The following is a 58,192-nucleotide window of genomic DNA, read 5'->3' as shown; positions in this document are numbered from 1 at the left end:
GATATTTGAAAGCAGATCCTAGAATGTGAGTTGTATTGCTTGATTTTAGCAATACCAATAAGTATTTGACAATTTGGATATTTTCTATGTACCTGAGTGCCCCAGAATATTAATGAATTTGTCAATAATACTGTGTTGTGTAACTGCACATATACAATCTTAGAAATCACGTATTCATGGGTAGAAATAAATCCCCAAGTTGGAAAGGTGACTGAGTGCCAGTAGTCTTTGATTAATGTCATATCCCTTGAGGCAGAACAGCACTAGTGCTTCTTGTCATAAGTATACATTTTCCCACTGATTTCTTAATGCCTACTCTGAATCTTCTGCTTGCTTCCTTGTAATTAAATTCACATTGTTACTTGTGATAGAGAAATCAGGCAAGAAAGCTGTTGCACTGGACATACTTCTTTTCCTTTTTCTTTTCTTCACTACATCTAAGAATACTTACTGTGTAACCTTAGCACAGACAAGTTGATCCAAACTCCTGTGCAGCATCCCAGTCATCTCTGAGTCTATGTTCTCTTTTGTTTTCCATTAGATGTGCTTCTGCATACTCTTAACCTATCAGTCTAAATAAATTAATTAGATGTGTATGACCCATTATCAATAGTGGATCTGGTAGCAACCCAAATTGCAATACCAGACCCAAGTGAATTCTTCTTGAAATGCTCTAGAAAGTATCTTTTTAGCATCATTGCTGTCACTGACCACAGACTAAAGAATTATTTTGATGGTTTTGTCCTTAATGTCTTCTTTCTTATATTACACGGCATGTTCAGCTTCACAAATGGTCTCTTTGAAAAAGAAAGATAATGCCTTGAATTACATTCAGACCAGCAAGACCTAGTGTATAGATAAAAGAAGATTTGGGAGATCAGGGTTCTCAGTTTTTCACTGACCTGCCAGGTTACACAAGCCAAAACGATAACATTCTCTTTGGTTAAAAGACAAAAATCTACACTTTGCTGTTCAAATGCAACTGAACTGTGCAGATAACCTTTCTGCTTGCAGAGATGTAGCATTATGTCCCTGGTCACTTGGGACAAGATCCAAAATGCACTACAGTTATCCTTTCAAAGAAACCTTCTCACCGACTTCCATGGATTCTCAAAGAGGCTCTTAGTTTTAGTTTGTGCTGAAGTTTAACTTACTTTTTCTCTCAAGATGCAAGGAGTTTCCTGGGAATTAAAGAGTAATGAGGGGAAATGGAAAATAGAAGAGATTCCCTTGTCGTTAATCAAGAGGAAATTCCACTTGCTGAAACTATTTCAGTTTCAGTCACAGTATAACCTTTAAGATGTCTTACCTTGAGACAAGTACAGTAAAGCTTTGAAAAATTTAAACATCTCTAAGAATACCAGAGCACTGAAAAATAGAGCCCATGAAATATGCTTACTTTTACTGAGTTGTTTTGAGGGTTTTTTCTCTCTGAAATGGGGAGTGGAAGTTTTCCTCCTTCCAAATAATAAGGGTTTGGCAATTCTTGATTCTTCAATGTTAGCAATATTTAGTAGGTGAGCAGTGAGCAGCCAAATAACAGAAGACCATGTGACAGAATACCATCAGGAGTGTATCTACTGATGCCATTTTTAGATTTGAAAACATGTTAGCCATCTGCAGTCACAGGAATTCCTGTGACAGACATTTTCATACACAATCTGACCTCATACTGTTACTGAAAGGGTCTGGAAAGAAACAGGAACAATCTGGTAAGTTACACCAACAGTCCTGGAAATGTGACAGCACAGGTGCGCTTACAGGGAGGTCCAGAATACATTCCAATATGCTTCAAGATAATTTTTTATCATAGAGTTCTAGATAGTCCTAGACTTGAGAGAGGAACAAAGACATTGCTTTTGTACCTAGTTTGGGAATATCCACTGGATACTTTCCATTCATTTTTATGTATGTAATGACCCATTTCCTTTTCAGATCAAATTCTTCTAACAGCTGTGGTGGCTTGCCACTGCCTGGATGTCAGATGCCCACCAAAGCTGCTCTATCACTCCCTTCCTCAGCTGGACAGGGGAGAGAAAACGTAACAAAAGGTTCATGGGTTGAGATAAGGACAGGGAGGGATCGCTCCAATTACTGTCATAGGCATAACAGACTTAACATGGGAAAATTAATTTAATTACCAATCAAATCAGAGCAGGATAACAAGAAATAAAAACTAAAACCACCTTCACCCTATCCCTCCCTTCTTCCCATGTTTTATTTCACTTCCAATTTTCTCTACCTCCTCCCCTAGAGCTGTGCAGGGGGACGGGGAATTGGGGTTGCAGTCAATCCATCACACGTTGTCTCTGTCACTCCTTCCTGCTCCTGAAGGGGAGGTCTTCTCACACTCTTCCCTTGCTCCAGCTCAGGATCCCTCCCATAGGAGACAGTCTTCCACAAATTACTCCAATATGAGTCCTTCCCATAGGCTGCAGTTCTTCAGGAACTGCTCCAGTGTGGGTCCCCCATGGGGTCACCAGTCCTGCCAGCAAACGTGCTCCAGTGTGGGGTCACAACCTCCTTCAGGCATCCACCTGCTCCAGACTGAGGTCCTCCATGGGCTGCTGGAGAATCTCTGCTTTGGTACCCGAAGCACCTCCTGCCCCTTCTTCTTCACTGGCCTTGGTGTCTGCAGAGTTGATTCTCTCACATATTCTCACTCCTTTCTCTGGCTGCAGTTGTTGCACAGCAACATTTTCCTTCTTTAATAAGTTATCCCAGAGGTGCTACCACCATCACTGGTGGGCTCAGCCTTGGCCAGCGGTGGGTCTGTCTTGGAGCTGTCTGGCCTTGGCTCTATCAGACATGGGGGAAGCTTCTATCAGCTTCCCACAGAAGCCACCTCTGTAGCCCCCCTGCTACCAAAACCTTGCCATGCAAACCCAGTACAAGTTTTCTTGCTGTCATTGAGAGCACAATTCATGACTAACTTTTATGTGAATTAGGAATTAGAATAAACTTTCTAGTGAGGTGTACACCATTTGGTTACATGTACTACTTCTGTCAGTGGAGAAGAAATAATCTTTACCTACTTATTCTGAAGAAATATATTTCACAATTTGGTTCTCCCTTTTCCAGAAGAATAAAGGTTTAAATAAAATAAAATAAAATAAAATAAAATAAAATAAAATAAAATAAAATAAAATAAAATAAAATAAAATAAAATAAAATAAAATAAAATAAAATAAAATAAAATAAAATAAAATAAATAGATGTTTAAAAAACTTCCAGGTGCCCCTTTTCTTAAATTTAAATTTCCTCTGTTTAAATGATGGTTTTTCTCTTCCTGAACATGCCAATTCTAAATTTTGCCTTAAAGATAGTATTTGATAACCTTCTCTCAAATTTAACCTCTGTATAAAGTATGCTCTTACTGAAGTTCTGCTTTATGGTAGAACAAATAAAATGTTTACAATTACTTCCAAAGTATTCCAAAGTGTAAGTAAATGACTGCAAGATGAGTAATTCAAGTTCTCCTTTTAGAAAACACATTACATTTATGTGCAATTTAAATCCCTACTATGAAGGGATACAGTTATTTACAACACTCTGTGCATGAACAATCTGCAAGTGTTAAAAAGAGATACAAGACAGTTAAAAGGACAAGTAAATACATGATAGAATCATAGAATCATTTAGGTTGGAAAAGACGTTTAAGATCATCAAGTCCAACCATTAACCTAAAAATGCCAAGTCCACCACTAAAACTATTCTAATTAATAGCTACCCTAAGGTTATTCATTAATTGATTTGGAAACAAGTATGATCCATTTTGAAGTGAAAATACCGGAAACATGAAGTTACAAGCACCACTCACTTTTTTAAATGGGGATTACATTTATAGAACCCCTTCCGACACAAATAATGAATGAAACAATACAAGCCTCCAAGCAGAAAGATCTTCAGGACTAAAATACCATGAAACAAGATGCCTGGAGAGGATAATTCGTTGCTGTTTGAATTGTATATGACCTGTTCTCAGCTACACACATGACAATGCCATTCTAGCTTGCTAGAGGTGGCAAGGGAGAATCTCTAAAGCTGTTGCAACATGCTGTGAAACCCCAGTAATGCCATACTACAGCCAACTGACTGCTCATCTGATTTGTAATAGGAAATACAGTGTTCTCACTTTCAGCAAACTAATAGAAGGCATGCTGATGAGAAAGGACTGGTTGCCCTGAGTGGGGTCAACCTGCAAGCGATATAGAACACTCACCACACTCATCACCTTCTTGCCTTACATGAAAGCTCACCCCCTGGTATTTTAATATAAGCATACACTATTAAAAATAATTCCAAAGCAAACGTTGTCTGTATATATTCTTAAGGAGAGGGCCAAACATCTAAGACATGATAGCTGTAATAGTTAATGCCTTAATTTCGCTTGGCTACTAGAACAATGAAAGCCGTGTAGGAACAGATACCTAACATGTAGATGGAACACAATGATCAAAGATGTAATTTTAGTAGGAACAAGTCAATTCTTTTAGTTGTAATTTTTGACAGAATGCAACAAGTACAAATCTTTCAATGTTAATAGAAATAAATTTTAAAATACTTATTTAAGAGAATGAAGTAAAAAAGGTAGAGTAAATAACCTTGTAGAATGTGGCATAACTTAATATTTGAAAACGAAGTTAATGTGGCATCAATGCAAAGTGAAGCTGGGATTGAAAACAGCCATGCCAAGGAAAATCGGTTAATGATTATGAAGAACTGTTATAACATAATAAGCATAAAACCAACTAATTTTGACTAAAGCACTTAAAAATGGTAGTCATAATTCATTAATTCAATAATTAGTTTAACCATTGGCTGTATGAAAAAAAATTTCATAACTGATGCTAGCCTAAATATCGTACCTAATACTCACTACTTGATTTGCTTTTATAAGCTACCTTATCATTTGTATATACATAATTCTAGTTATATAGTTTCCTTAGAGATGTGGGATAAGTGAAGATAGTAATGAAACACAAGATACTAGACAAACTCTACTTCACAGAAATTGGATTATAAATTCACAAACAAATCTTGAAACTGCTAGATTTCTAATTCAGTAGCTAAATAATGACATTAATTTGCCTAATGTGCAACAAACAAACTCAGAAAATGGAAAAACACATTGACTTTCATATAATGTTATACAACCTGACTGCAATTGAAACACAAGCTGTTTTATGAATGAAACTTCAATAGTTATTAGTGATGATTTTTTGACTGTTATATCCTGGAGGTTTTAAGTGTATATTTTTGAGATAGATTAAAAAGCACCTCACAAATTATTTAAAAGGAGTGTACTGCATGGCAATAATATGTAAAATCTTATTAATATAATCATTGCCTTTGCACCGTTCTGTTTAGATGTCCTTCCAACTCTAATCTGTTTATTGAAGTCTGAGAGTCATTAGGTTGTCTGTTTGGGGTCAAAAAACACCTTCTGAAAAAGGCATAACAAATTTCAGGAAAGAAGATTTTACTGAACTGAAAGGAAAAATGAGTAAGATTTCTTTGGGAAACATATTTATTAGAAAAGTGGTTTAGGACAGTTTGTAGGTCCTAGAAGAAACTTCTTAAGAATGTACAGGTCAAGTAATCCAGTGCAAGGAATGGGAAGAATTGTTCTAACTAAATTAGCTCTTCCACTATTTACACTATTAAGGGGGAGTATGAGAAGCAGACAAAAATAGAAGACAGTATTAGAATCAAAGAACTATAGAATAATTTAGATTGGAAAAGGCCTTTAAGATCATAAAGTCCAAACATAAACCTAATACTACAAGTACACCACTAAACCATGTCCCTAAGTGCAAGTCTTTTTAATACCTGTAGGCATGGTGATTCAACCCCTTCCCTAGGCAGCCAGTGAAGAAGTTCTTCCTAATATCCCATCTAAACCTCAGGCCATTTCCTCTTGTCCTGTCACTTGTTACTTGGGAGGACAGCCACCTTGCTACAGCCTCTTTGCAGGGAGCTGTAGGGAGCGATAAGGTCACCCCTCGGCCTCCTTTTCTCCAGGATAAAGGACCCTGGTTCCCTCAGCCGCTCCTCATCAGACCTGTGCCCCAGCCCCTTCCCCAGCCCCGCTGCCCGTCTCTGGACACGCTGCAGCCCCTCAATGTCCCCCTTGCAGTGAGGGGCCCAGACCTGAACACAGGGTTCGAGGGGCGGCCTCAGCAGTGCCCAGTGCAGGGGGACGGTCACTGCCCTGGTCCTGCTGGCCACACTGCTGGGGACACCGGCCAGGGTGCTGCTGGCCGCCTGGGCCCCCTGGGCACACTGCTGGCTCCTGCCCAGCCGGCCGTCACCCAGCACCCCCAGGCCCTTTCCCACCAGGCCCTTTCCAGCCGCTCTGCCCCAGCCTGTAGCGCTGCGTGGGGCTGGTGTGACCCAAGGGCAGGACCCGGCACTGAGCCCTGCTGAACCTCACACAACTGGCCTGGGCCCATCGCTCCAGCCTGCCCAGGTCCCTCTGCAGAGCCTCCTGCCCTCAGGCAGGTCAACACTTGCCCCCAGCCTGGTGCCATCTGCAAATTTCATGAGGGTGCACTTGATCCCCTTTTCCAGATCATCAATAAAGACATTAAACAGAACAGGCCCCAACACTGAGCCCTGGGGAACACCACCTGTGACCAGCTGCCAACTGGATGTAACCCCATTCCCCACCACTCTTCGGGTCCAGCCATCCAGCCAGATTTTTACTCAGCGAGGAGTGCGCCCATCCATGGGCAGCCAGCTTCTCCAGGAGAATGTGGTGGGAAACTGTGTCAAAGGCTCAACTGAAGTCCAGGCAGACAACATCCACAGCCCTTCCCTCATGCACTGAGCCGCTCACCTTGTCACAGCAGGACAGCAGCAGGTTAGTCAAGCAGGACCTGCCTTTCACAAACCCCTGCTGGCTGGGCCTGATGCCCTGGTTGTCCTGTACGTGCTGTGTGATGGCACCCAGAATGATCTGCTCCATAACCTTCCCTGGCACCAGGGTCAGACCAACAGGGCTGTAGGTCCCTGGATCTTCCCAGCAGGACATCTTGTAGATGGGCATCATGTTTGCCCAGCCAACTGGGACCTCCCCGATATAACCAGGGCTGCAGATAAATGACTGAAAGTGGCTCAGTGAGCACTTCAGGCAGCTGCCTCAGTACCCTTGGGTGGATCCCATCCTGCCCCATAGACTTCTGTATGTCTAAGTGCTGTAGTAGGTCACTATCCATTTCCCCTTGGATTGTGGGGGCTTCATTCTGTTCCCTGTCCCTGTCTTTCCAGCTCAGGGGGACAGGTACCCCAAGAACAGCTGGTCCTTACTATTAAAGACTGAGGCAAAGGTGGCATTAAGTACCTCACTCTTTTCCTCAGCCTTTGTCACTATGCTTCCCCCAACATCCAACCAGGTATGGAGAGCCTCTGTTGCTCTCCATTTGTTGTTAACATATTCATAGCAACATTTTTTATTGTCTTTTTATGGCAGTAGCCAGATTAAGTTTCAGTTGGGCTTTGGCCCTTCTAATTTTCTCCCTGAAAAAACTCATGACATCCTTGTAGTCCTCCTGAGATGCCTGCCCCTTCTTCCCAAGGTCATAAACTCTCTTTTTTTTCCTCACTTCCAGCCAAAGCTCTCTGTTCAGCCAGGTTGCTGTTCTTCCCTGACAGCTCATCTTTCAGCATGTGGGGATAGCCTGCTCCTGCACCTTTACGATTTCCTTCTTGAGGAATGTCCAGCCTTACTGGTCCCCTTTGCCCTTCAGGACTGCCTCCCAAGGGACTCTGTCAACCAGGCTCCTCAACAGGCCAAAGTCAGCCCTCTGGAAGTCCAGGGTAGTGATTCTGTTGACCCCACTTCTTACTCCTCCAAAAATTGAAAACACTGTCATTTCATGATCACTGTGTCTGAGACAGCCTCCAACGATCACATCACCCCAAGTCCTTCTCTTTTCACAAACAGCAGGTCCAGTGGTGTGCCTTCCCTAGCTGGCTCACTCACCAGCTGTGTCAGGTAGTTATCTTCCATGTACTACAGGAACCTCCTAGACTGTTTCCTCTCTGCTGTATTGTATTCCCAGCAGACATCTGGTAAGCTCAAGTTCCCCACAAGAACAAAGGCTACAGCTTGTGAGACTTCTCCCAGCTGCTTATAGAATATTTTGTCTGCCTTTTCATCCTGGTTGGGTGGTCTATAACAGACTCCTACCATGATACCTGCCTTATTGGCCTTTCCCCTGGCACTTACCCATAAACACTTGACCCTCTCATCACCATTGTCAAGCTCTAGACAGTCAAAACACTCCCTAACATATAGGGCTACCTTACTGCCTCTCCTTCCTTGCCTATCCCTTCTGAGTTTATAACCATCACTGCAGTTGTGTGAGATAGACCTCCCTAGCACACTTTCCGTCAAACATTGGCATGCCGCCCCTAGGTTTATCTCTAGCAAGCCTGTTTTTTCACTTTCACCCCCTTCAAATCTAATTTAAAACTCTTTCAATGAGCCCTGCTAACTCCCATACAAAGATCCTTTCCCCCCTTTAAGACAGGCATAACCCATCTGTCACCAGCAGGCCTGGTTTCATGTGGGCTGACACATGACCAAAACCCCCAAAATTCTGCCAGTGACACCATTCTTTAGAGTCATGTATTGATCTGCTAGGCCTTCCTGTTTCTTCCTTCACCACTCCCTGCAACTGGAAGGATAGAAAGGGTACACTTTGTGCTCCTGATCCCTTAACTGGTTGTCCCACAACGCTGAAGTCTTTTTTGACTGCCCTTAGACTTCTTATGCAACTTCATTGCTGCTTGTATGAAAAAGCAGTAATGGATAACAATCTGAGGGTTGTACCTCAGCCTTATGTGATGAGGAAGTTTCCTCATCACATCTTTAATCTGGGCCCCAGGGAGGCAGCAGACTTCTCTAACAAGCAGGTCCAGTCAGCATATTGGACCTTCTGTTCCCCTCAGAAGAGGGTGTCCTATGACAAAGACCCATCTCTTTATCTTTATGGAAGCAGTTTTAACAGAGGGCATAGGCTGACTTAACCTTGGCAACACCTCTGACCTAGATGAACCACTGTCCTTGTCATTGTTCATTTCCACTTCCACAGCAGGTTCCATATGTGCACCTATTATGCAAGGGCACCTGGGAAAGTGAGGTAGTCACAGAGAAGATGTTGTGCTATGCAGGAACTTGTCGCCGTTGCACCTATGCCTTAAGTCACCATGTCCTGCTGGATGAAGAGATAGGGAATGCACCATGTCATGTATCCTGTCTGCCTATTGCATCTGTCCCAGGGAAGACAGGGTGTGGTTCCAGTAGCCACTCACTCTTTCTTGCACTCCCTCATACTCTTCTCCTTACTGACCTCCTCTGTGAGCTTTGTCACTAAGCAGAGGAGTTCCTCTACCTGAGTGCACCTCCACAGTTGTGCTCACTGCTGCTGTCCTGTACTGGCATAAAGGTAGGGGACACCCTGCAGCCTGGCACCTGGGCAGGCAAATGCACAAGGTGAGATACAACTAGGCAAGACTATGAAAGCATAGTAAGAGAACAGTCTTTTGTGATGATAGGAAGATTAGAGAAAGACTTGGTGTACTACAAAACTAATGAAGCTGGTAAGACTAAGGAGGTCCTAATGTCTTCCTAATGTGTGTGTCCCCCCATATTTGGTGTTTGGTTTTGGTTTTTTTTTCTTTAAAATCTTTACTGGAAAAGGTTAATGGTGATGAGGCTCTTGGCACAGCTAATACCTGCAAGGTAACAATAAAAGCCAGGCTAGGGCTGGGAGAGGATATCCAATTTAATGGCTTGCTGTTGCCAAAATGGGAGACCTCAGGTGCTCTGCCACGTGTAGATACAAACACCCACACACCAGTGCTGCCGGCCATATGCTCTCACTCTTTTGTGCTGGCTCTGGCATTTGTCAGACCTTGCTCTGAACCAGTTCAGCTTGCTAAATGGTTAAAAAGCAAATCCAGGAGCAAGTTACAGTTACAAGAAGGGATTGTTTTCCTACCAAAAACAGAGAACATGCAGGAAAATACATAGTAAATCTGTTGTATAAAACACTAGGGCAGCACTCCCTTTAGTCTATCCACCTACAGACGCTGCCAATGAAGAAGGGTGAAGGGTAATGCAGAGTTCATAGAAGGGCAACGGACATTAATAAAGTAATGGAAAACGTGACTAACAGAGAACTCTAGAACTTGAGACTGTTTATTCAAAAAAGGACTGATGAGAAAAATGACAAGTCTTTATTCAAGTAAGCAATGCATAATAAAGCAAAAGTAATTAAAAATGGAAGAAGCCCGCTGGGAAGACTGTCACTCGAGGAAGACATGCAGTTAAGGCATACTTGTCATTTGGGATGTTGGGGGACATTAATTCCTGGTATTATTGCTTAACCGATTATTAATTCATACAAAGTTACACAAGCCGGCCGTGCTGGGTACTGCTGGAGCCGGACTCGCCCTGCGCGGCCCTGCCCTGCGGCCCGCCGCGGCGGGGCAGCACCAACGGCGCTTCGCAGTTCCGATGAACGGGATGTCCCTGAAGTAGCTGGTGTTTGCCAGCTGGCAGCGGCAGGCGCGGGCAGCAGCGCCGGTGCCATGTCTGTATCTTCACCTGCGCGTACGAGGTTGCCGGCCACTCTCTCTCGCGCCGCCCGTGCTGGGGCACCGCCGGTGACCCGCGCGCGCCAGGGGCCCGGTGCAGCGAGCACCGCAGCTGCCGGGCCTCCACACCCCACTTCCGACCGGCAGACAGGCAGCTGCCGCGCCCCACCCGCAACCCCGGGGGCAGCCACGGCCCCAGCGGACCCCACCGCGGCTGCGGACGGCGGCGGGCTGCCAGAGCCCGCGGGGACGGGGCGGGACGGGGCGGGGCGGGGGGCGGGGCGGCGGCCGTGCCGCGGCAGCCCGCGCCGGAAGTGTCGCACCGCGCCGGGGCGGGGCCGCCGTTACCAGGCGGAAGCGCGGCGACGGGCGGGCGTTGGCGTTTAAAGGCTTGGAGGCGGTAAAAGGGCGGTGTGTGGCGGTAGGGCTGGTGCTGTTCCCGTTCCGTTCTCTCCTCTTCCTCTGGAACGACCGTGCTTCCCGGCTCCCGCAGCCCCCAGGTGCAGCGGGGAGATGGTCTCCAGAGCTGCCGACCGGCTGCTCATCGTCGTCTCCGTCCTGGAAGGTAAGCGGGGGGGTGGGAGGGGTCGCGGGCTCCCGGCTGCTGGCCGTCGTCTCCGTCCCGGACGGAAAGTGAGGGGTGATCGCTGCCTCTGGGGGGAAGAGGCGAGTGTCTCTGATGGCGTGAGCGGCATAAGCCAAGCTGCGCTTAGCAAATTGGTTGTATTAATGAATCTGTGGGCGTACGTACCTTAAAGCCTGGCCAGGCTACCGCCGGTTTGTTTCTGGAGGTGTTCGCCCAAAACGGTACTTAAAAGTGAATCGTGAATGTATCCTTCCTTTCCTGAAGAAAAAATATTTTTTGCGTGGCAGAACTCGCGTAGCCTGTGCTGTTGTTTAAACCCCATATCGCTGGTATTCCCAGCGGGTGCAAGGAATCGTTTGCCGCTGCTCCCTCTGTATCGAGTTTGTATGTAGGCAGAGAGCCCCGCACCCTGTTAGTCCTCTCTCTAGCCCCTCCGTACGGGCCGTGGAGGCCCAGCTCTCCCTGGATGGCCGTGGAGCCCTTTCAGCTGTGCCACCCTTGAAGAAAGATTTGGACCAAAATGTTGGAGCCCAGCCGGTGTCTTAACGATGATGATCAGGATAGTTTCATGTGGCTGCCTCTCCTTCTTTTTTTGAAAGGTAGTATCCTGGTGGTTTTATCCCCTATTGGCAATCTACTGCAAGCTTTTTTTTTAGTGTTAACTTAAATACCTAGCTAGTAATTATTCTTTTTTTTTATTTCTACAGGTTACACTTACTGAGGTGTAATTAGTGTGTGAGTGTGGCGATGTTGTGTGGTTAGCTTTCCTGGTTCGGGTTGGGGTTTTTTGGTTGTGGTTGGGTTTTTTTCTGAAGTCTTTCTCTTTGTCAAGTGATTCCTATTGTCACTCTGGCCATTTATGTAGTTTGCCAAGGTAGCTTTAAAATAAGATCCTGTCCTCTGACATGCGTGTAGCTACACACACAATGTGGCATACGTAAGCTTTAAGTGTTGACTTCATTTTGTCATTTAAACTATTAATCAGAATATGGGATGATGCTGAACCCAGGACAAATCCTGTACAGTTTTAGGCATTCTTCTAATCTAGTACTGATTTTTCTGTAAGTAGTTGGAAAAACATCTTTCACTGCTTTCATTAAATTGTGATTTCCTGCTTTGGTGTGGGAAGGTGATAAAATCTCAAGTGGAGGCAAAATGTTCTGTCTCTGTCTCACCTGTTCATTTGATCTATTGTGATTCATAGGTTTCTCACTATTATAATAGTTTCCTGGTTTCTTTCTGTCTTCTCTTCTGTCTTTGTTACTTAATATCTTGATATTTCTGGATACTTCACAAATAGTCTGTGTCATGTTATGATCTTCTTTCTTATTTCTGCATAATAGTAAGGCTTTTTTATTATATATGAAGAACATAGCTTTAGAATAAGCACCGAGAAGATGATATGAGAAATGTATTTTTATGTAATTGGTTTGTGGCATAAATCTGAGCTCCCACTTCATTTTTTAGTGATGGCAAGTGGCAATTACTCTTTTTACAGGGCGCTATTTTCCAAAACGACCCAAGCACATGCTTATAGTTGAAGCAAAATTTGATGGTGAACAGTTGGCTACTGATCCCATAAAGCATACCGATCAGCCAGAGTTTGCTACAGAATTGGCTTGGGAACTTGATAGGAAAGCGCTTCATCAGCACAGGTAACACTAGAAAGTTAAGTCTAGTTTGGAGATAGTATTTGACTCTCTTGTCTTCAGAGGTACTGAAATACAATTTTTGTGTTGCTGTCATCTGAATATTTTTTTTTTTAGAAACTGTTTTTTACTTGTGAACTGATTTACCATAATGTTGCCGTAAGAAACAGAACTAGCATGTGGCAAGATAGGTGATGTTTAAAAATTCTAAAGTGTTTTTACACTAGTGAAAGAAACCAAAGAACTCACAGCAAATGAATAATGCTATAGTTCAAGCTTTTTTATGTATACTGTGACACAGAATTAACTTCAAGCCTGAAAAGTCTATGTAAAGTGTTTTTGAAAATGTCAAATAGCAGACCTCAGAAATTGAGTAAGGCTTCAATAACTGTCATTTGGTTTTGATTTATTATTGTATTTTATCTATTTTCAAACATGTTAAAAAGGCTGTATTTTCTTTCATGCTTGATGAGAGAAAAATGTCTCAACATACCTTATGCTAGACACCTTGCCTATGCGTCCAAGTGGTGATAGGTGCTTTACCCAAAAATCTTTTGCATAAGTACTGTTTATAAGATACCTTCACAAGTGACATTCCCGTTTCATGTGAGGTGCAGTTCTTATTTCTTGTATGTGGATGAGACTGAATTTGTCAGTAACATCTTTTTAATAGCACTTGAGGCTCTGTGAGACTCACGTACACTCCTCTTGCAACATTAATCCACCTGTTTCTCTCGCAAAATGATGATTTTTTTAGACCTTCAATTAAAAACTCTGTTTCTGACCTACTAAAACTAGTTATGTAACAAACTTTGTATCATTGATATGCTTGAAACTTACAAATTATTTTTGTGAACTAATTGCAGAGATAAATTTTACATTTTGGATTTCAACTGAGTTGTTCTTTCAGGCTGCAGCGAACACCTATTAAACTCCAGTGTTTTGCATTGGATCCTGTATCATCAGCTAAAGAGAATATAGGCTATATAGTACTTGATTTAAGGGCTGTGCAGGAAAAGAAACAGGTATGTTATGGATTATAAAGCTTTAGAAAGTTATTTTGACAACACTACTGTTGAAGATAGTAGGATTTGAATTAAGGCACAGGCAAAATTTTCAAGTATGGCTCCTAGCTGATCACATGCTTATTTTTCTTAGTGATGTCTTGACTCTGTATAAGAACATGGACAAATGAGAATACTTTTGTATTAATCTTGCACTTCTGAATTTGAGAATTAAAACACTTTTAAGCAATTCCGTGATTTAATTGCCTGAAAAAAATTATCAAAGCAATTGATTTTGAGCAATTGAATTGAGTCTTCATAATCCAATCAAGTCTTAAGGGTTTTTTAATCAGCCTCTGTGGAGGATGTGTTAGGTGATCAGAAGTTCTAGCCCCTTAACACAGCATAAACGTAATATAATTTTTTATATAAATTTAATCAAAATTCTATGTTATGCTTGGTCAAAACAAAAATGAGGCCTGTTTGGAATTAAATCTTGTGAGGGAGGTCAAGGACAAGAAGGGCTTTGTCAAGTACATAAGCAGGAGAAGGATGACTATGGAAAATGGGGACCTGCTGCTAAATGAAGTGGGTGCCGTGGTGACAGAGGACGCAGAGAAGGCAGAGTTACTGAATGGCCTCTTTGCTTCAGTCTTTACCACCAAGGCCAGCCCCCAGGAATCCCAGACCTTGGAGGCAAGAGAGGAAGTCTGGAGAAAGGTGGACTTTCCCCTGGCTGAGGGGGATCACGTTAGAGATCACTTAAGCAAACCTGACACCCACAGATCCACAGGCCCTGATGGGATGAGTGCTGAGGGAGCTGGCAGATGTTACTGTTGAGCCACTCTCCATCACCTTTGAAAGGTCATGGAGGGCAGGAGAAGTGCCTGAGGACTGGAGGAAAGCCAGTATAACTCCAGCCTTCAAAAAGGGCAGGAAGGAGTTCCCAGGAAACTGTGATCTGGTCTGCCTCACCTCCATCCCTGGAAAGGTGACGGAACAGCTCATCCTGGGGGTCATATCAAAGCATGGGGAGGAAAAGAGGGTTATCAGGAGTAGTCAACATGGACTCACCAAGGGGAAATCATGCCTGACCAACGTGACAGCCTTCTGTGATGGAATGGCTGGCTGGGTAGATGAGGGGAGAGCGGTGGATGCTGTCTGCCTTGACCTCAGCAAGGCTTTGACAGTGTCTCCCTCAGTACACCCTCACAGGTAAGCTCCGACAGTGTGGGTTGGGTGAGTGGACAGGGCGGGGGATTGAGAACTGGCTGAATGACAGAGCTCAGGGGGCTGTGACCAGCAGCACAGAGCCTGGCTGGGGGCCTGTAGCTCCTGGTGTTCCCCAGGGGTCAGTTCTGGGTCCAGTCCTGTTCAACTCATTCATCAGTGACCTGGATGAGGGGACAGAGCACACCCTCAGCAAGCTGCTGATGACACAGAACCCGGAGGAGTGGCTGATGCACCAGAGGCTGCGCTGCCATTCAGGGAGACCTGGACAGGAGAGCTGGGTGGAGAGGGACCTCATGGAGTTCAGCATAGGCAAGTGCAGGGTCCTGCCCCTGGGGAGGGACAGCCCCAGGCACCAGCACAGGCTGGGGGTGCTGGTGGGCAGCAAGGTGCCCATGGGCCAGTAGTGTGCCCTGGTGGCCTGGAAGGCCAACAGGATCCTGGGGGGCATTAGGAAGACCATGGCCAGCAGGTTGAGGGAGGTGATCCTCCCCTTCTACTCTGCCCTGGTGAGGCCACATCTGGAGTGTGTCTCCAGTTCTGTGTTCCCCAGTTCAAGAGAGATGGAACTAATGGAGATGGTCCAGCAGAGGGCTGCAAACATCTCCTTTGTGAGGAAAGGCCAAAAGAGCTGAGTTTGTTTTACCTGGAGAAGAGAAGATGGGAGAGGGCATCTTACCAATGTCTACAAATATCTTAAGGGTGAGTGTCAAGAGGATGAGTCCAGGCTCTTTTCAGTGGCGCCCAGTGACAGGACAAGGGGCAATGGGCACAATCTGCAACTCAGGAAGGTCCATCTGAATATGAGGAAGACCCTGAGGGTGACAGAGCACTGGAACAGGCTGCCCAGAGATGTGGCATCTCCTCTGGAGACATTCAAAACCCACTTGGCTGTGATTATGGGCAGCCTGCTGTAGGTGAACTTGCTTTAGTAGTGGGTTGTACTAGATGATCTCAAGAAGTCTTTTCTGACCCTGACCATTCTGTGATTCTGTGAACTCTGATATGGGTCACAACAGGACCCTGGTGTCTTCTTTTGACATCACACTTCTTAAGGATTTGTGATCCATATAATTTGCCTGTGCTCTTTCACTTGAGAGCTTGAAAAGATTTATGGCATATTTTTCTTGCTAACTCATTTACTGTATGAACCTGTGGAAAAGAGAATGTTCAGCTAGTCTTCCAGGAATCATTCTGTAAAATCCTTTTAGTATAACAGTGTACTTAAAATAGGCCAAATTTTTTGAAATAAAAACAAAGTTATTTTTCTATAGATAATGAAGTAGAAATGCTAGAATGAGTCTTAATTTTTCTGTAACAATGTTGTCTTCCTGGTTTTAAAATGTGTTTGGGTTTTATTATTTTTATTTATATAGGCACCAAAATGGTATCCTCTACTTAATAACAAGTACACAAAATTTAAGTCTGAAATACAAGTAGGTGTCATGTTGGAGACTGATTCAAAAGCACTGATCCATGGTTTTAAAGCGAAGGAGGCACCCCCTAGAGAAGGGAAGGGTAAGTAACACAGTAAGAATTTCTCTCACTTTGAACCAACAATGTTCTTGTGCCAGATGAACATATCACTTGTTGCAAATGTGGTCTTTGAAGTCTCCAAAGAATTTTAGTTTTGTAGTATTACAGATGCAAATCCTTTACAGCTAAAGACCTTGTGATAATAACTTAGCAAGAGCATTTTACTGTGGTAACTGACTTCCAGGTGGACAGGGTTGGAAACCAACTGATCTTTAAAATTGGAACTGCGGATTCGTAGTTGACTCCTATGGGCATTTTACTCATATTTCAGGGATTTAGGAAGTTCTGTATTGAAAGGAGTTTCTTTACAGAATGCAATTTCAGTAGTTTGGGCTCGGAGTTATAAAATAATACAGCATTTCACTTGTTGGGTAGGCTTCTCTTTTCTGATGCATTTTTAATCTAATATAGTACTTGGGTCGTGTTCTGTTGATAAGTTTTTGTGGTAACATCTGCTTTAACTGTTGGAACTCATTCCATTTCTGGATTCCCTTATACATTCCTCTCAAGTAATTAGTGAAGTGTGTAAAAAATCTATTAGAACTCAAATGTTAATGCCAGTAGGTGTCTTTGCTGTGTTTTATAGAAATTTTTTTAATTAGGGATTCTTTAATGGAAGTTAGTAATTAAAAAAAAAAAACCACAGAACAAACTCTACCAAACATCAAACCCAAACCCTTAGCAGCTTGATTAAAAAACAAAAACCCAACTAAAACAACAGATTTACTTCTCCCCTCATCCCCACCCAAAAGCCTGTCTACTTAATCTTCAAAAACTGAGCCTCTGTTGCAGCTAGTGGATTTTCTCATACTTATCTTACTCATGTTCTTGCTCTGAGGGTAACTTTTTCCTAATTCTAAATACATCATCTGCTTATCATGATCTGTGGCTGTGGTTTTGTAAAAACAAAGTGGTCAGTAGTAGTGTTTTACAAGGTTTCTGGCCCAGACTTCAATGACTTGGCTGCATGGCAAGAGTGGTTAAGGCAATATTGAAGTCCCAGTGTAATCACTTAGCTTACTCTGTCCTTTCAGGTTTATGACAAAGCACAGGGAATTTTGCATGCTGTAAAATTTGTAAAGGAGGCAAGGAACTGTCTGCAAGCTTTCCTACCCCTCAAGGCACTCACAAAAAATACAAGAAGTCCCTTCTGCTTTCACCGAGGACTGTCTTCCACTTTATGCTTTCTGTGGAAATACTGATACAAACAAGTTTTATAGCTTTTCCCTTTCTTCTGTCATCTCAAGATTAGTTGATACTATATTTAGGCATGGAGGGAGACAAACGTTTAGAGTTTCACAGGTTTAAAGTTGATGTTCCAAGCACTGGGTATGACTAATCTAGACTACCCAGTTCTGGTCTAGTCAGATAGTTAAGGAGATGTTTTCCTTTTAGGTCAGTAAACAAAAAACCCCCCAAACCCCCAAAACCTCCAGAACCAAATGTATGAACCCTAAGTGGTTTAAAGTTTCCAGTGTTTGAAATAGAGCTTTTTTTGTTCACAACCAAAAGTGCTGTGTGATTGTTCCTATTTGGTTGAAATGCATTGAATTACTGATGCTATAGAGTAGAAACTAGTAAACCAGAACTTAGTGCTTAATGCATTGAAGACTTCAGATGAAAAATCTTTAAACATTCCAAAGGTCTGTGGAATGAGATGACATACTTTCAGCAGTTGAATGGGTGTCATATGCGGTTACTGTCTTGCATTTCCTTTAATGGGTAAAGAAACAACATGGTAGACTCTAACCTAATGAAATAAAGTTCCAGTCACTCTAATGTTACATATTGTAACTATAATTAAAAATATGCACTAGCATTCTATAGCATAGTGTTCAAAATAACATCTGTGCCCACAGAATAGGAATTAATATCAGATTATTTATTTTTAGCTATACCTGAGTATACTTAGGGACTTTTTTGTGTTAAAATGCTTTGGAACCAAGCATTGAGATCTTTATTTGTGATTTTTCTCTCCACATGTAGTTTTACCTTTAATTATTGTACAATTATATGATTCCTGCAGCAATAAATAAGATCAAAAGTTCTTAACTTTCTTCTCTATTAGCACCTGCCCTTCTTTCTGGACTAGACCCTAAAAGTATTGTACCTGTCTTGAATGAAGAAGAGGGCTATCATCAAATTGGACCAGCAGAGTATTGCAGAGACTACTTTGTCTTGTCTGTAACCATTGTGTTTGCCACACAGTTGGAACAGGTTTGTTTCCTTGCTATGTGTAGTCGTTAAGAAGTACTATCCTATGTTTGTATTTTTGCCCTCCAGTGCCTTATTTCTAGTTAAGATTTTGTTATTGTCTTAAGTTTCTTGCAATAAATATCCTTGTCCCATGTTGAATTAATATACATTAATTTGAATTTTAAAACTGTCTGTAGTGCTTACATGTCAAATTAGATGAAAGATCAGAGTTCTTTGGAGCACTAAAATTGCGTTTACTTTAAATTATGCACTTTTATGAAATGCATACATTTTTATTACAATATAGTATTAAAAGTTTGTGTATGCGTTATATTAGTCTTCAATGTGGTGCCCATGTGCTGAAGTTCAAACAAGACAAAATACTTTTCTGATCCATAGGGTATATGAAACAGTAGAGTTTATAGGTTGCCTAAGGGAAGGACTTAAAAGCTTGGATGAAGTGCCGTGCTAATGTGATAATTTCAGGTTTAGACCTCGGCTTCTGTGTTTATACGGTACTACACTGATAAACTGATTTAAAAAATACGGGTATGCCTGATTTACTGTGAAAGTCATGACTCAAAGCCAGTGTGACTTTAACTGATCTATAACTCATAGTTTATGATAAACTCTCCCCAGGATTGTTTTATGTTTTTTGTCAGAGAAAATAATTTTCCATGTCAATTCAAGGGCCTTGTGAAGTAAGCTTACTGTGAACAGTCTGGGGTAGCTTGTGCCTTTTTAGGCATCGAACTCAACAGTTGCAGTGACTACAGGATGAAGTAGCTGTTTCTGGCTGTTCCAGTCTTCTATTAAATCACATAATTTATTATATAACTCAGTATCTAATCTACATTGCTTATTTACACTAGAAATACTTTGTGGAGAGGCTGCTTATTTCTGAGTACTTGTGCAGTGCTTGACGCTATTGAATATATAATGTCAGTTAGAGCCCTTGGTGCTGATAAATCTTAAAGGTAATTCAAAATGGGTCATTTAGCAAGTTACTGGTATGCTTGCATGTTTGTTTCATTCTGTTTGAGTACTAATGTAAGAGTTTTCTGTTTATTTTATGTGTGTACTGCAAGCTAGGATTTAGGTCATCTGCTCAGTAGTTTGAGATAAATTTAAGCTCTTTAATTCCCAAGGTAATGCTTAAGGATTACTGTAACTGTACAGTATGTGAAAAGATATTTTCTGCATCATTTTCAGTTAGTTCCTAGTACTGTGAAGCTTCCTGAACAACAGCCTGTGTTTTTTTTCTACTACTCGTTACTGGGAAATGATGTCACAAATGAACCTTTCACTGACTTAATTAATCCAAACTTTGAGCCAGAAAGAGCTTCGGTTCGAATACGTAGTACAGCTGATGTCCTTCAAGTTTACCTTGGTGCACAGTCAAAATTGCAGGTAAGAAGTTTCTTCTCAAATGTGAATGAAAATAAGTAATGAAAATTAAAAAAATGGAATATGGCTCAGGCTGAAAACAGAAAACATTTCTCTTTCCAAAACCAGATTGTTTTACAGTGGTTTTGAGTCAATACAAATTGATTCTCTTGCTGGTATAAAGGAAACCCTAGCAGCCAGTTTCCCAGCTCAGATGGAGTGGCAGTAGTTTTAGTATGCTCCCTATAGTAAGTTAGGTTACATGACATTTCCAAAAAGCTAATGCAGCATTCTCAAGAGCTCTGAGTTCTAGGAGCTGCGCTGCAATCAGACCATCTGCAACCCACAAACCTACCTGTGATAACCTCACCCACACCAGCTGCTCACATCACTCTTGCTTAAGTTCTAAAATCACTGTCTACCACACTCTTCATGAATAATAAGGGAGGTCTGGCTTTTTCCTGCTCCTTAGCCAGATAGTATTTTTAAATACAGTACAGCCATATTTAGGCTGTTAAGGGATATAGCTTATCTTTAGCTATGTCTTTAGATGGGGGACATGGTTTAGTGGTGGAGTAGTGCTAAATTCACAGTTGGACTCTGATCTAAAGGGTCTTTTCCAACCTAAATGATTCCATGATTCTAAATATTGGGTAGTATTGAAAGCATTTATGGCAGTCTGTCTGGCTCACACTTAACTCATTACAAAACAAGACTATTTAGTTGAGAGTAGTATAGGGTTTTTAGTAACATAGCTGGTAAATGAGACAGTGTTATATGAGGTAGTCTTGGGTCTGGATCCTTTTCTTTGAGCTTGTTCAAACCATTCTACTTTTGTTATCCAGGTTGGTTTAAGAATCTTTCTGTCAAAATCTTAAATTGTTTCATCTGGTTTTTGTCTCAGCTTGCACTATTTTACTAATTACAGTTTTTGGAGAAAAATGCATTGATGTTTGGAATTTTTTCTTAGTCTATGGTCTTGAAACAAAGGATTTAATATAGCACATATATATACATACATTGAATTACATGTGTTTTGATTGTATTAAAGAATGCCTGTTTGAACAAGAGTTGTTGTGAGGTCAGAGCCACATCTCTATTTACAGTTTTCTTTCTCTGACTTCTCAGCTTCTTAAAATTTTGAATATAGGATTAGAGCACTGTATTATGATCCTTAATATTCAACATATTTTTTTCTGAAAATAAAGACTTGTATTTAAAGTTGTAAAAGGTGCTAGCTGCCAGACTAGGGTGGGTTGTGTGTATGTACATATTGTATGTGTGTGTATGTACATACATATACACACACCTGGGGGTGTGTATTGGCAGCTGACACCTTTTAGTAGTAGAGCCTTCACTAAATGTAGTAATATTAAGGATCAGAGTACAGTGTTGTGATCTGCTAAAACAGAGCTGAGAGTGGCCCTTACTTGGGAAAGAGCAAATTGGTATGTAAGCTTTGAAGAGTAACTTTCACTGAGGAAAAAAATTCCTTTAGTGTGTGTTTTTTAAGATCCATCTTTTACTTAGGTATATAAATATTAAGCTGTGGAAAGAAGGAAGAGTTGAGTCAAAGTTTGAGACAAACTTTGTCAAAATTAAGAACACAATTACTTAATTCCAAAAATCCTTGCTGTTTAAGAGGTGTCTAAACATACACACAGAGGTTGAGCTTGCAAATAACTTTTTTCTTTACCTTGCAGTATATATGCTTGTACATTAAGGACAAGAATCTGTGCTGTGTTTAGAAGCCACAGGCTATTGAATTTGTCCTCCAGAACGGATGATCTGACAAGTCCTCAGAAGGACAGTGCAGTGATCGGCTATGTGCTAGCATGGGACTAATCCTACCTGCTTAATACTAAAATCTTATAGCTGTTCCTATACAGCACAAAACACTTCTCAAACAGGGACTACACTAGGGATGATCACTTATCTGTTGTATTTATGCCACCTTTAGTAGAGGGTGAACAGACAGTTCAAGTGGAAAGGCACATGCCAGTTACTTCATAGTGCTCTTGTATGTGTGCAGATCCATCTTTGCTGTGGGGACCAGTCTCTTGGAAGCACTGAAATACCTCTGTCTGGACTGCTGAAGAAAGGAAATGTGGAGATTGATCAACACCCTGTGGCAATAGAAGGAGCATTTGTCCTTGTCCCACCAAATAGAGCTAAACAGAAACTGCCACAGTTGCCTTTGGATATGGCTCCAGCTGTTGGAGTATCAGTAACTTTGCAAAGGGAGCTAGCCCAGGTATAGCTTACTTGTTTGTTTTTGGTTTAGACACAGTTGTGCAATTTCATGTTAAAAAAAAATAAATGGTGTTTCTAAGTTGTATTTATCTCTTCAGTATGTAAATTAAAGCCTGAAAGATTAAGTTGCCTTATATGAATAAACCTTTCACTGCTTCATTTTTCTATGTCAGTAAAAAAAATCTCAAACTATAAAAACGTTGTAGACAGAATTTTTCAGTGCAAGCTGTGATCAATAAGAAAACTATATTGCTTCATTCAGCCTTTGATGCCCTTAAATGCTCCAACTGAACCGAAACAACTACAGGAGAAGGTTCTTTCACCTGTTAGTGGAAAAACGGAGGTCCTGCAGCAGAGATCCCAGAATGTTGTGCCTCAGGCTGACCCCTCTTCAACAGAAGATGAAGCAACAGAAAGTGAAGTGGAAAGTCTTAAGTGTGAAAAAGGCACAATACTAAAGAAGCAGGGTATGTGGTATATAATCTTTTCTTCCCCAGTTGTCAAGTGTGGTCTTGGATCACATGCTATTAATTTGCAATGATAAGGCAAATAATAATTACTTAAAAACAAGTACAAGAGGAGAATAAATGCTGTAATTTGAACATGGTTGTTGAAAACACTTGGAAGAGCAAGAATGGGGATTTGGTGGTGTGTAGGTTACAAGTCATGTGGATGGTCATCAGCTTGTAAAATAATACCAGAAATGTTTGGAATTCTCTGAATTTTGAGAGTGGGAAGGTTCAGTATGACACCCATAGAGAAACTGACTTACTCAATGAGGAGATGAAATGATCCTAATGTTCATATTGATTAAATAGAAAGGCAGGGGAAATGTGGGGTTCTTAAGATTTCTAAGGAATTTACTATGTGAATAATCAATTGAGAAAACAAGTGTTTGTACTGTACAGATTCCCGGACAAAATGAAGCAGCTGGGTTTTTTGTTTGGTTTTGCATTATCTTTTTATAGGGACTTGGTAGCCCACATAGCTTTCTAAGACTTACCTTGTTTTTGATTTGAGGGCTGGTTTGGGGAGAAGTTGAAGAGGAACAGAGATGAGAGAGGAAGAAATACTATAAGGATAGGGTAAAGCTCATAAGAAAGAATGTTAGTTTGCTAAACATTACTGAACATGCATAATATTAAGAGATAATAAATGAATAAAGCCCAATAATGATTTTTCTTATGATAGTTGTATTACTGTTTTGTTGACATTGGTCCTAAAGACCCAGTTCTGTAGAGGAAAATCTTTGTCCTAGAATGTGCTCTCAGGATTTGTCTGCTAATTCAGCCAAATTTGCCTTTAATCCTAACTGATTTATTTAAGCAAGGATTAAGTCGTTTTTTATGGAACTTAGCAAGAAAAAGTATTGTGAATCCAGCAGCTAGTTTGAATCTGTGGTTAAGAAATCTATGGGTTTTTTAATAGTAATAATTTTATAACTCTCTTTTGGTAAGACACAAAACATATCACATCTATCTTTCAGGGCCGGTGGGTGAGTCCTCACAAGAGGTTAACAAACAGCATACTGAAGAGCTTCCAGTTTTTACATCACAGAGCAGAGCAAAGTCACCTTTGTCACATGTCCAAAATTCCAGTAAGGCAAAATTTATCAAATTCAGTACACTGAATGAAATATGAATATAATATGAACTGAAGTGAATTTTAACAGTAGCCTGTACACAATTTTTGTTCTCTTGTCTGTGGCCTTAAGCTTCTATTCAGCAATTTCATTGCACCAAGCAATTTAGTGACATTTTATCTGAATCACTAATAATGATTTTATTCCTATGTTACGCTTACTAGCTGATGCTGAAGTAGTATTGAACTTTTATTTTTTGTATTTTTTCTGTTAATGCAAACAAAACACTCAAAACAAGCAGAAAATAGATTAAGTCAATGCTAGCAATGATGTATTTCTTTAAAAATGAGAGAAATGGAAACGTTTTAGGTAATTATGAAGAAAGAGGATCAGAACAACTAACACAAAAGGCAGTTGAGTTCTCTGACAGTTTCTTTACCTCTTTCTCTGCTTTATTTTCTTAAAACATTTTTGGAGACCCTGTTTGTAAAACTTGTATTTTGACCTTATACTCTTTGAAGGCAGTATTGGGTCCCCGTGTAAGGACTTGAGAAGCCTGTATGCAACTGGACAGGCATTCTCACTGTACTTTCTGCTTGCTAAAATAAAAAATGAATGTTGCAGTAGGTGGGTTCTGATCAAAGGGTGTGAGCAGATATGCTTTACTGACATAACTGGAGCATTTTAGTTTTTCAATAGTTAAACCTCAGCTTGGGACCAATAGTTGATGCTGCCTTACATGATCACTGAAGTGACCTGCTGCTCTGTTTTTTTTCAGTCCTCTACTAAAGGCATTAGCTAATTCAAAGCAAACTAAGTTACTACCAGGGATTTTTTTTTGTAGCCCACGTCTTCTGCATGCCCTCAATGTATCTGTTAGATTGAGTGATATATATTGATATAAACTGTTGAAGCTGTAGTCTTGTGACATCCTTCTGAACAATTTAATACCTTGGATCTCAGTCTGAACTTTTCTTCAGTGAGATAGACTTCCATAACTTTGAAGATTAATAAAAAAATGAATAATATTACAGAATCATAAGAAGATTTTACGTATATCACAGTTCTGATGTAACTTAGAAATAGAGTGGCTTTTTTTCATAGTACTAGCTTAAGTTACAAGGAATTTAAATTTCTTGGGGAAGAAACCTATCTGTTTCTTGCATTTAAAATGTGAGACCTATCTTTAACATATTATTTTGGGCAGAACAGATTATTAAAAATGCACACAAATTCTCTTCTATCTTTTCAGCTGCTAATGGTCCTGTAGCTGCATCTCAACCCAACCCTGTGGGTACATCCAGTTCTGAGCCTGTGTCAGCACAGAAAATTGTCATTCCAGCAGCCTCTCACCATTTTTGCTTTTCAATAGACTTACGAAGTATACGTGGTCTGGAAGTTGGTTTTCCAATAAATTGCATTTTAAGGTACAATTTTTTTTGTTCTTCGTAATAACAGTATCTGTCTTTTTAATACAAGGCCTTCATAATCTGAATGATTGGTGGCAGTATGCTGCCTGATGCCTTTTACATAGCTGATTTTCAGTAGCAAAATACTTCAGAATGTTTATCTGGCATATCACTAGACTTCTGAGTATTAAAGATAGTATGTAATATTTCACCTGCACTTTGAGTTGTGTTAACTTTCTTTTGAATACCTGTGCTCAGACAATAAAAATAATTTTTCAGTCCTTAAAGGAAAAGGAGGATTCGTTGCCTCTTTTACTTTCTGGCTGCCTTTCCAGCTGATCAAAGGAGTGATTTCTGTAGCTTTCCATGTCGCCACCAAGAAGTCCTTGTAGCATTTTAATAAGAGACAGATCACCTGGCTTGTGTGTGACAGTGAATCTAAAGAAAGCACATACTAGTCTTAAAGTGAGGAATTGATGTAGTTGATGTGTTATCATTCTGAGAGGTATTATCAGCATTTTTTGATAGTCTCTGTGTACAAGAAGTAGAGCTTAGCAGGGAGAAGAAGCATCTTTTGTTACATAAATTCCTGGAGTTACAAAAAAGACAAGCTGTCTTGGATACGTGAGTTTTGTGCCTGAAGCAAAACTGCCAGTGCTAGTTTGGAGGAATTGCTTAGAGATTAGTTTATTACTGATGTCAACATGAGAGTATGGAGCACTTTTTGGATACTAAGCAGCTATTAGTTGGGAGGTGAATGCTAAGTTGGAGGAGTAAGAACTAAAAAGGTGTCAGACCAATTAAAAGGATATTGAAACCAGTATCTGTATGGGAGGTTGTGGGTTTGGTTTTTAACATTGCCAGTGAAGAGAGAGCTTTCTTATATCAAGTTGTTTCATTTTAGGTTTTTTCTTAGAGTTTAGGAGCATGATTTTATAGATACAGGCATCACAGATCATAGAATCATTTAGGCTGAAAAAACTTTCAAGATAAGAGTCCAACTGTAACCTTAACACTGCCAAGTCCACCACTAAACTGTGTTCCTAAGCACCACACTTGCAAGTCTTCAATACCTCCAGGCATGGTGATTCAGCCACTGCCCTGGGCAGCCTGTTCCAATGCTTGACAACCATTTCGGTGGAGAAATTTTTCCTAATATCCAACCTAAACCTCCCCTGGTGCAACTCAAGGCTGTTTCCTCTTGTCTAGTCAGTTCTTACTTGGTAGAAGAGACTGACACCCACCTAGCTACAGCCTCCTTGCAGGGACTTGTAGATTCTTGATTCCTACTTAGATCTTCAGCAAGATAACCTAGCAGATTTCCAACCTCCTCTGGAAGCAGCAGCAGCTTCAGATGTATTCCCATTTGCTCTGCATCTGCTGTCCTTTGTGCATTTAAGGCATTAGGTCACTGCAGTCTAGTAGCTCTCCTTCCTGTTCTGGTTGTGTCTAACAAGCTATGTACTGCTTGATTTGTCAGAAGTTTGCACAGTGATCAATATATCACCATTTCTGTTGAAATGGATTTGGGAGTACCTGACATGGGGATCCCAACCCAAAAAGCCAGTACAGATACCACCAACTGATACCTCATGTTTTGCTGCCAATCTTTAATGAAGGATTATATGGCCATGTTAAAAGGGTGCAAAAGTTGTTTGCATTCTCTCTGTGCTGTCTGGGCACTTGCTCAGTGGGGTTGCACTTGAAACATCCAGGTTGGAAGTCAGTTAATGACAGCACTCTTAGCTCTTGCTCTCCTCATGCATCTTCATGACCTCTGTGTTGTCATACATACAACCAAGTTATGTGTTTTTAGATGCTTCCCTTATGCTATCTCTAAACCTTAACTTAAAAACTTTAAAACTTTAAAAATCTATTTCTGATTATTCAGGATTTTCTGAGGCTCATGAGGGAGAAAGGCCTTGAGGAAGGAAGGTGTTTATGGTTCTTATCACTGCTGTTGTCCTAGTACATGTTAAAGAATTTATTTGCAATTTGTTTTATTCAGCTGATGGCAATCAGGATGGTTTCTGGGTTAAAATAGAGTGGTGAGAAGAATGTGGAAAAGTGACCTTGTCCTGCATTTGTGTCTTTAACAGCAAAATGGGCACTAGGTTGCGTAAGAACGTCACCTTCCCATGGCATTGTGATGCATTTGTAGGACCTGAGGACTTAGCAGAGAGCTGCTGCAGTGCTGCCTTAGACATGTCATTGCTCACTTTGCCAAACTGCAGTGTTCATAAATATTTTAAACCTGACAGGTATCTTCTAATTGATAAAGCTGCAGTGTTTTGGGCCTTCAGGAAATGCTTTGTGGCTTACTAAAACTTCCCAGCCACTTTAGTTACGCAGAGTAAAGGCAATATAGCTTAATGTTTGAAATTCAGTTAACTGAAAGGGAAAACTTAATGCTAATCTCCTGTAACTGATTTGCCAACCAGGTACATGTTTAACCTCAGGGGAATCAAAGATGCTTTATGAGCTTCTGCAGTGTAGTATTGCAAGAAAGCAAATGCTTCGTTGCTGAATGAAGATTAGGTTAGAAAAATGTCATTCAGGCTGAGTGACAGGTGGTTTGATTAAGGTGCTCCTGCCTTTTTGCTGGAGAAAAGATAGGAGATCAGTCTTTTTCTGTTTAGGTTGTCATGCAAATTTTCCGTAGAACAGAGTTTCTTAATTTTGTCTTGGTGGAATGAACAGCCTTAAAAAAATGAAGCAAACAACTGCCCCCTAAGAAAAAAAATATAAAAAACACTCATTCAAAAATATCTGCAAGAAACATGGAATGAACTGCCAAACTTAAAATCTTCTCTTAAAGGAGACTTGACAGTATCATGTTTAACACCTTGTTTATAAGAATGTGGATATATATGCATATAGGCCCTTATTAGCCAGCAGGTGTGATTTAATATTGAATGCTTAAGCAAAGTGACTAGTGTGTAGTTAATTAGATGTAAGCCTCTAATGAACACCTGTCAACAGTTCCTTCCAATTAAATTGTTATCTCTATTACAAAAACATGTCGCTGCAGTTTTCTGTCAATGATAAGAGTTGGAATATATGTATTAAACTCTTTTTGAATAAATTTCAGGTGTACTTTGCTAAATGCTCCCTGTTTTGAGAGAAGTTGATGGTATGAAGATTGTTTTAGTTGCTTTGAATAGTAACTACAGCTAGTGCCACTGGTGGTTTTGGCAAATGGTCTGATGTTCCTAATGCATGAAAGACCAGACTGAACTTGGAGAGACTGAAGTGTTACCAGCCTAAGCAAGTAACTTTGCTTTTCATTAAGTTTCTTCTTAATATCCCTAAATTTGTTATGGAAAATCAATGTTTAAAAAATGTAACTTGACATTAGAAAAGCTTTTTAATCGAATTACCTTGTTACACTCACATTTCTTGTGGTGCTCGTTAAGTACTTCAAAGTTTAGAAGAAAAATAAGTTTCTGGTCTTGTTGCTACACCTGTAGTGAAGCAGGAACTGTGGAATAATTTCTTGTAGTTCAGCCAGCCAACGTTTACAAAAACAAGTCTTCCACAGAAACAACCAGTCAAATCATAAGAAGTAAGTACTTGTTACAACCAGACAGGATGACTTTTTTGTTTAAAAAAAGTATTCCATGAGTTGGACTTTTTTAATTGATGGTATATGGGAATTCAGCGATTCACAGCAGTTTTTATAGTTTGTCTTCTGGTTTCTGTTAGGGCCCTTTTGGTGCACATGACAGCATATCTTTAAGTGGTGATTTGGTCTGAGAGGGTTGAATGTTTATGGCTGTGGAGGTGCATCTGCATTTGCTTTGCATTTGTTGTTCTGACAGAGTTGAGTTCATTACAGTTGCAACTGGTCACCAGGAAGTCTATTCGTGTTAATGATTCTTGGAGTTTAAACTTTGTTTGAACTAGGGTGAAAAGGTGAGGTTGGGCTGTAGGAGTGGAATATTTTAACACACAACTAATAGAGATTGCATCATTATAATATTTTATGTCTATTATTAAATGGTAAGTGGAATACAGTGTAAAGTGGGTGGACTTCTGTGAAAGCTTTTTCACATAAAATTCCAAAAATGGATTTGTTTGAGAACGGTGACAAGAAGTAGGTTTTGCTGTTTCATGCACTTTGAATTTTAGTCAGTGGTGAATATGGCAAGAAGCTGAAAAGAAGAAACATCCAAACATAAATGCTAAGAAAATTTGCAGGGTAAAAAAAATTGCATTTTCACTGTATATTGGAAGCATTATTTCATTCGGTTCTAAACAAGCGCTTCAAACAGTTATGCTGCTGCTTAAAAAAATTCTATACTTTTGATGAAGTATTTATTTTATTAGTAACTCAGCAGACAGCTGGCATCATCAGCTTCAGCAAAACAAAGTTCAAGAGGTACTTGACCTTCCCTTTGTAGTTTATCATACACTGAATTGTGCCAGGACAGTAGTTTCAGGCCACATTAGAAATCATAGTGGTAAAATGATTTGACATTCCCTTTAGTGTGGGAATTAAAAACTAAATTCCTCAAATGTGACTGAAATTTTCAAATGGTTCTGACTCTGCATATATGTATACTTAGTGATAGATTATGACATGTCATATAGTTATAAGTGTTTTTAAGTAGCAATCTATATCTGAATATAATAGGTTTCTTCTATTTCTCTGCTCACTTTAATTGCAGAATTTATTTAAAAGATCAATTTGTGTGATTGTAAACATACAGGTTATTGAAGCTTTTTTGTCAAAATAACAGTAAAATAAATGAAGTTGGATTAGTGCTGAAGTAAATAACAAATATTTGAGAAGAAAATCCTGTTGTTTTGGACTTATTTGTGCAGATTTTGCAACTTCAGTACAAATTGTGCTTCAGTAAAATGTCTGAACTGGTGTTCTTGTGGAAGTTGTAAGAAAAAAGTATCTATTTATTAAGTTACTACCTTACAGCAGGCTTCCAGTACCTAAAAGGGGCCTACAAGAAAGCTGAGGGGGACTTCTTGCAAGGGCATATAGAGTTAAATTAGATAGAAGACATTCTGCACTAAGAGTGGTGAGGCACTGGAACAGGCTGCCCAGAGAAGCTGTGGGTACCCCATCCCTGGCCGTGTTCGGGCTGGATGGGGCTTTGAGCAGCCTGGTCTAGTGGAATGTGTCCCTGCCCATGGCAGAAGGGTGGGAACTAGATTATCTGTAAAGGTCCCTTCCAACTCAAACCATTCTATGATTCAATTTGATTATTTTTGTTATTGTTTTTATTAGGTACTCGTATCCATTTTTTGGCAGTGCAGCCCCTATTATGACAAGCCCACCTGTAGAAGTCAGAAAGAACATGGAAGTTTTTCTTCCACAGTCCTACTGTGCGTTTGACTTTGCAACTATACCTCATCAGCTGCAAGATACATTCTTCAGGTGATAACGTACCTTCTTTTTATCTTAATTATGCTTTTTCTTTTTTTTAATAAATGCAATCACAAGTTCAAAAAGATCATCAGTTTGAGAATTTAGTAAAGAATCCAAGTGTCAGTGCCAGCAAATATTTAATACGCTGATTTTCCAGTTTCTCTATTATTACATTTGGAGTCAGGGACTCTCAAATTCTTGCTGTTCTCCTGAGTACTTACACAGGCATTATTGTTTTCAGAAACAAAGGGTTGTTTCTGTAAGTTCTTAATTTAAAGGTTGATAGCATAGTTTTAACAAAGCATTACTTCAAACGAAATAAGTTTTTTATTCTTCTTTTTAATACACAATGACTAACCAATATCTTTGAAAACAGAGCAAGTACCTAGGAAGCAGAGTACAGTGGTGAGGGCTGTGTCACAATTTTCCCAGTAGTCCCACCACCTTTCACTGATTAAGATACAGAATAAAGATTCACTGAAGTAGTAGTATTTTGAAAGAAGAGGTGGAGGAGATGTAGTCTGAGTGGCAGTGACTAAAATTTGTTTATAGGTATTTATAAATGAAGATGACCTAGGTCTATTAAGATTATTCAGTCAATTGCTTTCACTGCAGCATTTTTCTAGTAATTGGAGAAAGGAATGATAATCTGACCAAAGGAGTAAGTGATGGAGAAGGAAAGTCAGTCTGTCAGATTCCTCTGTGAGTGAGAGCCAGTAAATCCATCTCATTGTTTGACAGTTGTGAATATCAGTGATTTGGGAAGTTACTTTTAGAGAATGAGGTCCTTTTCCCATATGAATAGGAGTGCTTCCTCTTTTGTGTTGATGCCTGACACTAAAACTATTTTTGTTTCAGATTACCTCTGCTGGTTGAATTGTGGCACAAGGATAAAACGGCTAAAGATTTACTTCTAGGGGTGGCAAGACTGCAGCTTTCAAACGTTTTGTCTTCAGAAAAAACACGATTCTTGGGTGGTAATGGTGAGCAATGCTGGCGTCAGACTTCTAATGAAACAGTCAGTGTCACAGCAGCACAAGGGTAAAACTATTTTGAAAATTACTTACTCTGTAGCAAGTTTTGTAGAATTGTTTGTTTAACATTTCCCTGGAAGAGGGCAAGCTCTTCCTGTTTACTTTTTTGAAGTAAGTAAACAGGCTGCAATGTACTGCAGTATGGGGGTGGGAATAGGCATCCAAAAGACTAAAAGTTAAATTGCCACAGGTATATTGTGCAACCCCACACCACTACCAGAATCATTGTACTAAACATTTGTATAATAATGATATTGGGTAAGCTTCACAGACAGACTAAAGACAGAAATAATTGGAAAAAATGTTACTGAGGCATTTTCCATTCTGAGTTATTTAACAGTTACAAAAAGTTGTTGATGTTGCAGCCAATAGTTAAGACTGTTTGTCCACAGTATGCTTTTAGATGCAACAGACTTCAGTGAAATTTAGGACAGATATATCTGTAGAGTGGAGAGGTTTTATGTTTCAGGCCTACGTGCTGTGATAGTAGCAGGAGTTTGAGCTTGTGTACATCAGAAAGAGCACTGTTATTATACTGTTCTGTCTGAATTAATTTGCATAGAGGAGTGATTTCTTTTTTTATATATGAAGAAACTTAATTTATAATTCTGTCTTGTTGAAGATGTGAATGTGAACTGTGCTAGCAATCAGTGTCTGGACCCTCATCATTTTGTGTGTGATAATGGACCTTGATTATGCCTTTAGAAATAAATACAATTGCAATTAAAATTGAGAGCAGTTTTAAACCTCTAATCCAGGGGTCCTCAAACTAAGGCCCACAGGCTGGATACGGCCCCCCAGGGTCCTCAGTCCGGCCCCCGGTATTTACAGACCCCGCTGCCGGGGGTTGGGAGGGGGAAACCAAGCAGCCGCAGATGACTGCCTGCCACTGCATCCGCGCTGGCCCCCTGGTTAAAGTTTGAGGACCCCTGCTCTAATCCTACAGATAAGTAAAACACGCTATATTTGACACACAGGAAACTTCAGGTTATTGACACAACTGACAGAAAACTGATCTCTGACTTCATTTAAACTTTTTTGTGTGAAAGTCTGTGGGGAGTTACTTTATGATCTCACTGTACATTAAGGTTCACATTTTCACCCATAGTAAGTTTGTTAAAATGAAACCTGGTTTTGCGTAAAACTTAATAACCACTAGATGGCATTCTCAAAATGTAATCAGGTCACTCTGTTGTGCTGTGTTGATACCTCTCTAGCTTTGCTGTAGTTGATCTAATGTCCTTTTTATGCTGATATGTTAAACTGACTTAATTATTCAGATTTCTGATGTCCACTACTTTGAATCTTGTTTTCTTTTTTAATCAGTGACTGATAGAAAGTTGTAAGAATTTAATATAGTAATTCATTTTAACTTATGTGAAGTACAAATATTTGGGTTTTTTCCCTTGCAAATAAGTGCAGAAGATTGCACCTTTAAAAATATTTTAGTGTTGGTTTTTTGTATTTGCTGGAAGAGAATTTCTGTGAAAACTACAGCCTTGGTTAATTCTTGCAGCCTTTTGTTGCAAATTGCTTGATGCGCAATTCTGCAGCTTCCAGGTGTCAAGTGATTGTTTAATTGCCTTTGCATCAGTGAGTAGTTATAATTGAAATTGTAGTTTTGTTTCTGACGAAGGACTGGTGTAGACCACAGTATACTTTAATGTTAGACTAGTGATAACTTTGTTACATGACTTGTGTCTATTCCTTCTGTTAATATCTTTCTGGGTAAAAAACAAGCAAACAAAAAGCCCCCCAAAACCAAAATAAAACCAAAACCTTCCTTTGTTTACTATGTTTTGTCTATGATTAGAGATGGCCAGAGACAAACTGTTCCACTTAAGCAGAAACTGAAACTGATTTCAAATTAGTTTATTAAAGTATCTGTTATCTAGAGATTTTTTTCACTGTACAGGAGCAGGTAGATATCTGACCTGTAGGTGGATTTGAAGTTGTCAGTTCCCTGTGCTAAAGCTTCCAGAAATGTGTTCTTAGTAATCCAAGGGTAGCTTATGACACATGATATGCTAGGTGACTTACTATACTGTGGATAACTAGAACATTAGTGTTTAACATTTAAAAAAGCAAGACTAATGAAATTCATTGAGTATCTTGGAACAAAGTTGGCAACAATACCTGTATTCAACAGGTATGTTTGTTAGCAAGATTTCATACTGCAGGTGCAGTTGTGGATCATTTGTTACAGGGATGTGTTGATTATAGTAAGCTGTTTAAAGTCAGAAAGCTTATTGTAGATGTGTAAATTGATCCCGAAGTTAAAACAATATACATGGGAAACATGTTTGAGCTGTCATGTAGGCAACTAATTAGAGTCCCGGAGCATATGTAGAACCTTTTAGCACAAAACTTTGCTGTTGTCTTACAATTCACTTCCTGTATTTTTAAGACAGTTTTCACTAAAAGCATTCTAATGCTGTTTATAGGGCAGGCAACAGAATAGCAGAGCTTTCATATGCTATCACTTTGGAAGACTACGGGCTTGTGAAAATGCAAGAAGTTCTGGTGTCAGATTCTTCTCAGGTAAATTTTAAATAAATTTTATCCTCCTTCCTTGAATACTACTTTGACAAGTTGGGTTTCCAGTTAAAAATCCACTGTTGTTACATCAGTGTGTAGGTGGTGGTCAGCAACGGCATGTCCCTCACGCTCAGCCTCGTTGTCCTCCAGAAAACCACCCAGAACCTCGAGAAACTCTTGAATACAAAGCAGCACTGGAGTTAGAAATGTGGAAGGAAATGCAAGAGGACATTTTTGAAAATCAGGTTTTTACACTTTTAGTTTATTTCCTAGATGGCATGACTGCCAGGGAAGCTTTAGCAGAGTTGATGAGAGGAATATTAACTGCTGTTTTTCTTAAACTTCACCACTGTTTTGAATAAGAACTAAATTTTTCTCATACAGAACATTCAAACTTCAGATGTGCACAAATATATTCTGTACTCATAGGGAAGAAGGCTAATTGTTTTCTGTTAAGTGACCGAAGTAGGTGCTAGGTAGTGAGTTACAGAATACTCCTTTCAGAATTTCCCCTTACTGTTTATGAAGTACGGGAGATACTCAAGATTCAAATTATTGGTGTTAAATATTAACACTGTGGTTTTTTATTCTGAGTCAAAATCCATTGCTGTGTTTCTATTCTTGATGTCGTTCTAGGTGTTAGTTACATGCTTCTTTCTAAAAAATACTAAGACTCTAGTGTCTATATGTTAAGATATCTTTCTCAAACTTGGGCTTACTTTGCATTTTGTACTTAAGGGTAAGAAATCTTTCGCTATTAGAATCATACCTTGAGTTATACATGTCAGTGTACAAAAACTAATTTTCAGTTATTTTGTTTCAAGGCGTAGTTCTGGTAGTACTCTTGCCTTTAAATGGTGCTTCCAACAATCTTGATTTGGTTTTCTGGTTTGGGGGTTTTGTTCCTTTTCTTGCTCTTACAAGCTTAAGAAGAAGGAAACAGTCCATATGCAAGCACTTGCAGAAGAATGGAAGAAAAGAGATAGAGAGAGAGAAGCATTAGTGAAGAAAAAGGTAAGGAAATTCATACGTATACTTGCTAAAGTTCTCATTATAAATCTCATATCACTGTAAAAATTTGACAAAATATTTCATGATTCTAACATGGAACAAAGGGTCTGTGATTAGTCTTCACATCTACTGGTATACATGCATCTAGTCTACAACAGTGCAGAAAATTAAAAGTAGCCCCTAATCATAGAATACTTGTTAGCAATGCTTTAGGTTAGCTTGCTTTCTTTGGGGGCTTTTAACTTCAACTGCTTTTCATTTGCGTAGTCAAAAACTACTTCTACAGCCCCACTGTTCATGGTAACCTGTTAGCCTTTATTGCATTAGGAAAAAAAGCCTCTCCACTGCGATTTCTTCATTAAGAGCTGTAGATTTGTTTTACATGTAAATTTACAAACAAATATTGTCAATGTTTTATACCACAGCAAGAGTAAATTTTTTTTGCCTGCCTAAACCAGTTTTCATTGCAAGAAAAAACTGCCTTTTTTGTTCTTTTAGGTAGCAGAGTATACTGTTTTGGAAGAACAACTTCAGAAAACCCTGAGAGATCTAGATAAACGAGAAAGGCAGCTTTTTAGTGCTGAATCAGAGGTAAAAGTGTTTGGTCATTTTAAACAGTGCAATTGCATGAGCTATTTCTATAAGGGGTGTTGAATTTTCATATAGAGACAATTGTGACCCGTGTATAAGAACTGAAGTAGCTGCATTGATACTGATACAGAGGAGCTCTAAAAAATTAAGCCAAGTGTTGTTACAACTACACATTTTTATTGAAATGGAAATTGAATGATCTCTTAAATGGCTTACTAGATTTACAGAACCTTTAAGTTTTCTATTTTTAACAGTATTGGTGTCATGGAGACATTATATAACATTATTATATCTCCCATTTTAAATTTGGTATGGTCAACTGAACATTGTACATGTATGCAAGAGTGCTTTACTTAAAACAGTAGTCGCTAGATTAACCATTGCAATAGGAGAAGGTGACGAGGAGAGCTGGGAGAAATTGCAGTTGTCCAGGTTTTGTTATCCAGCAATTTGATAGAGTTCCAGTTGTACTTTTTTCATAGTGACAGGGCCAAAGATGATGTGGGAGAAACCAGTAGTTACCACTGTTTCTAGATCTCACTGAGCACCCTCAAGATGAGAAAATGGGGTGGGAGACCTCAGGGAAGCTAGTAATATGAAAAGAGAAAGAAGGAAAATAAATTGCCTATTTTTGTACTTTATGACAAACTCACAATTATATAGGTGAACAGCTGTGGTGACTTAGTTGACCAACAAACTCGCATTCCACTTGTAGCTGAGATTAATCTTTTTATCCTAACAATCCCTCCTGTGCTTGTGAACAAAGCTAAGAAAGCTCCCAACACAGGGACTGGCTGGTTGAGTCTGCATCCTGTCCTGTACTCAGACTGTCTACACCCCTCATGTTGTAGTTTATGCTGTAAATAATGCCTGACTTTACTTCTAACATCTATGCAAAAGAAATGGTGTTGTTTGGCAAACATTTCAGTCTGAGTAAAAGTATTTTGAATCTCATACATGTTTGTCTCAAAACTTGCTCTAAAATTAGTGAGATTCTGACCTGAGTGTATAGAAATAATGAAAGCTGGTAGATTCCAAAAAATCTTGACAAAATTATGTAAGGTTCATTTAGCAATTACTTAGTTTGAGAAATGGGCTGTTCGGAGAGGTTTCTATTCAGCTAGCAGTTATCTGGGCTGGTAAAATCTTTCTACAAAGTTCAAACATGTCAAGGACTGTTTTCATGTTTAGCTCAATTATAAATTCTCTCAGTATACTCAGTTTGGAAAGTGTGATGCTACTGACCTAAAGGCCTCTTGGCTGTAGCTGTGGCTTCACTGTTTCTGCAGTGAAGGGGCATATTTAGCTTTTTCGTTTGTAGTTGAAAGGTGGATATAAAATTTGACTGTAGCAAGCCCACGTAGAAAGTACAGTAGAGAGATAGATAGCTCCTTTTTTACTATAGTCAAGCAAGAGTATATTTGTAGCCCAAATACCTGCAAATCACTGTCATTTGTTAAACTGAAAGCCAACTAAAAATACATAGCAAACATATAGATAACAATGGAATTTCTATTGTTTAATTTATAAAGTGGATAACAATTTTTTTCTGTCATGAGTAGTAGTAACAGTTGTAAGAAAGGCTCTTAAAGCTGTTGCACCTATGGATTAATATAAATGTCTCACTTCTAAGCTGCAAAGAGTAAAGAAGGAGGTGCAAGCAGAGCATGAACGAAATCTGCAGGAGCTACAGGATTCTGTGCGGCGAGCCAGAGAAGAATGTTCGCACCAGGTTGAGCTAGAAAGGTCAAAAATGAAACAGTTGGAAGAAGACAAGCTTCGCTTACAGCAGCAGGTAAGTACACTTAAATTTTCTGCCTCAACATTTTTTACTTAAGGAAGCATTTTTGAAATAAGTATACTAAGTTGAGCAATAGTTTTGAGGCAAGCGTGTTCTGGCAACTTTGTCATTAAACATTTTGTCTCCCTTGTTTGGTGAGTTACATGCTGGGATCAGTCTGTCAGTCTTGGTCAGTAGTAGGGCCGGTGGTTATAATTTTTTTCCAGCACTGAAAATCAAACAGCAATTACAAGCGCATGTTACATGTAGAACCTGATGAGCAGTATACATTTCAGTGACTTAACAAATTACTAGCACTTAACATCTAGGAAGACATCTAAGCAGCTTGACTATGCAGTTTGTTTTATTCTTCCATTGCAGAAGAGTTATTTCTTCTATCTTAATAGGGGCAGAGGTGGGGGGAGAATTTTATTGTTAATGATCTTCTGAAAGTAGCAGTTTCATTAAACCAAGAAAATTAGACTACATTCTGTGATCCTGTAAGTTAGCTTTTGCACTAACAATAAGGTTAGTCTAGCTATTTTTCTTGACTGTTAAAGCATACTGTAAAATTTCAAGTTAATACTAGCTTTTTTGAGCAGTTACAATATTAGATACTCAATTTGTTAAGTAAGTGAAATCTTAGTAATATGTAAGTTTTTTTCAAAGTGCTTATTTTATGTAGATGGATTACTTGCTTTGGTGCTTTTCATTTGTGATATGTGACAGTGATAATGCCACCATAGCTTTGACTAGTTGAACTGTATCAGTCAAATGTGTATTTTTGTATGAAGAATTGTGCTGAGATTTTGTGGGTTTTTTAGTTTAATATTAAACACTGATATTAACCTACTTATTTTTATGTCAGCATGTTAACCACAGTACAGTGAACTCTTTAAATATAGCAAATATAAAAAAGCTGCTAATCATCACTATTTTAGTGAACACTCCTTGAACTGAGATTGCAGAACACAATTCTCTTCAAACTGCTAAGTGCATCACTTCTCTGCATCGTAGATGTGTTGTTGGCAGCTACCAATGCTGTATCAGTCCAGACAAGATAACCAATAGTTCTTCAGGCTCAAGTGGCCAAATGCCCCCATCTAGGAGTTACTTCCATTTTCATTGTTTTGAGTCCCACTGACTTTTAGTTAGATTGCAATAGTATCACAATGACTTTCTTTTTTGTTCAGAACAGACATACTGTATCAGACCAGAGATCCAGTTAGCTCAGCATTCTGTTGCAGCAGTGGTTGGATTTAAAGGGCAAGAAAATATGAAATGAGACAATGAGAAAATACAGTTTTGGTGTATCCAACAAAACCATCAAAAGTTACATGTACCCTCAGCCACAGGCAGCATTTTATATTTATGACTCCATTGGTGAAAGTATTCTTCATGAATTAATCTGATCCTTTTTAAAAAGTATTTCTATTTTTAGCATCACAACTTCCTGTGGCAGTGAGTTCTAAAATGTGTTGTATATTTTAAAACTTCTTTTGTTCATTTTAAGCTTGTTGCTTAATTATGAGGAGGCCTTTAGTGCCTGTACTACCTATATACTGTTCCTGGTTGCTTAGGTGTCTGTCATACTGCGTCTTCAAAACATGGCTATGTTTTGTTTTGCTTTGTATGAAGGCCATTCCTTCAAGGTGATCATCCCTGCTGTCTTTCTCTGTGCTGTTCCTGTTATTTTGAGTCTCATGGTTCGGTGTGAGGTGGTTGTTGGAGTATTGCACATAAGATAAGCATTTTTCTTTTGCTTTACTGTGGGTGGGATGGGTTTCTGTTTTTTTGCTTTGGAGTCTCACTGTAGGATGGTTCCCTTTGTAAAGTGTATGAGCAGAAAGTTTCTGTTGCCATTAGTTTTGATGAGTCTTTCTTCTTACCTTCCTTGGGTGTGGGGTTTTTGTTTTGTTTTGTTTAACAAGGAATGTTCTACAGCAAATCATAATTGTTCTAAACAATAGGCTTTGACTTACTCCTTACCTTTAAGGAGATGTGTCAATACACAATTTTCACATTTGTATTGTAGAGTTCTCTAAATGTGTAACTTTGTTGGGAGGTAAGCCCCACTATGTTCTAGAGAATGTCCTTGAAGCATCCACCTTGAAGAACATCACTTTTACTTCCTGAATAAGGAGGTTGTGCTTGGTGATTCATGCAGCTCCCTAACAGTTCACAACCTGAACCTGAAATTCAATATTTGAAAGTGTTTTCAGAGCCAAACAAGAAATTAAACATTATTATAGAAGTTCTAGGGAGAGCTGGCATTTCTCATTGCTGAAGTTGGTTAGTTACTGCCTTTGTCATCAGCATCATGTCTGTATGTCTGCTTTAAAAAGAAATTGGTAAAAATAGGATGGTCATAAACAGTGTCCATTATCTTTTGTCAAAGTTGGCTATTGTGGTTATATGTGAAAAGTAACGGCAGTGAACTATGCTTTTGCATGGCTCCTTAGGAAGCATCTTTACTTTCTTACATAAATTCCATAAAAATAATAGGTGCAGAAAGTGAAACTTTGGAAGAAAAATAGATGTGACCCAGTTGGGACATTCAAAGAACTAAAATACTGATGTACCAGTAGAAGCTGTAGGCCTTGAAACACAAATATATTCTCTTAACCATTTTCATCAGTGTTCTAAACTGTTGGATAAATTTCATGAAAGTAGTTACATTAACTAGTTGACCTAAATAAGAGTGCAGCATTTGGGATCCTATTCTGTGAAGGAATGCATCACTTGTATCAGGTGTGTATAAGGTATTTATAGTTGCATAATAAGTAACAGAAGAAGAACATAAGCTAATTTTAGAGAACAAAATTCTTATACGTTATAATAAAAAACTGTTAAATGTTTGACACTACACAATCATTTTGCTACAAAGAATTTATTGGCATAATTTCTCAAATTACCCATTTTAAGATGAAAAGCAAAGGTTTCTTTATAAAATCTTTATGAAACTGGAAGTACGCAGTGAGGGCAGAGGTATGTAGAGTTAAATCATTAGTCACTGAGGTCTTTCTACTTTAGCCTTTCTTCTAAATCATTTGGCTATACAAAGTACTAGTTATTTCCTCTTCCAGACATTCCTAAACAAGTTATGCTGGTGGAATTGAGTAAGTAATAAAACTTCATATAGTAGATAACACTGTTGGCTTTCTTTTAAAGATGTGTATAAATCTTAATAGTTTTGTTTTCTGTATTTCTTTTGCAAGTCTTTTTAGAAATGTGGACAGCAAAGTTTATAAATCTTGAGCTTCCATATATGAGGACAGACTTGTTTTTTCTCTCCAGTACGGAGCAAAGATCCGCTTTAAAACTCTTCCTATTAAAACATTGCTGTATGCCATTGTCAAGAAATGATTAATTATGAATGTGTAGCTTTCAGTGTCTGTTTTATATCGGGTAATTGACACTAAGATGTTTGTTCCAGGGACTAAGGAGTAACTTAAGTTCTGTAACCTAATTCTTTGTCGCTGAGTGTATTTTTCTGCTAACATGCATTATTTTTTGATCTCTTTCATGTAGCTTTATGAAGCAGAAAATAAACACAAAATTTTGGAGAAAGAGTTCCACCAATACAAAGAACAGCAAAGTAGCAAACCAGAAATCCAGCTACAATCAGAAATAAATCTTCTTACTTTAGAAAAGGTACCTTGGATTTTTTTCTAGTCTTTAAAAACTGTCACAATGGTCCACTTACTGATAAGGGACACGTAGAATAATCTTGCATGATAAACTGGGTAATTTGTCATTGCTCTATTTTTTCAAACGGTTCCCTCAGACTTTAAGTATTTAGACACAAATAAGGCCAGTAGTTGCCTTATATCTGTAGAGGAAGCAGTAGTGTTAGAGGATAAGGCAGGAAAAACCCTGACCTATATATTTAAATCGCTACCATTCTGATTTAAGCTAGGGAGGCTGAGCATTCAGTTGATCAAACTAAATAAAGATGAAGATTTTCTTATGAGGATTAATCCAGAGTGGTATTCCATCATGTGCATTGTTTTTTTTAAAGTACGTCAGAAAAGACTGTGTTATTCTCAGAGGGATGGAATCACTGTCATAAGTTGATTTCTTAGAAACCATGCATGCCTTCAGCAGAGGATATTTTTCTTAATTAAAACCACAGTTACGGGCATTTTGTACTCAAATTATTGTGAGGTTTGAGTTAAATTGTTAATTGAATAAGCTGAAAAAATGGACCAGCCTTCTTGGCACAAAATGTACACAGTTATATGGCCAGTCTGCTTGTTACTGTGTGTTTGAATAACTTCTAATGCCAGCTAATTATTCAAAATATGTTTCTGTCTATAAATAAAACCTTTATTTAAAATATTTCTAGATTTCCTATTTTTGTTACTTTTAAAAAATCAGTGCTTTAAGATCTTCGCATATTCAGTGGTACCTAATTTTTGTCTGTTTGAAAGAAAATACGCCTCATAGCTGTTAATTAAAAATGTTTGGGTTTTGAGGTTACTGTACTCAGTGTGCTTCATAACTGTTTGCCTTTTAATATTTTTTTCACTGAAAGCAATGAATTTTTTGGGTGTGTAACTTTTTAAAAGATTTATTTAGATAAGATCAAAGATTCACACTCAATATGTAGATTTTAAAGAATGGTTTGAACAGATGTCTATTTCAGAGAAAAGAATGTAGTACATATCTTCAATCAGCTGCAAGAAAGAAAAAACTACACACCTTTTAAAGGCAAGATTTATCCATCAATGTTTCTATTAAATTAGTGTCTATAATCTTACTTTAGAAAAAAAAGGCAGGGGTTGCTAATTTGAGAATCTTAAATTTAAACGTTATGTCAGCAGATTTAGTGCTAGAAACCAATCCTTCTGTATAGACAGCTATCCAATAAAAATAAGGCTATATTTTAAACAAGAAAATGTTCATGTGCCATAATATTTATGTTATATTGTATAACAGCTTTAGATGATGTTGTATGTTACACTACATAAACACTTTTCTTAAACCAGACCCTTTGTATATATACATCTTTCAGTGATTGTTACTGCTGTTATTGCTTCAGCTGATATGATTTTAATTGCTTTTAGGCTGAACTTGAAAGAAAGTTAGAATCGGCTACCAAGTCAAAGCTCCACTACAAACAACAATGGACAAGAGCTTTGAAAGAACTTGCAAGGTTAAAACAGGTATGCAGGTTTTCTTTTGTCATATGAGACAGCCAAGTTAATGCAGTGTTGGAAGCTACTTAAAATTACTGTTACATACCGGCAATTTTCATTTTATTAGTGTTTGCCTTTGCCAAATATAAGCTGAGCTATACATTTTACAAAAATGAGTACAGCAAAACTCATTTTAATTTGACACTGAACTCAGGAAAGACCAAGGCTCAGATCTGCAAAAAAGATTGGTGTAATGAAAAGCAGGCATGATACAAAAAATGGAAGTTTTGTTAATTTCATCCCCGATTAAAGCTCAGGCAGCACTTCCAGAGAAAATGTTTTGTTTCTGTCCCAGCCATCTTGCTTGGTCAGTCCTAACTGTTCTCTGTTTTAACTGTAAAATGAATGAAGAGTAAAGGTGAGAAACAAATCTTAGCTTTTAGAAATAATTGTTTAAGGTTTGCTGAATGTTGTAAAGTAAGCTTGCAGAAAATTTAAATGGGAAGTGAAACTTTAATCTGCTTTTGGAAATCCTAATCTTATACTAATGTGGTATGCCTTTACTGCTGTGTTTTAACAGAGCCTGTGTGTGTATAGTCATATGTATATGACTTGGAAATACTCTGTTCAAACTTAAAAGGAGTAGCAGCTTCATCCTCACTGAATCCATATGCCTCTGTGCTTTTTGTCATTGCCTGTCTCAATTACAGTAAACATTAGCTAAGCAGTATACTTAAGAATGGCAAGCATCTTCATTAGCCTTGACAAACAAATTAGTAAATCATTAATCCATGTTGTTGAACAAACATTGACACAGATAAAACTTCAGAATTCCAAGTTTAGTGAAAGGTTTTTATTACCTGTATTTACACCTACTTCCTGCTTTAGGAAAAGGGGTTTTTTTTGAGGATTATAGTTCCTACCTCATTCCTACTGCTAGAGTATTAAGTTTTGGGAGAGTAAGAAGCTATGCCCACTCTCTCCTAATTGATAATTACCTTTCTTATTCTGTATTTTTCTTTGAAGAAAGTGAATGTACTATATAATCACTATTAATAATAAAACCCTCATCTTTATTTGCTGTCTTCAAATTCGTTCTCTTTTGCCTAGTGGTAAAAGGAGTCATGAATTCTCATCCCCAATTTCTGAAACATCTATGCTTGACAAGATGATAGAGGAAAGAATATAAATCTTATCTCTCTGATTAATATTTATTCAGGAGCCATTGAATGTCCAGGCTGTTTTTTCTTACTGCCATATTTAAAAATTCCTGTAGAATAAAACAGAAGAATTTTGCTTGCCAGATCAACACTAGTGTATATCACTGTCAAGTTTTTATTTTAGATTTCATTACCATAGACCTGATGATCTGAATTTAGTAATATATGTGGATGGTTTCAGCTGACCCTCTTGCTGAAAGTCTGAACCGTAAAATAACTTGGCAAGTACATGAATTATGCTACCTAAAACTTCTACTACAGAACAAACCCTTTCAAAGTAGTTTCTTGTGTTTTTTATACTCCTGTGCTTCATCTTGTGCTTTAGTCTATTGATAAAGGATTTAAGTGACTTGAAAAAGCCAAATAAAAGTTGAAGCAGAGCTGATCAAAAACCATTTACTGTGTTTTAAATATAAATTTGGAAACTGTTGCTTCAGGAATTCTAGATTTGCTTTAGTTCAGATGATTTGTGCAATTGTGCATAGTTTGACCAATTTCTTGTTTAAATTGGATTAGTACCATGTTAATTTTGCATTGCCTCTGGTGAATAGCCACAGGGCTGTAATCTTTGCCAGTAATTTGTCACACCAAAGCTCTCTAGAGAACTATACAAAACATTTGTGTAGTGAGGATTAGACGCTGAAAGCCATATCTTAGATTGTTAATAAATGTTAATGACAAAACCCAGCTGGTAAGTCTTGGAAATGAGATCTAATGCTTTGTGCCCATTGCCAAAAAATGTTTAAACAGAGATTTCCATTACTCAAAGGTGACCTAGTACAGTCAATTTGTGAATTAAAGCGTAATCTACAGGCTAAGCATTTCGTAAAATGTTCTTCTGATTTGCAACCATAAAAGTCAATGTTTCCTTAATTAAAAAATTTCCTTTTACTTTGGAACAAGTTCTTAGCACACATCTGTGATGGTTTTCTTATTTTGCAGAATGAGATATGTAGTATATAACTTAAAGTATGGGACTGTTAATAGAAAATGCTTTAAACTTCTCAATATCTAGGATTTTGAAAAAGATCTAAAGTACATGAGGACATGTACACATCGTGCTTACCTGTGCTTAACAAAATACAGAAGTTGAATTTAAACACAGTTTGTAAAGCTGATTGAAAATAGACTTCACCACTTCTTCCCTCTTTGGTACTCAGTGCAGGTCTGTATTAATGCTTCATTCACTGTGCCTGGTTTAGCCTTAGGAAGACAAAAGTGTCGGTAAGTTAGCTACTTATCTATGCACCCAGGTAGATTTTATCACCTGCAGAGGTTTCAAAAACTGTCTCTCAAAGTTTTCTAACTGGGAAATCTTAGTGCTATGCAAATGAGACCTCCATGGTCTTTACATATGTGAACATTATTTCTGAGAGCAATCAAACCATTTAGACAGAATTGCATATGTGCTTATAGATACCTTGGATGCTAAATTCAGTATTTGTTTGGGTGCAAGAAACAATGTATCAACAAAAATCAAAGCTGGCAGAAGTGTCACTTCCAGCAGTTGATAATCTCTGTTACAATCTAGAAAGTCAAAACCTCAAAATGTACATGCATCAATTATTCAATGTTCTGGGAGAAATATTTAAGTCTTTTAATGTGTTTGTGCCCTACAGATCTGTTTAAAACAACATGGACTGTATTGGCTGGCTGATATTTACTCATGTCTTGCCCAGTGTCTTGCTTATCCACTCAGTAATTAACTTGATTAATTCGTAAGTAATTTAGCCCAGGAGAGGATGTAAATATTTTTTTTGAAAAAACACAAAACACAACCCATCTGCCCTCCCAAACAAAAAAAACCCCACAACCAAGAATGCTGCAAAACAAAACAAAAAACCAGTTGGAGGTCTACATCTTGGTTAAAAACTGTGTCTTGAAACCATCCAGGCCCTCCTACTGACTTGTCAGCTCTGGGTTATTTTCAGAAAACTTTACTTGAGTTCCTTAGCTTCAATTGTAAGTTTTTCCCACAGACTTGCATGGTATGTGTGAGTGGGAGAGTGAATAGTGGCTGCTATTTAGCCATTGTTTAGTCTAGTGTATGTATGTTTACATCTTCCTTTTGGATTTATAGGCAGCTATGGCAAAATAAAGATTGTGCTTCTTTGATTGAGAGCCTCTTAACTAGAGCACCTGGTGGCATACAGGGATTCTTTTATGATCTGATTATAATTGAAGTTTTGAGAGTGTTTTATTGCTGGTTAATTTTTATTTAACGCTGATACTCCTGTAGTACCGTAGTTTCAAAATGTCATTGAAGTTCCCACCATGCAAGCTCCTAAAACAGTATTCCATGTCTCAAACACTACGTTAGAGATGCAAACTAATGAGGAAAAGTAGTAATACATTGAAGCAAATGATCTGATAACTAGTATATGGCTTTGTTTGGATTGGATTTGTTTTGTTTATGGGGGTTTAAGAGAAGGATGGCAAAATATCAAATTAATAAGAGAAAACAATATTGGTAAGTTTTACAGAGAGGGGTGGGAGGAAAGAAAATAAGCAAAAGAAATAGTGACTAGCAGTGCTGGGAAAGTAGTGAAGGTACATGAGCCAACTAAGAGGATATTGCAAAAATAATTTTCAGAGTAATTTTTTATGATACTCTTGGTTTATCTGTACCTGCTGCACTGTGGGATAGTGGCTGATAGTAAGTAGGTGGTGATGCAAGAGTGAAGTTTCTGTGTTCTGAGTTTCTAGAGGGTCTTATCTTCTACCCACAAAGTTGCCTTAAGGCCAGCAGCTGATGGTTTCAGTGTTCCCTTACCTAAAATTTAAAAATGCAATATTCTAAAAATAATATATTTAAAATTCTAGAAGTTCTTACTGAGGCTTAAAACAGCATGACTGGCTACAATAAGCAGTTGAGAATAGACCTGAAATGTTCCTTATTTCATGATATATCAAAGGAGCATATTCTCTCTAGAAATGTAAAGTATGTCAGAAAGTCCTGACCGAGAATTTTAAGCGTGTGACTATGTATAAACTTGTGAGCACTGAGATACACTTAAAATACTTTGTATTCAGTCATAACTTTTTAAGTATGCACAGAATAAAATGAACATGTGACAAGTGGGTTTAGAAATGCTGGACTTTGCCTTACTGGTACTGTAAATGTGCAGAAATGTTTTATTAAAAACTTTTTTTCGTTTTCAAAGATGTCACAGTAAACCCTGCTACATTTCAAGTACTACTGTGCAATAGATTTTGGTTCCTTCTCTGGTTTTAAAAAATAAAAAGTGCTTATTGCCCAATGGGTTGTTAAACTGTGATTAGAAAAAAATGGACTTAATACCTGAATGTCTCTGTTAGTGGCACCAGTTTCATCACTCTGAAGAAGAAATCCTTCCTTCTCACTCATACTAACAAAAGACAGTCTTTTTATGGTCTCTCAACATATCATAACAAAACTGTATATAAATTAATTCAAAATCAGTGTGTCTCACTTCTTATCAAACTGTTGTAAATTCTTTGCCATCTTCTTGTATTGATGGATTATTAGGAAATGGGTTTCTGTTGCTCTGCTATGAAGAGTTTAAATAGAGCAATTTTCTGTTATGCATCCTACCAATTGTTCTGACAGACTTTTAAAGTAGTCAGTCTGTTGTTCAGAAAAACATTTGAAAATCACAGAGCATGAAGTGTGTAACTGAAATTGCACACAGGATCCACCAGAAAAGAATCTGCAAAATCCCTTCTCACTTGCTTTCATGTCTTTTTTCCAAGTTGGACTGTCTTAAACTGAATGCTAGGGAACTCTTGCCTCATAAAATGTTGATTTTTATTTTTTTAATTAATACTACTGTGCTTAAATGTAATTACTGAGGGACATGGCATGTTACAGAAATTCTTTAATTTTAGTTGCGTAACAATGAAAGTAATCTTATCTATTCCCTTATACCTCCCAAGTAAGGAAATGCCAAATATTTGTCATGTTTACACCACAACTGTATTAGTAATCAAATTAAATTTCTAATCAGGTTTATCTGAAGGACATCCTATCCAATGCTAACTTGGAGTCAAAATGTACTAATATGATTTTTTCTCTTCTATGAAGAAAAGAACTTAGCACTTGTCATGGTTTAACCCTGGCCGGCAACCAGTATTCAAACTTAATTCCCTACAAATGTAGGGACATTATCCTGAGCAATGAGCATGCTCACTAGTGACACTGATTTTTTTTTTATTTTTTTTTTCCAGAGAAAAACCTCAAAAGGAATAGGAACTGAACAAAGGATTCTTCAGGAATTCTTTCCTACATCTCTTTGGCTTTTGCATCATTCTCTTTTGTCCTTTTCTTGGTTTTATTAAACCTCACTATAAAGGTGTTCCTAGATAAAAAAAAAAAATATTCTGAAACTAGTTCAGTGAGGGCATAGAGGACCAAGGTATTAAATGAAATGCCTTCTGATCAATAGGAAAGCATTAGGAATATTGGGTCTTCTTCCTGGTCTGTTTCAGGCTTTATTCTATTAACGTTCAGTATATGTATTTCTTCTAATGTATGCTATTTCTCCGAGTTTAAAATGCCTTTTTTGTTATCAGATTGCCATTGTGAGCATGTTGCTGAACAGCAGAAACTCTGCTTTCCTGCCTCAAATAGTAAAGTATGAACTTGTCATGATATTTGTAGTCCCATGTGCTGTTTATGGCCAGCACACAGGTCTTTCCTGTGAAGCTGCAGCTGTGTGAACACTCAAACTCTTTCCTTATAGATTGGAGTAATACACTCCACAAACTGAAGGACTGGATTAGACTACTTCTATTCAGTGTAGTCACAGCTATTTGATGATTTATGTGTATTACGTGTCGCATTATAATGTTTCATTAGTAGGCAGGGGTGTAATTTGCTGCTGGTGTGTTACAGTCTTGCTGTGCTAGTAATAAGTGCTACTCTGTTTTGCTTTAGTTTTCAGGTGAAGTTTGTCCAACATGCCTTCAAAAAATTTTCTCATAGAATTACTGAAATACACAGGTTTGAACATTAGTATCCTAGTTTCCCATGATAGCCATAGTTTAAAATGGTACAATTAGAGCATGAAACTGAACTGCAGAGCAAAAACATATTATTATTTTTCCAATATTAATCCTTTCATCACTCTGCAACAATGCACTGGACTGAAGCTAATCATAATTTACAAATCAGCATACGTAGAAAGGCTAGAAAAGCAGATAATGGCAATTAGAAGTCCTCTGTTCTGTAAAAGATTTAATTTTTTCATCATCTGAGGAAGATGTCAGCCTCATCCTGCATGGTAATGACATATCTTTCCTACAGATTGAGGCAGCTTGCTTGTAAATAGCATTCTTACATAGCTTATTGTGTGGCCACAGACTGTTACAACTGTTAGATAATGTCAACAGGAAGACCAGGTTGTACTAGACAAATTAATTCTGAAAACAGAACTTGGAAATGCAGGGCGTACTGCATGTACTACAGGGATATGTATAGCAAATTTGTTTAGACTTGTCTAATCAGGAAAAGTAGCTAGTCACCAGACTGAATTACTGGATTCTTTACCTATAGGGAAGCAGAAATTTCTAGATTTGTTCTACATGTGCAGGGCAGCAACTCCTTTCCTGAGACTAAATAGAAGACTACAAAGGAAACAGTATACTCAAAATTTTAGGTCTCATGTTTGCCTTTAAGGTATTAGTATCAACTTCCTGAAAAACAGCAATATTCTAATTTGCTTCATTTTGAAAAGGATTTAACTTAGGAGACTGAATGGGAGCAAAATACTGGTGGTCTTGAAAAGATATAAATGTTAGCTTGTCTTCATACCTCCAGATTTTGGGTAATTGATCAGATCTGCTGTTCACTTTTTTACTTGTACTTGTAGTATAAGTTGTACTGGTTTTATACCAAGCTATCTGAGGCTAGATCATGCTCAGCATTTCATCTTACTACTGCATTTAGCAAACAACTCGGGCTAAGTACAACTAGCAATATAGTTAATATAATTCCATTTCTCCTTGTAGCCTGTTGTATATTTGAAATCTGGCTTTCTCTGGATGTTGTTGCCTATTCAGCTGTTGGGAAACCAGAGAATACCATTGTGATATGCACTGGGACTTCATAAAGAAAAAAAAATAAAATTGTCCTGTCTTTTCTTTATTATGTACTTCAACAGTAATGCTTGATCTGCAGCATTAAAATACAAAGGTCTAACTTAATTCGAAACATTCTGTGATTAAGAAGCTCTTAATGCATTTGGTGTATTGCGTGATGAATCTCATTGTTTTAGTAACTTGGATCATGTCTGTAGTTATAATTTACCTAGTTTTGACTTTCAGCCAAAACTTTTCATTGGCTAGAAAAAAAAAAAACCCAACTAGCTAACTGATGTGTAATACCAATCTAGCCCCATACAGAGGCCAGCAGAAGGTGCACAAGATCTAGAAACCTGGCTTGGGTATCTTCGAATATCCTCCAGGTACCCTCAGTCAATTAGTGAAGTATATCATGAGCCAGCGGTTGCATTCAGGTGGTCGTGTTTAACAGACATCAGTATTCTTAATTTGTTTCCTTTTCAAGCTATTTCACATTTTTGTCCCCACAATATATCACTTTTTCACATCCACTTTTTCCCCACTGAGTAATTTTGTATTGGCAGCAAACTGTTTATTCCAGAACGACTCCCTTTATAAATATATCAAAAGAGTAGATTCTTGTAGAGTCCACTGTTACCTTCTTGCTATTGTGGAATTGATCAGTTTCTGTCCTTTCTCTGATACTCTAAACCCTGAGTAATCTGAGAGGTCATTCTGTGACAGTTTAGTTTTGTGTTTGGTTGTAGGTGGTTTCTTTGGTATGATGTTTTGGTGGATTTTTTGAAGAGTAATTGGAAGTGTGACTTTTCTACAAAAGCTGGCTTCATTCTTCCTGGTGTACCCATACATCCTGTTAGTTTTGGGTTTAGTTATGGTTTTAACCAGTTTAGCCACTGTGGAAGTAAGTCCTGCTGGTAGTTCCTGGATGTTTCAAAGGTGTCTGCTTAAAGAAAGAATAAAATAAAAAAGGGGGAAACAGTTATTCCTGTGGTGTCAGCACTGATGTTAGTGACTGATTACAATTGCAGTTAGTCTTGCAATTTTGTGTTTGAGTTTTGCTAGAACTCTTGAAAACTCTTCGATAAATATCAGCTGGCTGCAGAGACTTGTTAATATTTCCTACATGTATTTGTAGATTTCTGTTCTAAAACCTATTCTGCTTCAGTCTGAGACTGTTCTTTAAACCTGTCCCCTGTAATGACATGATGCCTCTCACATGGGCATGTCCTTCTGCAATGAATGTTGATTGGGGAAGGAAGGACTATGGCCTTCCATTCTTCAAGTGCCTTTTTTATGCTTCAATCCTGTATCAGCTATATGCTCTTTGGCAGGATTCCTGCTTTGGGTTTTATTGTTAGTATGTATCGCTTTAAAAAATTGTTCTTCAGGCTTTTAACTCACTGCAGTTATAACATTTAATATGCCTGGCTAGTATATTGGATTTAGTATAAAAAATTAAGTATTTTGGGGTTATGTACATGCTATAACTTCTTGTCAAGTACTTTGCTGTTGCATTACCTGTTCACATTAACAATTGGAGTCTTTGTTTATACCAATTTCTTGTGAAGTTCCAGTTTTCTTATCCCTTCTTGATCAACAACAGGGAGTGCTTAAAATCTGGAACTGAGATTCAGGGAGATGCTTGACTACATTCTTCCAGATATCTATTAGGTTGACTATATAGTGAGCATGCTCACACATATCAAACAGTTATCTTTTTTTAATTCCTATAATAAATATAAAACCTATTGTATTAACAATCAAATATTTCAGGTGAAAGCAATGTCAAAATTACAAAGGTAACCTTGCATTTTACAATATGTCTGGATCCAGGATGGCTGTGTAAACTCCTGCCTTATTTTTTTAACTTTAGGAAGAAATGTTATTTGACATCAAGTCTTCAGTCGCATTCAGAGTGCAAGACCAACTGTATTCAGTTAGTGTGTAAGGTCATATTAAAAATGACTGGGAGGAAAACAACTGGACAAAGGATGATGCTTCTCATTAAGATACTTTAAATTCACAAAGTGGTAGTGGACTCAAACGTTAGTTTTATTACAGTGTCTGTTTAGAACTTTAAAGAAAATAGAACAAAGTAAAGCTTTAAAGTGGATAGATTAATTGGATTAAATCCACAGATTAAGTTACCTAAAGTTTCGCATAGAACTAGACAAATGTAAAAGGAAACCTCACCAGAGTTTTGTTTTCAAGGCTTTTTTTAACTACAAATTGCAAGTTCTAAAAGTAGTTATTGAAGCTTTGACACTAGGCACTATAGGGCTGATGATGGAAGTTTCCGTCAGATATTTAGCATTTTTATGGGGTTTCTCTCTTAAAAAAATTATCATTTAAAATACTGTGTAGCAAAAGAATAAATCTCAGTATCTTGAGCAGTTCCACAAGTGTAAGTTTTATGTTTACCAGCTTAAGCCAGAGTTTGTGAAAGTGTTTGCAACATTTTCACCATTTGATTAATGGGAAGATACCTGTGACTGGGCTTCAGCTGATGCAGCCTGGGCAGGTTTACTGCAACTATCATAGTGACTGGTCTTACTGCATTATGGATAACAACAGTGAAGACATTCTGTTCAACGCCTGCATTTCCAGTACTGCTGGAGACTTCATTGTCATTACTTCATTCCTGACATTTTGTTCATGTCACTATAACTTTTACACGTAATCATGTAGTCAACTGAGTTATGTCTTTACCTGTTCCCACATTAGCGTGAACAAGATAATGCAATGGCTCACCTTAAAAAACAGCAACAAGAGCTGGAGCACATGAGGTTACGCTATCTGGCAGCAGAAGAAAAAGAGCTGGGGAAAACAGACCGACAAGAGCTGGAGGATATCAGAAATGAACTTAACAGGTATAAACCACTTGTAAGATTTCTTTCTCCACCCCTGCCCCACCCCTTTCTTGCTGTCTGCCTCAAAATAGGAGAAAGTTCCATTAAATCAAGATTATAATTGGATGTCACTCCAGTGAAGGAGTGCAGTTCAGTGTCTCTTAGGTAAAGATTGCACACTTTCAAATGCAGCAGTACTGAAGTATAGAAAATCTGTGTTTAAGGCCACTGTAGCCGTTTTTTCTGTTAGTCATTATACAGCACCAGGCTTTTTTCTATTTTAAACCTTCACTTCTAAGGATTACATGCCTTTCTTAATGCAGCAGTTCTGTTCATATTTTGAATCCACTAAAATTTTAAATTTGCCTAATGTTGTCCTCCAAAAACTGTCTGTCATAGGTTGTGTGTTGAACCCTTTTGAGTGCTGTTTGTGTTACCAAAATAGCCTTGGTGGCAAGTATTATAGTTGCATATGCATACAGAAAAGGTTTAATTTAAGTATTATTTAATTTAAGTATTAATACTTAATTATATTTATACTTGAGTATTAATACTTAATTAATAATTTAACTATTATACTAACATTTCTTTTACTTACAGCGTTTTTTCCATAGAGAGAAGGTACTTTATTACTTTTTCTGGATTTCTTTATTTTACCGGGCACTTCAGTAGATAAATAACTTGAAGACTTAGTGTGAAAATAATTAGAGTGGGTTTTAATATGGCTCATCCTCTGACTCTTTCCATTTTATCAACATCAGGCTAAAGCAACAAGAAGAGGAAAAGCAATTTCAAGATGTTAAGGATAATTCTGGTGGTAGAGTGGATGCCCTTCATTCTACAAAATTAAATGAGAACATGGACGATTATCTCTCTCGTCTGATAGAAGAAAGGGATACCCTTTTGAGAACAGGCGTATATAATCATGAAGACCATATTGTAAGTGAACTTGATCGTCAAATCAGAGAAGCTATTGCAAAAAGGAGCATCACTAGATAAACGCCTGCAAAAAGTTAAGAGCCAAAATTTGAACAGTGATATTTATAAACCTGTACTAGTTTACAAAATATGTAAGGTCATGCTTAGTTTTGCACACTGTTAGCTCTTTTTGAAGTCAGTGTAAATGTCTGCAATGTGAAGTTGTGCACAGTTGCAGGTTTTACGGGTACAATGGCTGTTTTTTAAATGTTTTTATACTCATTTGTAGATACAGATATGTAAATGTATTTATCTTGTGTACTTTCTTCTGAAAGGTTTTCTACCTCTTTTTGCATCACCCTGTCTAGGTTTATTTGTAATTTTTTTACTCATTCATTATAATGTCTTTCAGTTTTTAAAAAGATGTCTTCAGATATACTAGGGAAAAGTGACATCCGCTGTTTTCCCTGACAGAACTCTTAGTTCTGAACCGAAGTGCAACACCAACCAAATACCACTCTTTTACTGAATCATAAGGTAATCAATTTTTGCTTCTCCAACTGTAGCTAACATAACTAAGTTCTGGAGTAAATAGGAGACAAGAATTTTGTGTGTGTGAAACTCTCCAACCTTATGAAACTAAAATCAATTATTAAGTAACTAGCCTGATTGTACAGGATGAAGATCCCTTTGTTGCCCTAGCAGTTTTGCACATAGGCCTATAAGGTTGAACCCAGGAGTGTAAAGACCTAGTTCAGAAGGATACATGCATTCTTACATCCATCCCTAATAAGGAAAGCACTAATTCAGTGAGTGTATACACTTTAAATTCAGAATACACATAAAACAAGAGCTTTTCTAAGTAAAGATTATGTCCTTAATCAAGACCTAATTACTTTGCAGTTACTTAATGTATTTTGTAAGCATGTTATCTCATTACCACTTAAATTTTATGTAAGTTTGTTTGATTGTGAAGGTATGAACATGGCATAGTCTCAAGGTGTTAAATGCCAGAAGAGAAATCCACTAGAAATGTTAAGTTTGTGCATATTTACAGTTGAAAAAGTTTTGGTTTCCAGCCTTCATTCCATTTCAGTAATTTTAAAATTGTTTTTGTGGATCTAGCTATTAACATTACCTTAAAACACTGTTCTTTCAATAGGCATTTTTTCTGTCCTGTAGGCACAAATGTTTCTCTATTTGAATGTCAAATACTAAAAACATCTTAAGATTTGTTACTTCTAGAATGAACAAATACCAATGCAAAAATTCCTTTATTTTTATTTTTGTATAAAATCAGTGAACTTTCATAGACATTGCTGTATACATGTGACCTTCCTGTTTTGTATGGAATTAATTAGAAAATCTTGGGTTTTTTATATTTTTTCTGGCTTTGCTTCTATGTACATTGTTTTCCTCCTCCTTTCCATGGGCATATCTCCTGTTAAATAAACTTTGTTTAGACTCCTCAGTAACGTTTTAAACAAGCTGTATAAACATAGAGATCATTTTCTGTGAAGAATTAAAACTTATCAATACCAGACTTTGTAAGAAATGCTTTTGTAATACTTTGCACACTCTACTGTATTTTTCAAATTAGTGTTGTTAAAGAGATCCCTCTGCACTAGCAAATAACACCTTCATAAATCCAATACAAATCCATGAAAAGTAATTTTACAAGGTGGGTTTTTTGTTTTTGCATCATGGATTTATCATATCACCGATGCAAGATCATATGCAATTATTGTAAATAAATCAGGGAGCTTCTATTTTGACAGGAAGACACTCATGCTGTTTTTCTTCTAATGCTTGCTTGCTAGAAGTGTAACTTCTTCTTCAAACGCTGGAGGGTGCCTTAGACTTACAGATCACAAAGACTGAATTTTCATAACTGGTGATTTTTTTTTTTTGAACTAGCATTCTATGACTTTTCAGGTGTGTCTTTAATAAAATTCAAGTTTTGAGTATTAAGGACTTCGTGTTTATTTTTAATGTATGTATTTGAACAAAAAAGTTGTTATTTCTGGTAATATGACAGTCTTCAGTGCTTGAATCCATAAAATTGACAAGTTCACTTTCAAAGTTAATTCCATTTTTTAATTTCTAATTGAGTCTCTTCCATGGTTTTTAAAGAAAATTACAGTCATCTTGCTGTGGGGCTTAAAAAGAAACTACTTGGGTGAGGTTTTTCTAATAAATCAACTATTGAGTAAAAAAAAAGGTATATTTAAACCGTTATAGCCGTGATAATTTAAGCTATGTGGGTCCATTTTGTCCTTTGTTTAGAAGGTAAGAAGCATGAATTTTGTGTTTATTAAAAAAAATACTGTTGCTTCTTTGTTTCGTTGTATAGTCATTGCTTCCTAGTGTTCATTGTTTGTATTCAAATGAGAAAATGAATCATACTTTAAGCTTAATGTTTCACTTTCATTTTTTCCAGCAGTTTATGCACTTCAGTCTGAAGTACTCTAGAAATAAAGTCTGTAGTTGTAGTAGATACCCAGAGCAGAGATGAGCTTATCTTTTTAAAAAAATATTTTTATGTTGGGTTCCATTTTCCTTTTTATTGCCTCAAAACCATTTTAAAGCTTATAGCTATTCAGTGGAAAGACCAAATACCATTTTTTAATCAAAAATCTCATAAAACTTGTATCCTAATCTCTTTTCGTGGCAAAAGAAATGCCATTTGAAACAGATGCATGAGATAACAAGCTTATTTTAATTTACCCAGCATAAAAACTCTTGGAAACGAAACCTGTGTTTACAGGTTCAGTCCTGTTCCCATATGCCTTAGAGTGGGAAGATGAGCAACAGCTAGACCCTCCTGGCATTCTGGCAAACTCCTGCTATTTGATTATAGTGTACCCAGATTTCACTAGGAAAATTGATGGAATTATTTCAGAACAAGTACTCTTACCAATGTTTCTGTGAACTCCAATGCCAATGAAAATTAGTAAATGGGAGGCAGGGGGTGCTGGTTGGGGGCTGTTCGATGTCAGTGCCAAATCAGTTCCAGCTTTCATCTGCCTTCTGATTCAGGCCCAGAACTTGCAGTTGGCTTTGGATAAGGAAACTTTGATTATATCCTGTATTTGTCCAATTCTGTCTTTTCAAAGGCACTTAGCCCATCTGCAAACAAGGTTAGAAACACTTTTTTTCTGATAATCTTCAGGCACAGGATCCCCTCCTGACTGTATGTGCTAATTATTCTTACTGTGATGGGACTTGCTGTTACCAATCTTTCTTACCAAAGAGTTGCCTCGAATTATTTAGTACAGGTTTAAAAGTAAAGCAGCAAATCAGGATGTAGTATGTTTATGCATCCTGATACGGAGCATTAGCTAAGATTTTTGAGAACAGTTACAAAGAAATTGATCTTTTCCTCTGTTAATTGTTAGAATGTTTATCAGAAAAACTGTTTCTAAAATCTGATTTACTTTAGTGGAATGCATTATCATAAAAGACAAATCATTTTAAGAATAAAATGACACTGTTTTGCTTTGAATCTGGAATATTAGTACATAGTTAATGTTATTGATCTTTCCACTATACTGTTTTTTTGAGGTGAAGCTATAACCACTGTTTCTATAATATTTTAGCAGTTATCCAACCATTTTAACAGTAATACACTTTCAAAATTGCTGTTGCAGTAAAGAAGCAATGTTATGTCTGGCACTGAACTTTCAAGCATTCAATCTATAGTTTTCATTCACTGCAGTTTAAATACTTCTCCCTTCCCTCCACAGAGATAAACCTTAATACACAACTAAAGATGGAAGTCCTTTATCATATCTTCTAAGTGCTACTGAAGTATTTATACCACTTATTACATATTTACACAATTATTTATTTTGCTACTACTGTGCCTAAATGATCATGACCTGTGTCAAGGCTTGGATGGGAAGCACTAACCCCACTATTGTTAAAGACAGAACTGTAGAAAGGCGGCTGCATGCTTAGATCTCATTTCATTTGTTTCTCCAGGGGGTTGTATTAGTAGTGTTTTCATTAGAAATGTTTTTACAGATGTCGGCTATCCAGATATGAAGTCTCTGTGGTAGAGAAGCAGTCAGGAGTTTGGCATTCAGAACAGAAAGAAAAAAAGTCAACTTTGAGAGACTAATTTATAGAAAAATAATTTACTGACTTTCTGATGTATAAATGTACAGTAACTCCATGGTGGCTTTAATGCAGGGTAATTGAATTCTTGCAAGTACAGTTATTT

At 38.0% G+C, this 58,192-nt stretch overlaps 1 protein-coding gene across 1 annotated transcript; it reads left to right on the top strand.

Moving 5' to 3' along the window:
- Window positions 1–10,956: 10,956 nt before the first annotated feature.
- Window positions 10,957–55,938, top strand: CEP120 (centrosomal protein 120). Its single transcript, XM_056325202.1, has 21 exons — window positions 10,957–11,173; window positions 12,693–12,849; window positions 13,754–13,868; window positions 16,454–16,595; window positions 18,682–18,830; window positions 20,022–20,219; window positions 22,228–22,449; window positions 22,711–22,915; window positions 23,935–24,045; window positions 25,283–25,457; window positions 30,685–30,834; window positions 31,684–31,866; window positions 34,304–34,400; window positions 34,490–34,642; window positions 35,322–35,411; window positions 35,907–35,999; window positions 37,633–37,794; window positions 41,311–41,433; window positions 42,849–42,947; window positions 52,925–53,070; window positions 53,811–55,938. Exons 1-21 carry the CDS (start codon window positions 11,122–11,124, stop codon window positions 54,046–54,048), a joined length of 3,060 nt encoding a protein of 1,019 aa, XP_056181177.1. The 5' UTR covers window positions 10,957–11,121; the 3' UTR covers window positions 54,049–55,938.
- The last annotated feature ends 2,254 nt before the right edge of the window (window positions 55,939–58,192 follow it).

The sequence above is a fragment of the Falco biarmicus genome, chromosome Z, assembly GCF_023638135.1.
Source record: "Falco biarmicus isolate bFalBia1 chromosome Z, bFalBia1.pri, whole genome shotgun sequence".
In the NCBI taxonomy this organism is placed as follows: Eukaryota; Metazoa; Chordata; class Aves; order Falconiformes; family Falconidae; genus Falco; species Falco biarmicus.
Note: the sequence above shows the minus strand (reverse complement) of the source record. Positions and strands in the feature narration are given on the sequence as shown.

Bases quoted from the DNA above. Each gene is read 5' to 3' on its own strand.
- CEP120 (XM_056325202.1), top strand. From the start codon at position 11,122: ATGGTCTCCAGAGCTGCCGACCGGCTGCTCATCGTCGTCTCCGTCCTG. The intron at 12,850-13,753 runs GTAACACTAGAA...TTGTTCTTTCAG, and splicing joins AAAGCGCTTCATCAGCACAG to GCTGCAGCGAACACCTATTA. The intron at 34,401-34,489 runs GTAAATTTTAAA...TTGTTACATCAG, and splicing joins TGGTGTCAGATTCTTCTCAG to TGTGTAGGTGGTGGTCAGCA.